This window comes from Arvicola amphibius, chromosome 2 (assembly GCF_903992535.2).
Source record: "Arvicola amphibius chromosome 2, mArvAmp1.2, whole genome shotgun sequence".
Lineage (NCBI taxonomy): Eukaryota > Metazoa > Chordata > Mammalia > Rodentia > Cricetidae > Arvicola > Arvicola amphibius.
This window is the reverse complement of record NC_052048.2, coordinates 182,976,415-183,048,503: the sequence shown is the minus strand read 5'-3', so window position 1 is coordinate 183,048,503 and position 72,089 is coordinate 182,976,415. Positions and strand designations below refer to the sequence as shown.

Genomic DNA, 72,089 nt, shown 5'->3' with positions numbered 1-72,089 from the left:
TTTATTTAAAAATTTCCATCTCCTCCCCTCCTCCTCCCCCTTCACTCCCCTCCCCTCCACCACATACCTCCCCTCCCTCCCTCTCCAGGCCAAGGAGCCATCAGGATTCCCTACTCTATGTTAAGTCCAAGGTCCTCCCAACTCCCCCCAGGTCCAGGAAGGTGATCAACCAAGCTGACAAGGCTCCCACAGAGCCCGTCCATGCAGAAGAATCATATTTTGTCAGATGTTAAATGCCTACTTAGGTTCATTTGCTTGAAATATTTTTTAATTCTTTTATCCTGAGACAACTTCTAATTTTGATGTTAAGGTGTGTTTCTTGGCTGTAGCAGAAGGATGGATCCTGTTTTCACATTCATCCTGTTAGTCTGTGTCTTTTTATTGGGAAATTGAGACCATTTATATTGAAAGTTATCAACGAACAGTGTTGTTTCCAGTTATTTTTTATTGAGGGGTGTGTGTTTCACCCCTTTAGATTTGTTAATCTAGGAATATTTATTCCTTTTAGGTGTAGTTAACGTCTTTAGGTTGGGGTTCTCTTTCTAACAACTTCTGCCAGACTGAATTTATAAATAGATATTATGTAAATTTGGTTTTAACATGAAATGTCCAATCTTCTCCATATAATGTGATTGAAACTTATGCAGGGTAAAAGATGTTTGGGCTGGCATCTGTGGTCTCTTATAGTCTTTGTAACATCTTGTCCAGGCTCTTTTGCCTTTTAGGGTCTCCCATTGTAAAGTCTGGTGTTTTTCTAATATGTCTGCTTTTATACATTACTTGGAATTTTCCCCTTGCAACTTTTAACATTTTTTCTTTGTGCTATATGTTTAGTGTTTTGATTATTGTGCACTAAGGAGGACTCTTTTTTCTGATCTGGTATATTTAATGTTCTGTATGCTTGTACATTGGTAGTCACATCCTTCTTTAGGTTAGAAAAATTTTCCTCAATGATTGTGTTGATAATATTTTTCTGTGTCTTTGACCTGGATTTCTTCTCCTTCCTCTGTCTCTATTATTCTTATTCTTGATCCTTTCATAGTGTCCCAGATTTCCCAGATGTTCTGTGTCAGGGATTGTTTTTGTTTTTTAGAATCCTATTGCTGAAGGCATCATAGAATATGGAGTCACAGAACATGGAGAAATCAAGCTGGTACAGACCTGGAAGCTGCTTCTCTCTCGGGAGGTGCTATGAAGGCTACCGAAGGAGAAAAATTGACATCAGTCTGATTCAGTTCTGAGCCCTGCAAGCTGCAACAATGTCTTTCCTACAAGACTTGCCCACTGGTGCAATTAGTGTCATGAACATTATGGGAGTAACAAGTTACTAATGGATTTGCATCCTGCTCTACTAAATGAAAACCTTATGTGGCACCATTTTTAGGCTTAGAACATAGGGCTAGACAGGTAATAGGTTGCTGCTAAGTTGACATAGTATTAGATAGATTCCTAATGACTTATTGTTACACCTATAGATCAAAATATTTTTAATTCTCAACTGAGAAGGTTCTATTTGTAGTAGGTGTTGCTTAATACAGCAACCCACAACTGGTCAAGTTGAAGAGAACAGGAAACTGCAAAATACTAGGCCCTAAACAGAACAGGTGTCTGTACTGTGCTTTCAAGGCTCAGGAATCCTTGCAGAAGAGAGCACAGTAAGCGTAAAAGCCAGAAGTAGTGGGTAACTACAAGGACATGATCATCTTCTGGTCAGAAGGGCAGCTGTGTTCACAAAGTTATAACAGCATGCACAAAACCTGTGTAATCACAAGCCAGAACAAACTCCAGCATGGAGAGTGGACCTGGTCACACTGTCTCACAGATAACCATAGAGCTATTGCGTCTCTTGTTATGGGCATAGTAACATAATGGCAATTGTTAGTTGCTGAGAGGGGAAAAGACAGGTTTTTTTTAAAGAGTATAGTTCCTGGTTAAGTTTACCACTCTTGAGTGGAAGACCACATATCCAAGAATAATTGGGCAGAATTTGTCTTGAAGGATTAAATTAAAGGACAGACACAAAGTTTGGTGGGTAAGAAAACAGAGTGGATCTCAGAAGACGTGATGGAGTGAATTTAATCAAAATACATTGTATGAAACGAGATGAACTATGTAAAATAATAAATAGTAGAAAAATACTACAAAATTATTTAATTTCATTGATGCTTTGACTGTAACTGAGATCAATTCTTAGAATCTAACAGTGCAACGCCCACTTATGCTCTGAATTTTGTTAGAACCAAACCACGCAATACAAATTAGTCTACATTTCTTTGTCGAAACAAAACAAAAAAGTAATATACTCAGAAAAGGTTAATGAGAGGAGTAAGTCTATTTTATTTCTAATAATCATCACTATTTATTCAAGTTGTTAACTTTTTTTTTTTTTTTTTTTTTTTTTTTTTTTTTTTTTTTGGTTTTTCGAGACAGGGTTTCTCTGTGGCTTTGGAGCCTGTCCTGGAACTAAAGTTGTTAACTTTTTACACAGCAGTAGTTGCTACCTGTCAAGTTCAAGCCAAGATTTTTGACTAGCACTCTTACTTATATATCTGATTCTCAACAAACAGGCTAATAAAGAGGGGAAGTCACATGAATATCTTGTAACTAGATAACTACTATATATGTATCTAGACACATACTCCTCAACTTGGGAATTATAGTTGTCCACAAAGCTGCCAGTTCAGAATACTAAAACGTGAGAGATGTTGTACTGTTTTCCACATTTTTCTACATTCATCAATTTTCACAGGTATTTACTGAAGTACTAATTACAAGTTCATTATGTAGATAGATGAAGAATTTTGGCTACACAAAAATGTAACTTAAAATGACATGGATCTACAACACTATGTGAATGACCAAAATCCAAATCTGTGACAATATTGAACATTAGCAGAAAGTGGGACAACAGGAAATCTTATTCGTTGTTGATGGAAATGCAAAACGATTCCACTTTGGAGATGTAGTAGACGTGTCTTCAAAATTAAATCATAAAATTCAACAGTCATACTACCTGGTATTCACCCAAAGGAACAATTATATGTACATGCAATTCATACACATACATTTTATTTTTAAAAAAACTACCCATAATAGTTAAAACTAGCAAGAAGCCAAGATATTCTTAAAAAAAGAAAAAGAAAAAGATGTGTAGACACATCTGGACAATAAAGTATTAATTAATCTTAAGAGTAAATAGGCTGTCAGGCTATAATAAGACAAAAGAAAACAACTGGAAAACCTTTGAACTATATGATTCTAACCTCCAACAATATTCAACAGTTATCAACTTGTGTCATTCTTGCCCATTAATAGCTCTTCGAATATCCACACCTTCCCTGAAAAAATATTTTGAAGTAATTATAGGTACCCCTTATTTGTTTACTCTATACATATTTTGACAGTCACCTCTAAAAGGCCCTATGTAAAAATGTATAACCACTCTAATCCTCAAACTTACAAACAATTCCTGTTTCTTAAAAATGTCTCATACCACTATTTTATAAAGTCTTCATTAGGACACAAATAACATCTATACATTGTAATTGTTTGCCGTTGTTGTTTTATTACACTAGAATTGAACCCTGGGACTTGGGCATGCTAAGCAAGCACCCTGACAACTGAGCTATATCCCCAGGTCTGTTTTTATTATGTCTTAATCGATAGAACATTGCTCTCCTTTTACAGTGATCTATTTGATGGAGTCATTGGGTCATGCATTCCACATGGCTTGCCTCAGGCTACACATTATTGACTGACTCTGTGTTGCTTGTAACCTGCGCCTCTGTCTACTGCTATTATTATAAACTGGCAATTAGGCATAAAAGCTTAAAAGGGTTTTAGCTGGATTTTTTCTCAATATTCATGTCTTATACGTAGTATTGGATATTGAATGTATTCCTCATTGATCTATTTAAATGCAATATCTGTCTGTCTTGTTCTTTTGAAGTTAGTTATAATTTATAAACGATGCCCTACAGCCATTATTTTCTCAAAGGTTTCAAAATTGGTAATGTTTCAACTCTTCCATTCTTTTTCCACGCAGTCAAATATAGCTGTAATGAAACCTTTCTCTCATCAACACTATCTGCAGACACGATTCATGAACAGGCAGGATACACACTTGATCTGTTCTTCTGCTTGCCAGTTTTCAACACGATGGTCAAGATATCTGACACAACTCTACATAGGCATCCAGTATCATCATAATATAAGTGCAAATGCATGCATTTAAGCATATTTGATGCACTACAGTCTGCTGTGCTTGTTTAAGAATTCAAATTCATGCTATAGAAGATGCTTCTAGATTATGGTTTACTTTATGATGTGGGATTCCCCTCTGAATGCTGTTAATATGTTTTATTGACATTGGTGAATAAAGAAGCTGCTTTTGGCCCATTACTTAACAGAGTAAAGCCAGAAGGAAAATCCAGGGATATCCAGAGAGAGTAGGTGGAATCAGAGAGATGCCATACATCTACAGAAGGAGACAGCCAGCCAGAACCTTACAGGTAGGCCATAACCCTCGTGGTAAAATATAAAATAATAGAAATGGATTAATTTAAGATGTAAGAGCTAGCTAGAAATACACTTAAGCTATTGGACAAACAGTGTTGCAATTAATATAGTTTCTGTGTGCTTATTTCAGGTCTGGGCAGCTGGGAAATGAACGAGCATCCTCCGACATATTTCTCCTGTTTGTGTTCCTTGGTTCTGTTTGTTCCTGTGTATGTTTTTGGTGTATGAATCTATGAAGTGACTTTGTTTTTGTTTTGGAGAAAAAAGCTGCATTATGTCTCATACCACTTCTTGTTTACATTGTTGGATTTCACTTATTTTTCTCTATGTCTTCTTTATCTCACTCTGAAAATCTTAATCTGCAACAATGTCAATAAACTTAATTTTATTTACCTTTACTAAATTTATTTTTATTCTATGTGTTTTGCATACATGCATGCCTGATACCCACAAAAGAAGATCCCCTGGAACTTGAGGTGGTAATGGTTGGGAGACACAATGTGGTTGCTAGGATTAGAACCTGATCCTCTAGAAAAGCATCCAGTGTTCTTAACCAGTGAGTTGTCTCTTTGGTACTTAATTTTATTTCTCTTAAAGTATATATATAAGTAGTGCTTCTACATAACAATGCACAGGACTATGGGATGTCTCAGCTGGTGAAGTGTTTATCCTACAAATCCAATGACCTAAGTGTGGTGCCCAGAACCCACAGTGGAAAGAGAGAACCAATTCCAGAAAGATGTCCTCTAGCCTCTGCACATCAAACATGGCAAGTGTGCACCTGCTCAATCTCTCTCTCCCTATCTATCTATCTATCTATCTACCTATCTATCTATCTATCTACCAATATTGGTAGATATAGATTGTAGTGTGGAGCTGCGGGCAGGCCTGCTTTTCATCCTGCCCAACTCCCACCCCGGAAATAACAACACACAAACTGTATTCATTTACACACTACCTGGCCCATTAGTTCCAGCCTTTTATTGTCTAATTCTCACATCTTGATTAATCCATTTCTAATAATCTGTGTAACACCACGAGTGGTGTCTTACTGGGAAAGATTCAGCCTGTCTGACCTGGCAGCTGGCTCCATCATGTCTGTCTCACTGAGGAGAGGCATGGTAATTGCCCGAGGCATCTGCTTCACTCCCAGCATCCTGTTCTGTCTACTCCACCCACCTATGTTCTAACCTATCAGGCCAAGCAGTTTCTTTTTTTTGTTTGTTTGTTTTTTGTTTTTGTTTTTTGAGACAGAGTTTCTCTGTAGCTTTGGAGCCTGTCCTGGAACTAGCTCTTGTAGACCAGGCTGGTCTCAAACTCACAGAGATTCGCCTGCCTCTGCCTCCCGAGTGCTGGGATTAAAGGCGTGCGCCACCACCACCCGGCACCAAGCACTTTCTTTATTAATTAACCAATGAAATCATCAGATAGATAGAAGACACACCTACATCAATAGATATTGATATAGTATGTAATATATACATATATATCTTACAAATCATAAAAGACCATTATAGAAATAAATAAAATAAGAATATTACAATTACTAAAAGTATGATTGTTAAGCTTCTTACTGTGTCTTCACCAGAGATTTTGTCCTTGGGATATCATCATGGGACAGACAGATAAACTGCACTTGGGTCACTAGCATAGGCCATTTCTGTGTGGTTATATACCAGTTTAGTGCTGAAAATTTCATCCACTTGATGCTTTGAACTTAAATTTTCTATTATATTTATGTAAATTATTAGTAGTCAAACACAAAAGAAGGTACATTTAACTAAAATTTAAGTTCTCCTTCTGTGTACTTCAAAAACCTATCCAACCATACAATCAAGAAAAACCTAAGAGATCTGCTAGCTTGCAGATCTAAATTTGGAGGTGTAGTTTATGAAGCAATATATTCAATCCTCAATATTTTACACTCACTTTTAACTACATTTTTAAATTTTATGATTGTCACAATAATATACAGGAACAGACTATATAGCTGGACAGAATTCCAATATAGATCTACTATGCAACACAGAGTCCCTGATGGATGGACTGATATGTTCTTTTTGTGATAAAAATCATGCTTAACCAAAAGACTTTTGTATGTGATGTTCACATATCTTGGCAAGTTTACTTTGGTAAAGAATAAAATAGCATTTATAGAAATTAATGCAAACATATATCAATTAAAATATGAAATATACAAAAACAGGCAAATATTTCTGAAGGCAGATGTGTAAATTGTGACATACATCTGTAGGTTTATCCACAATTAAGCAAAGAGCCAAAGAATTGAGAACGATGGAAGGAAAGATAAAGGCACAGAGGATAAACTGAAAAGTTTCAGGCAATAGGGATGGGAACATTGGAAGCAAACATGAGTCTTGGCAAAAGCACTCTTTGAAGAATTGGTTGTTGTAAGTATTCAAAACCTATGGAAACCTAAGTTATTAAAGTGAATACGCAAATGCCACATGGTTAAACTAAAATGTAAATTGAAATTCTTACTAAACACATAAGAGGGTACACAATGACAACAGGAGGGCCTGGAAAGAGACTGGAAGACAACACACACAGAAACACATCTGATACCAGCAAAACCCAGAAGCAAAGTGGAACAACATATTCAGAACTGACAAAACAAGCTAAAATTGAACACTCAAAATACAACAAAAAGCTAACATTGCATAAAGAAAAAAATAAAAATATTTTATTTAAAAACATTCCTTTGGAATTTCATCACCAACAGATCTCTGAGAAGAATGAAAATCTAAAAGATAAATGCTTGAAGATAGAAAATATTTACTGAGAAAAGCCTAATATGAACACGGAAGGTTTAAAAGTAACTATTGTTCTCCCCATACTCCCCTTCTCACTTCTCTCTCCCCATCTTCCCTTACCCCCAACCCATCCCATCCCCACCCCCAAGCTCTCCATTTTTGCCTGGAAATCTTGTCTACTTCCAATATCCAGGAGGATAACTACATGGGTTTTATTTTGGGGGGGGGGGTTCACCTTCCTATTTAGTTTCTCTAGAATCATGAATTATAGACTCAAAGTCTATTTATGGCTAGAATCCACTAATGAGTGAGTACATACCATATTCATCTTTTTGGGTCTGGGTTACATCACTCAGGATGTGGTCTCTATTTCCATCCATTTGCATGCAAAATTCAAGACATCATTGCTTTCTATCGCTGAGTAATACTTTAATGCATATATATTCTACACTTTCTTTATCCATTCTTCCATTGAGGGGCATCTAGGTTGTTTCCAGGTTCTGGCTATTACAAATAATGCTGCTATGAACATAGCTGAACAAATGCTTTTGTAGTATGATAGGGCATCTCTTGGGTATATTCCCAGGAGTGGTATTGCTGGATCCTGGGGTAGGTTGATCCTGAATTTCCATGGGACAGTTGGGATGGAGGAGGAGTGGATATGGGAGCAGGAAAGTATATATCTTAAATAAGGGAGCCATTTGAGGGTTGGCAAGAGACCGGACTCTAGAGGGGTTCCTGGGTGTCCAAGGAGATGTCCCCAGTTTATTCCCTGAGCAGCTGAGGAGAGGGCACCTGAACTGGCCCTATACTATAGCTACTCTGATGAATATCTTGTATACCACCATAGAACCTTCATCTGGCGATAGATGGAGATAGAGACAGAGACCCACATTAGAGCACTGGACTGAGCTCCCAAGGTCCAAATGAGGAGCAGAAGGAGAGAGAACATGAGCAAGGAAGTCAGATCTGTGAGGGGTGCGCCCACCCACTGTGAAGGTGGGGCTGATCTAATGGGAACTCACCAAGGCCAGCTGGCCTGGGTCTGATGGAGCATGTGATCAAATCAGATTCTCTGAATGTGGCTTACATGGAGGGCTGACTGAGAAGACAAGGACAATGGCACTGGGTTTTGATTCTACTCCATGTACTGGCTTTGTGGGAACCTAGTCTGTTTGGATGCTCACCTTCCTAGACCTGGATGGAAGTGGGAGGACCTTGTCCTTCCCACGGGGCAGGGAACCCTGACTGCTCTTTGGACTGGAGAGGGAGGGGAAAGGGGGGGAATGGGAGGGGAGGGAAATGGAAGGAGGAGAGGAGGTGAAAATTTGTAATAATAATAATAATAATAATAAAAGAAAAAAGTAACCATTGTGAACCTATATGGGTAAATATGAATATGAAGAAAATAGTAGCATGCATTTATGGGAATATGAAAATAAAAGTCTATGAAATACCAGACAATACCATAAAGCATTTGTGAAGTGCATTACTTAATTAAAGTTTTCTAACCAGGCTGTTCACTTGACAGGAAGGAGAATAAGGCTATTGATTAGTTTTAGAATGAAGTGTGCTTTTTAAAATTACTACAGCAGCAATCAATTACATCAAAATAGAGAATGTAACTTTCAAACAAGTAGAAAAATTGACAGTAAAACTATTATTTAATCTTAAATTAAATAAATGAGAGGAAAAATGGAGTTCAACCACACTACCTAGAGACAGGCTAAACAAATTAACTGGATAAAACAAGATAAAGACAGTCCAAATATTTTTCACTGTTTAAGCTTGTTTATTCAAGGGAAAACAGATTCCAAATGTTTTAGATGTGTTTCTGTATAACTTAGAAAAGATATTTTTAAAGCTAATGAAAAAGAATCAGAAAGGAGTTATGAGGTAATACTAACCAAAGTTAAGTTACTATTTCTTTTGAACAATTAAAACTTAGGCAAAGGCAATATTAAGGGTAATCCACTTAAACTGTTGCCAGGAAATTAATATAACTTCAACAAAAAATTTGAAAAATTATAAAGTTATAGAATCACTACCATTGTGAATGAGCCATAGCCACTATCAATAAAAAAGATCATCTAAATAAAAATATTTGAACTGCACAATTAATATGACAACTATATGAGCAAAAGGCATATCAACCAACGCACCTAACATTAAAAATACACTCGTTTTTCACATAAGTGTATATTCATAAAAATTGTTACATAATAAGCTATGAAATAAATCACACATATGCTAATGCATACTCAGAAAACAAAATAAAGTGTAAAAAAGCATAGAACATGTTATATAAGTGTAATGCAATTACTTTAAAGCAGAAAAAAACACTAGCCTGGCCCCTCATTCTCTTATCCGAACTTTTCTCCCAACCAGGTCCTACATATCTGGTGCAACAATGTAGTGATATTTCATTTATATTTAATAAATAAAGCTTGCCTGAAGTTCGGAGAGTAAGACAGTCATACTGATCTGCCTTACAGACCAGGCAGTAGTTGAACGCACTTTTAATCTTAGTAGTCACACTAGTTTGCCATAGGAACCGGGCAGTAGTGGTGCACGCCTTTAATCCCAGCACTAGAGAGGAATATAAAACAGGAGGAGACAGCTTTCATTCAGAGTCTCATTCTGAGATTCCTGGAGGCAAGATTGTCATTTTGGACTGAGGTGGAGGTAAGAGCCAGTGGCTGGTTGTTTTGTTTTTCTAACCTTCAGGTTGAACCCCAATTTCTGTCTCTTGGTTTTTACTAATCATGCTACACCAGAGTCTAGTGCATTGAGTCTACCTAATTCTCTCTTTATGTACTTTCTCCAATCCCCCCCATCTAGCATGGGCCGCATATACAGACTCCCAACATAGATCTGCCCCAACCTCCTAGACCTATATATCCCTATATAACCTATATAACATCCAACCTCATCACAGCCACATCTTGGCCATCTTATGCCAGGGTCAAGCACAGCGTGTTCTCCTGATCTTCCCCTTCATGTAATCTCCCAACTCTCTGCAGATCTAGCTCTGGCCCCATATCTAGTGCCCTGTCCTAATCTAGTCAGAACTCCCTATGCTACACCCAAAATGGCTCCTGCCAGGGCTCTTCCCACATCCCTGCACCATATAGGTCCCTGACATGCTGAATCAAAACAGTCTGTACTGTCTGGTCCTACACTTCTTGCTTCGCAGTCTACCTGGGTGAGCCTACCTTATCCTCCCCTTTGTGCATCCTACCCAAACACCATATCTACCCCATGTCTCACATCCTGTGACCCAGCCCAGTCTGGATAACCCTGATGACACTACCCACAAACTCCAGGCTTCGACCAGAATTGACATCCTGCATGTCTATCTAGCTTCCTATGACCACTTAGCTTCTTTCCATCTAAAACATAGCCAACCTTAAAGGACAAAAATAAAATAACAAAGACAAATCCATGATTTGAAAACAAAAATTAATAAGGAGATAGAACCATCAAGAAGAACTCAAGATGAAATGAAATTGGAATTGAAAAACTCAACAACCCAACTATAAAACTCTAGAGAAAGCCTTACAAAGGGAATAGATCAAAAAAGAAGATAAAAATACCAGACTCAAAGATAAGATAGGGCAACTTTTCCAAACAGGCAAAGAACATGAAAAAAATAAAATAAAGCCATACAAAAGGAACATGAATAAAATGTGGGACACCATTAAAAAGACTAAACATAGGACAAGGGAAGAAAAAAAAAATCCCATATGAATGATGTAGACCAAGTGTGGGAGCCGAGAATGCAGAAAATTTCCCATGTTTGTCTGATGCTCAGAGTAGCTGTGAGAAAACTCCAGCTCCTTCTGACACAGGAGGTGGTCGCCTAGCGCCTTTGACAGTAAAGCAAAGCCAGCACCATCCTGAAAGTGGTCAGGATATGCTAATGTCATTCTGCTGCTTCTATTGTAATGATGAGGTCACCTGGGGAAGAGGTGTTTTCAGCCTAGGTGATCAAATGGAATAAGCAAGACATGATTTAAGTCATTCCCTGTTACCTAGGAAACAGAATGCAAATGAAGCTTTTGTTACCCCCCCCCCCACTTAGTTTACATTGATATAAAAGCTGTTTGCAAAATACATGAGGGTGATTTCAGGAGTTGAATGATCACTGAAACTCCCTCCCCATATCGTCCTGTGAATTGTGTCCTTAATATTCTCACACCTCTACGCTGGTAAGAAATATTTTATGTTGGGACTGGACCACAACAGACCAGATGTTCGATAAGATCATAAAAGAAAACTTCCCCAGACTAAGAAATTATATATCAATACAGATATAAGAAGCACACAAAAGTCCAACTAGACAAGACCAGAAAAGAAACACCCCATGGCACATCATCATTAAAACATTAGGGATAAAGAGTAAAGAAATATTGAAAGGTGTAAGAGGGAAAAAAATTATTGTATTAAAAAAATTCTTAATATAAAAAGGTGCCAATCAAACGGGACCAGGAAACAAGCAGGTAATGCTTTCCTAATATCTGAAAAAACTGACTTCAACTAAAATTAATCAAAACAGATAAAGAAAAACACTTTATTCTAACCAAGGCAACAATTAACCAAAAGACATTACTGGAGGCATGGGAGAACACCCTTCAATCCCAGCACTTGGGAGGTAGAGGCAGGTGGATCTCTGCGAGTTAGAAGGAAGTCTGGTTGGTATACACAGTGAGTCCCAGACCAGCCTGGACTACACAGTGAGAACTTTTCTCAAGAATATGAATAAAAGAATAAGAAAACAACATTACTATACTAAACATATGTGCAATAAACTTGGAGACACCAGATTTGGTCAAAAGTATCCTACTAAAATTAAAACCATAAGTTGACATCAACACATTAATAGTAGGTGATTTAAATACCACGGTTTCTCCAATAGATTGGTTTATCTGCACAAAAATAAAGTTAAATGATATCTATCATACATTAAATGAACATATCACCAAAAAACCAACAAACATATATTCTATTCCGCAGACATAGAAGCCTCTCTAAAACAAACCATTTCTTGGAACACAAAATAAATTTCAACAGGTTAAGAAAGGTTTAAATAACTCCGTGCATCTTATCTGATCATAAAGCAAGAAAGCAAAATGGAAAGCAAACAAATCTCTGCAATTATACAAAAGTTATGTAGATTAAATCTCATTATTGAATAATGTATGTGTCAAAGAATAAATCAAGAGAGAAACAGAAATTTTTCTGTAATTAAATTAAAATTAAAACACAATACATCAAAACTTCTGGGACACATTAAAGGCAGTCCTACAAGAGGAAATTATAGTTCTAAGTTCCCATTTTAAAAAATCAGAAAAAACACAAAATGACTTAATGACGTTACTAAATTTTTTGTAAAAACAAGAATGAACCAAACCCAAATCTAGTAGACAATGGGAAATAATAAAAGTTAAGGATGAAATTAATTAAATAGAAGCAAAGAATAATAAAACAAAGGGTCTGAGAGCTAGTTCTTTGATATTAGCATGATCAACAAACCCATGGCCAAACTACCAAAATGAAAGAGGGATATGCTCAAATTAGCAAAATCAGAAATGAGCAGGGAAACATTACAACAGACATCAAAGAAATGCAGAATGCCATGAGGGAATACTTATTTTTTTTTACTCTGCTAAGTTGGAAAATCTATAAAAGACTGCTGCCAAACCACCAAAATTAAGCCAAAACAAAAAAAAAATCAACAACCAAATAAATTGGTTGTAATAAATGAGGCCTGTAATAAATGAGGAGGTTGAAACAGTAATAAAAAGTCTCCCTACTAAGAAAAGGCCATCCCCAGATGGATTCAGACAAGAATTCTACCAGACTTTCAAGGAAAGTTGGAAGCCAGTCATTCTTCAAACATTCAAAAACTAGAAACGGAAGGAACACTTCCAAACTCCTTCTAGTAATTCATTATTACTTTAACAGTCAGAACATGTAAAGACATGACAACAACAATAATAATAAAACAATAGGTCAATACCCTACTGAACATAAATTCAAGAACCTCAATAAAATATATTCAAACAGAATAAATACAGTTATATACCAAAAAGATTATCTACCATAAGTAGGTCATCTTTATTCCAGAGATTCAGGAATGGTTCAACAAGTGCAATTTCATAAATATAATAAATTTATAAATTGTCTTATAAACAAAAATCACATAAACATCTCAATAGATACAGAGGAAATCTTTGACAAAATCCAACATGTCCTTCTGATAAAAATCCTTGAGAAAGAAGGACATGAGGGAATATACCTCATCATAGTAAATCTATATATGACAAATCCATAGCCAGCATCATCCTAAATGGATAAAAGCTTGAAGCAATGTCACTGACATCAGAAATAAGACATAATCATTTTTATCTTCCATTTTCCCTATTCCCTTTTAATACTGCTTTCAAAGCACCAGTTGTAGCAATAAGGCAAGTAAAGGAAATTAAAGGCATACTAGTAGGGAAAGATAAAGTCAAACTATCCTTATTTGTTAAAATATGATATTATACATCAGAGATCCCCAAAATTCTTCCAGAAAACTTCTACAAATAATCACCAATTTCAGGGAAGTGATAGGATAGAGAATCAATTTACAAAAACCATGCCTTTATACAAATACCCAGAAAGGGATATTGTGGACACTCTTCCATTTATCATAGCCTTAAGAAAATAAAATATGTAGGAATAAACCTAATGCAGGATGTGAAAGACCTTTACAATGAAAACTTCAAATCTCTAGAGAAAGATTGAAAAGAGACTAGAAAATAGGAAACTACTCTATGTTCATGGACCATAATATTGTGAAAATGTTCATTTTACCAAGAATAATTTATAGATTCAAGATAATCCAAATAAATATCCCTATCACATTCTTTGCAGAAATAGAAAAAAAAAACTATCTTAAAATTCATATGGAACAAACAAACAAAAAATAAGATTACCAAAAAGAGAAATCCTGAACAGAAAGAACAATGCTGAAGGTCTTACATTTCTTGATCTTAAGATACAGTATAAAGCTATAGTGATAAAAAAAAACAGTGTGGTAATGACTTAAAATGGATATATAAACCAATTTAACAAAATAGAAGCTCCAAACATTAGTCCACATAATTGTAGTCATCTAATAACTAACAAAGATGATAAAAACCTACACTAGAAAAGAAATAGTATCTTCAAAGAATGGTGCTGGAAAACCCCAAAGTCTACACCTAGAAGAATGAAATTAGACTCATATCTATCATTTTATACAAAAAGTAACTACAAATATATCCAAGACATCTATGTAAAATCTGAATCACTAAGACTGCTAAAAGAAAACATAGATGGTATCCACCACAATACAGGTATAGAAAAGGACTTTCTGACCAGAACTTGATTTGTCAAGGAATTAGGACCAATCATTGCCCAGTGCAACCTCATAAAACTAAAAAGTGTCTGCACTAAAGAAATAGTCAATCAGGTGAGGAGAAAGCCCAAAGAATAGAAGAGAATATTTGTCCAGCCAAACATCTGACAGAAGATTAATACCTTTAATATATAAAGAGTCAGGAAGACAAATAACCTATTCAAAAATGGCTACAACTGTAAACAGGAAGTTCTCTAAAAAAAATACAGTTCAAAAAGAATGTTCATCATTCTTATCAGTTTTGGAAAAGCAAAGCAAACAACTTTGAGGTTTCATGTTACCGTACTCAGAATGTGAAGATCAACAAAGCAGATAACAGTTGCTGGGAGGACTGCGGGGACTGCAAATTCTCATTCACTGTTTGTTGGTGAGACTGCAAATTGGTCCAGTCACTCACAAAATCAGCGTGGCCAATTCTCAAAAAGCCAAAAATAAATCTGCCACATGACCCAGCTATGCCACCCCTTGGCATATCCCCAAGAGGCCCAGCATCCTACTCCACAACTGTTTTCTCAGTCAAGTCCATTGCTACTCTGTTTACAATAGCTGGAAAAAGAAAACAACCTAAACATCCTTCAGTTAACAAACAGACAATGAAAATGTGGCAGTATACACTGTGGGATACTATTCAAGTACAAAAAGGAAAACAATAAAATTTTCAGGTATGTGGATGGAACTAGAAAAGATCCTATTGTATGTGGTAACTCAGACCCAGAAAGACAAATAGCATAGCTTCTCTCTTGTTTGTGGCCGCCAGCTTCAAGTCTCCAGAGAAGACTATTGTAACCTGAAACAACTGCAGAAACCAGAAAAGTTAAAAAGGAACATGGAAGGGAGCATTACAGAAGGGACTGGTGGCAGAATACAAGTGATTCAGGGGATGGCTTCAGTACTGGAGGGAAAAAGGAGGTCAACACAGAAGGCGAGGGATGGAGGAGGGTAAAATAACAGAAAGGAAGTCTTAAAAAAGCAATAATGTTTTTATTTACAAGATTATATATAATACATATATGTGTACACTTATACATACAGGTTGAATTAAATTTTTCAACAGATTGACAATGATGTCCCCAAGTCATAGGCCACCTAATAAAATCCACAGTCCCAGTGCTAAAGTTCCTAATATTCAATTTGGGAGCTAGAGAAACAGCTTAACAGTTAAGAACACTTACTGCCCTTCCAAAGGACATGAGTTCGGTGCCCAGCACCCATGTTGGTTGGCTCACAAGCACGTATAATTCTAGCTTCAAGGTATTCAGTGCCCTGTCTGGACTACTGGATAATCACAGTCTCACAGTCATGCGGTACACACACAAACACACACACACATACACACACACACACACACTCACACACACACACACAAATAAATAAATACAAAATAAACCTTAAAAAATGAAATGCTAAATTCAAAGCTAGAAAGATTTAATATTTTAAACACATCTTTTCTCAAATAAATCTATTAAGTAAGAGAAATTCTACTTAAATAATAACAATTTGGCATCAGTATGAATGTTATTGAAAACAGATGAAGGAAAAAGAGCTAACAGTTTAGAAACATGTGGACATTTTGAATCAGTGAGAGCTAATTCAATACATGATGCTGACATGATGCTTATGTACTTGGAAAAGATGAGATTGGATCAAGTCTCCCATGATAGGAAAGATAATTCCAGATGAAATAGAAACTCAAATATAAGATGAAGTTAATATTTCAGATGAGTGGTAAAAATGATGATCTATGAAATTGAAAGTATATAAATGTAACTATTATTACGCTGAGGTTTTATAGCCTGGGTGCCTGGGGAAATATGTGAAGCATGAGTACACCAGCATTATCCGACTTACAAAATATTAAATAGTAAAAATTTGGAACAACTTTTCTTTCAACAGGAGCACAGTTAAATGTGTTACTATACAATGAAATATAACAGACAAAGGGAAAGAATGCACTAAAGCTTTACGTATCAGCCTAAAACACCTCTGCAATCAGGACAGCAATGAAGATCCCAGCTGGATAAGACATGCCCAGAGGGTTGGGTGACAAGCTAGGGTTTGATTTCTCATCCTGGAGAACAGGCAAATGGCACCCGAAGGAGGAGGAATATATCCTGTGCGTGGACCTAGTCACTTCCTTGGAAAATGCTGTGTATCTAGGACTAACATACTAAAGAGAACAAAGTAATAATTTGAAGTAGTTTGTCAAAAGTTTTTGAATGCCTTACTTAGGAGCCTGGGCGAAAGAAGCTGTGATCGCATCATATTATAGGAGCTAGGGATATTACCAAGCCTTCATATAAATCTATAGTTTCAGGAATGGGATCAACTTATGAAGCCACTGATTTATGTCATCCAGAAACAGAAAACAAAATAATTATCCATGTATTTATCATTGTACAGAGCAGAATTTGAAGATACTGGTAAAGATGATTTTGTTTCCTTTTAAAATATTTCTATTATTATTATTTTTTCACCAGTACAAAGGCAACTCTATGGCACTAGAGGAAGTTCACAGTGGTACGGTGCCTGGTCCACCCTAGACTGAGGCATCATACTTGTCAGAGTTAAGCAGACCTGTAAAAAAGTAATAAAGTAAGTTGACATATTATTAAGACCCAAAAATACAAATATATTTTAGTGAGTTCTGATCTATTTACTGAACTTTCTTTTTCCCATGTTCTATGTATGAAGAAATATTTACTAGTAATAGTCTTCATGATTTTGCATATATCAAATCTGCTAAAGCTAGATATATAAAGTAATGCAGGGAATTAAAAGGACCATCCTTTGCTTATGTTTAAAATTCCAATGAGAACCAACTGCCTGAGATTATGATGTGTACTGAGTGCATGAACCTGAAGCCTACTGAATGAAGATTATATAATACTGACTGTACTATATAATAAAGATGATGAGATTATATAATACTAATATAATACATAATAATAAAAACATATGTAATAGAATAATAAAAATCAATACTGAATGAAGATCTCACCCTTACAAAATAAACATGCGGTTATTTAAACATTGATAAGGTGGTCATGGGTGGGAATCATATTTTAGAGATCCTAGATATGAAAGGTAAAATATTAGGGCAAGATTGTAAGGTAGGTGTAAGGCTCCAGGCTGGTGATGGGCCAGGGAGGGGAGCTGGAGGTGTGAAAGCCATGCTTTCTACAAACTAGGGTAACATGTAATCATGGTATATTACATTGCATGCTATGGTCAGACTCTAAACCTATGCTATCACTAACACTTAGATGAGGAAAGGGATGTCATGGCTCTTACCTGGTTCCATTGTCCCGACTATACAGTCTTCTGATCTTTCTTTTCTGCTCTAATAGTGAACTCCCTGCCCCCTGCAAGATAAATCTTAAATCATTTCAAGTATTTGAAATAGTAAAATAAATGTCTAGGAAACCAATATTTTTGTTTGTTTGTTTTTGTTTGTTTTGAGACAGGGTTTCTCTGTAGCTTTGGAACCTGTTCTTGAACTAGCTCTTGTAGACCAGGCTGACCTCGAGCTCACAGAGATTCACCTGCCTCTTCCTCCTAAGTGCTGAGATTAAAGGCGTACACCACCACCACCCAGTAAAAACTTATATTTTTATATTTGATCAAATGAAACATTTAAATACTTTACTATCAAGATGAATTACTACTTTCACTAAAATTAGGATTCATAAAGGGATGCCAAAATATCTCCACAGAATACTGCATTTTATCAGCAATTTCAACCACAGCAGACCCATGAAACCACAGGAGAGATTTTTTTTTCTAAATCCAACTTAGTTGATTTCCTCTAACTCAACAGAAGAATATTCATGGAGGAGAGACTTCTTTTCTTGTTGTCTCTTAAAAATTGATTTCTTAAAATGTTCAGCATCTGTCATCATCAGGGAAATGTAAATCAAAACTGCATTGAGATTCTATCTCATTCCAGTAAAAACTGATTATCATCAAGATATCGAGTTATAACAAATGCTGGTAAGGATAATAGAGAGATCACACTACTATAAGAGATGTAACTTAGTTCAGCCACTATCAAAACAAGCATGGGGGGGGGGGGGTCCAGTAAAGCCAATAGTAGGTCTACTATAGGATCTAGTAAGGTACTCCTGACCATCCCTCAGTGGCAATGATTGTACCTACTTCATAGTCACCTGCATATTCTTATATGTTGTGGCACCATTCTCAGTAGCCAAGGTATGGTATCTGCGTAAGTGTCCATTTATAAACTAATAAATAGAATGGGAGGTGTGGGGGGGTGTGGGTGGGTGTGGGTGTCAGTGATGTTCTAGTCAATCGTAAAGAATAAGAAATTTACGTCATTTGCATAAGAATGTAAGAAACTGGAGATCTTCATATTAAGCAAAATAAGCCAGATTCAAAAAGACAAATATCACATGTTGGCTCTCATATGTAGAATTTAGATTTTTCTTAAAGTCATGTGAGTAGATTGGAAAGAGTTTAGGAAAAGAAAGGAGATAGGAAGGGTGACTATCTTCAAAGTACATACCGTCCATGTGTGAAAATATCAAAATGAAGCATGAAACCCACTGCTTTGCACCGTATGAGAGAGTATGTCATGGAGAGACTTGAACAGAATTTTCAACACAATTCTAAACACATTTGACCACATATCCAAAACTCCATAGATTAGAAATATTATCTCCAAAAGCTAACTGAGACCACCAGAGAAGACATTTTTTGAGTGGATAGGATCTATGGAGAATTCTATGAACTGGAAGGGGAAGTGATGTGGGATTCCCTGTGTACGCTGTGAATATTATTGGTTAATAAAGAATCTGCGTTGGGCCATTGCAGTGCAGAAAATGGCAAGGTAGGAATTCCAAGCAGATAGAGGAGGAGAGTTTAGGCAAAGTCGGGGAGAAGCCATGTAGCCACTGGAGGAGAAGTGACAAACATGTATAATCTATTGAATGAGTAAACAAGATCATGAAATGATTGCTGAAGTTCCACCCAACTTCAACTCCACAAAGAGAAAGGATTCCAGAATATTGCAACACCATCCTGATGCTCTGAACCAGTCAGACCACGTCAGAAATGTCGGGTTTAATTACGAAGGATGAGTGATACAAGAGATGCTTGGAAAGAGGACACAAGAGGGTCCCCCAAAGCACTGAATCAGAATACTAACAATCATCATAGAACTTTCCAGACCCTTGAGGCATCACAACACACGCGAAAATTAGAAGCAGACTCATGCTGTATTGAAAATTAGAGTTGATGCGTGTAAGTTGTAAAGAGGCGTAAATACCTCAAGATACAGAAGTCTAATTTCCCTGCTAGTTCATTTGGTCTGAATTATCTCTTGCTGCTCCAGGTGGCCTGTCACTGGAATCCATTAAATGAATAAACTGTACAGATGTCTCCAGGGAAGTAGAAGCCGATGTCACTGTCTAGAGACTTGAGAAAATGAAATTTGACCCAGCCCTATTGGTGGAAAATATTTGAAGAAGATGGTAGGGTTAGGAGAGAAGTGTGAGAAAAGCCCTGGCCATAAAATGGTACAGTGATGTGAAAGTCAGAAGTAGCTGGATAGTCTCGAGACCCTCAGAAACCAAGCTGACTAAAATATGTTACTTTTAAGAAAAAAAGCATAGAAATTATCTCTTAAGAAAAAATCATAGAAATTAACCCAGAAAATAAGAAGGACCTTGACATTAAAACAGGAGCTTCAATAGTTGGCAATAGTGAGCCAGCTTTGGAGGGAAACCCTTTCAAATGCTTCTCACAGTAGAATGTCTGGCTTCCCCATTCACATCCCTAACAAAGGAGGAAATTTAAGGGAGGCAGCCCTGCAGTTTGCTTCTGAGATTCAGAGTATAGATCACATCTGTAAAGAATTAAAAGGGGAGAAAGTGAAGAGTACTGAGTGGGGGGGGGGAAGCAAAGACTCAAAATAGAGGGCTATTGTCAAGTCCAAAGCCTCACGTGATCTCTGTGACTAACAGGACACAAAGTGGCAGATTCACAAGAAAGAGAAGTATAAATGATCAACATTAGTGGAAGCAATCTCGGGAGAAAAAGAAATGAGAAAGGGTCTCATGGAGAAAGGTAAGGTGTTACGAGACTCTCTGGGCCCAGCTAGTCCTGGCCATTTGCTTCAGGCTGCAAGCTAGTGCATCCCAAGAGAGTGCACAAGTTTCTGAGGAGCATGTATTGTGCCTTTGTGTTTCCTTGTGGTTTTTGAGAAGAATGGATTCTCTGCTTCGTTGAACGCAGTAGTAGAAAACAAGTAAAAATTAAATGTTGACTCAGTCTAATTAAAGTATGATTCTCTGTGGAGTGTTGGAGAGAATCAGAAAGTGAAAAGAGACTTATTAGACTCGTATATTTGAAATGATATAGAGATATTCTTATGTGAAATGTATATGGAGAAATTTGGCTCCAAAATGTCTTTATGAGTCAGCTATGTCATAAAAGCAACCATTATGACAGTTTTATTGTAGCCTACAGATTATTTCTTATGCATTAAAAGTTCTAGCAGCTAGAATTACCTGCCAAAGAAATTAAATTCCTAAAGCCTGAGGCAGAGAAACAAAATTCAAACATTTTCCCATTATTGTTTAGGTAAACATTGATTTCTTGTTCAAATATCTCTATGTGTGAAAATATATTTAAAATTTCATCAGCATTTAAATGAATTCAAATAAAACTGAGTTCTGATCTATTCAACATATTGCTAAATTTGATATGATAAATGCATTTTATTGGTAATGGAGTGGCTAGCAAAATGGCCATATTGGGAGAGAACTGAGTGTTCCAACTTTCAAAAAATGTAATCTAGTACATCATACATATTTTGATCTTATCTTTAACTTCTAGGAAGATATTCTGTAGTAAATAACGGGAAAGTAGGAGAGAATCAGCACAAGATGTTTGAGGAACCAGAGTATCTTCCAATACTGTAAACAATTTAAATGTCTTCTAATAGAGAATGAAGGAATCAAATAAATCATAATTCATATATAAAGTAGAATATTAGATAACTATTTGAAAAGGTGAACCTGTTGTATGTTGATATGTGTCATATTATTGTATTAAATAAGATAGGGATGTATATACAAAATTCTATGCTAGATTAAAGATTTAGCATGCTTCAATTAAAGATGAATTATACTTATGAAAATTTCTGGAAGGCCATTTTTAGTTGTTAAATATGTCTGGGTTGGATTATACGAATGTTTTCACTTTCTAGTACATAAAGATAGGCTTTAACTTTATGAATTCTGAGTTTATACTGTGATCAGCTAAACAATTTGATGTAGCAGACACTAATAATATTCCCTATGGGAATCAGCAACCATATAAGTAGGTGGCTGAGGCAGAATGTAGTCAAGGTTGTTAGCATTAAGAAGTCTAATATCTTTGAAGCTGGATAATGACAGGTGTCACCCTCGTGCATGGCAATGCCTGCCGAGTGACTCAGAAGAAATAATAAGTCCTATTATAATTTCAATAAAGAATCCAGACAGTGATGGACAGTGGGCATAAAGAAGTGTCATAAATTTCAAATGACAGTGGTTTATTTTGGGGAAAAGTAACCGACAAAGAGCAGAATGAGCAAGCTGCCGCATAACCCGGACACTCTTGGCCCTGTTATTCAGGTGATGAGAGGATCCCAAAGCCAGAGCAAATAAGGAAGAAAGACCCTGCTCTTGTAAACATCCAGTGTTCAGAAAAAGTGGAGGCAAGATTCCTCATCTTTGGAAAGAGTTGTTGAAAATCTACCACAGAGCAGTTACTATATCAGTTCTTGAACAACAATTTATTACCTACAAAAAGCACAGTGAAATGCATGGGCTAGATGAGAAAACAAGGAGACAGTAAAATGGAGATATAAGCTCATGACAGGACAGCCTGTTTAGGCCCCCACTTCTTTTTTCACTATGATTAAAGACATTGATGATGATGATGATAAGGTTTGAATCATAGGGGCATTCTGCAGGTTACAGGGACAAGAGCAATAATGAATGACTGTCTTTAAAATGCAAATTATTGAATACAGAGAGATAGAAAGGTCAGGGTATAAACATTATCCTAAGAACTAGTGAGGCTGGGTTCTGTCCTGGCTAGATAAATTGCCATCCTCAGCCTTGCACTCAGAGCGTGGTTTGTCAACACTGGGCTTAGAGTTAGCTTGGATGCTAATCTGGGTGTTAACTTGATGAAAACACAAAGTATGAAACTCTAACCCTGACTGAATCCGAATCTGCATTTTCACAGGTTGTACAAGTGGTTCACAATAATATTTCACTTTGAGAAATGCTGATCTATAATGCAAGTTCCCACACGACTCAACGGACTCAACAGGCAAAGTAGAAATGGAGCTATGACCAAGAACAATCGAGGAACTGTTACTCTTCAGAGTCTACACAGCAAAATATTGAGTTATTTTGCGGGGGGGGGGGGCAGAAACGGAGAAAAATTTCCTCTCTGCGTCTTTAGAGAAAACAGAGTGATAGCATATAAAATAGGACAGTAAGATAATTAACCTAGAGAGACTGTGTATGTTAGGAGAATTTTGCGCCCAGGAAGAGGAAGAGTTGATGAGACCTCCATGAGGGCTTTATGATCTGTAGGAGATGGATGCTGGTATTTTGATGCTGTTTGTCTAAATCTCCATGTGCTGAAAATTGGACCTTGGTGTAATGCTTCTCAAAAGTGGTGGTACGGCAGAAGAACATGCTGGAAAATGAGGTCAAATGAGTATATGAAGGAAATCATTTAGTGAACAGAAAAACTAGAAATTGCACCCATGAAAGACAGCATGAAATGGAGAAACTATCAAAAAAAAACATACTGTACAAATGAGCTATAAGGGTCCAAGTACCCAGGGCACAGGCAGCACTGAGTTTCCAAACTTGCTCCCAGCTTTGAGCCCCTTCCTCTCTTGGAAGACCTTTCTTTCCTTCCCAAGAAATTATCTCTGATTCTTCCCCTATCCTTCTACTCCTGGACCATTTCTTCCTCTGGGAAACAAGAATCTGGGAATAGCAATGGGTTTCTGCTGGACTCAGATACACCTGTAATGATAAGACTTGCAAAACATAGAGAACCTAGAGACTGAGTCGGGACTGATCTTCTGAAATGATTACAGCTAGTCTGTCATAGTTGGTTAAGGTCTGTAGAGCTGGACAAGTTCACATGTGGACACTTGCCCCTCCCTTGTCTTTTGTTTCCTCTCTCCATATGACCTCTCCATGCTATACATGTTCCTGCCACAGACACTTTCTGAGACTCCCCAGATAATAATGCTGGTTCCAGGCTCTTAGATATCCAGACTTTGAACTAATAAACCTCTTTCTCATATAATGTGCCCAGACTTTGATATTTTATAATAACAACCCAAAGACCCTAAGACAAAGACATTCTGATTTATGAAGAAGCCTGCACACAAATTTAGACTATGCATATCAGCTTGAGTCAGAAAAATCAACTATAGTCAGAATACTTCGGAACCACAAAGACTATAACCATAGGATAAGTAAGTGACCATATCACTGATAATAGAACCCAGCAAAAAAGGGTCACTAAATGGGCTGGAGAGATGGCTCAGAGGTTAAGAGCATTGACTGCTCTTCCAGAGGTCCTGAGTTCAATTCCCAGCAACCACATGGTGGCTCAGCCATCTGTAATGAGATCTGGTGCCCTCTTCTGGCATGCAAGCATACATGGAAGGAATGTTGTATACATAATAAATAAATAAATCAAAAAAAGGGTGGCTAGAACTTCTGGTATTTATTATACATTGCAACTCAATCAAGAAAATTTCACTTCACACTCTCAGATTCAAAAAATATTGCAAGAATACTCTTACATAGAATACCAGGATAGCCATGGTTTGTGGCCAGTAGAATATGTTTGATTTGAAAGTCAAATCAGTTTCAGTAGGGCTACAATGCCTGTCAAGATTCAACTTCAGTTGACATGACTTCAAATTAAGGGTAGCTCTATGAGAACAAAAGAAGATACTCTAGGAGGAGATGCATGTAAGTCAGCACCCCAATATGTGGAGTGTGTGACTAATGATCCTGTACGTGAAAGAAAATCTTGGCTCTGTCTTGTGAAAGCAACCTCCAACTAAGGCATGCCTGTTCTTCCTAGACATGGCATTGATTCAAACTTACTTTCCAGGGGCAGTAGTTGTTTTTATGGAGAAACACAAAGCGTCTACCCTTTCCAGACAGCCCTCTAGAGAATGCTATATAGACAGTTACTTTGCATTTATACAGCAAAACATCCGGACACCATCTTCTTCATCAATGCTGCTGTCCTCTCTACTTTCTGTTAGTAGTTAAGAAGTAAGCCAAGTTGTAATTAGAGAAAGTAATTTATGAGTCATTAGATTACAACGTAGGATGGTAGTTAACAGAAAAACAGGTAGGAATCTTACCCTAATGATACACATAGAGGTACTGAGGGCTTTTTTGCTTTGTTATTTTCTATGCTTCTCTTTTCTGCACCCTCTCAGAGGAATGCAGTATCTAATCATGTGTGGACATACTGCTCAATTAATTCAGTTCAGATGCTAATGGAGTCCTTCAGCTGAGATAACAAATCCTTGTCTTTCTTAGTGCTGCACAATTATAAGTCTAAAAGGCAGGGAGAGAAAACATCTCTAGATTACTTGTTTTTCATTACATATTCCAAAGAGCAAAGGCCACTCAATTATTTTAGCACTGTTGACAGTTTGTTTGAATAGAAATGTCATTGCTCAGCCACCAAGTTGCTCACAGGGATACGTTTGGCAGGAGGGTTCTGAAATTCTTCAAAGGCCTGAGTCAGGGGCATGAGTGAGCTGACCCCACAGAGCACCTGACTCTGTACCTCCTTGGCATTTACTAGATTCCATCACTCAGAATGATATTCCCAGAATCCTTAGAGAAGCAAGTTACAAGCCAGGGGCCAAGTGGCATCAACGTGATTTGAGGCAATTAAACCTGCATTGAATTCATTATTTAAGTTGCTTACAGGTTATCTTATGTATACGTATCTACCTTTTGATTCCATGGGTGTCATAGAAGGGCAGCCTAGTTATGCTGGAGCAGCAGGTAGAGAGTGGCAATCTTAAGTCACGCTCAATTCATTTTTGAACTGAAATAACTACTAATTTTCGCAACATCGATTGGGTTGAAATACAGATTTGATGTGTTCTTGGAGGGGTTACTGAAATAGCAAAATCATGACATAGCCAAGAGAATTATTTCTGTCTGTGCAAAAATAGATTCAATCAACTGGGAAGTGACCTGCTTTGTTATTTGGTCATCGTCTATTATGATATCTGAAATGGAAGTCAATGACAGAGCAGTTGCTCTAGTGTTCCACATACACAGAGCCCAATGTATCTGCTGTGGGCAGGCATTGTTTCTCCAAATTTTGCAAAAATAAAATAAAATAAAATTAATTATCTGTCAAAATTTAAGTAAACATAGCCAACATTTCCAGCATGGATGCATGCTTTTGGGGTTCCCAAAATGTTTTCAAACAGAAGGTAGACAGTCAGTAGTGTCAATTCTCACAGTCACCATTATTGTCTACTTTAACAACCTGGCCAAGCATTGTGATTCCTAGATGTCATAGTAACTCTCCAGGTTATGGTAAACACTCTTTGCCAGGCAAATATCAAAAACCAAAGAAATTCTTAACACAATTTCCCTTGACAGAAATCTAAACAAATTTCTATTATTTTTCTGGGTAGAAAACTTGCAGATTGGGGTTTAAGATGTGATATTTTCCCACAACTCTGAAAGCATGTGTGTCATCCTCCACTTGGATGTGAAGCACACAGCCTTTGGGCAGCCTCAGCATTGGTATGCTTCCAGAACTGACTTTCTGGCTACTTGCCCTTGGGATTCTGAGATGGAGATTGATCGCTACCACAATGTAGCATTTTGGGCTTGGCACATCATCTCAGGTGAAGGTGGACACAAACCAGTGTGATGTCTAAGCTTTAGTGGGCTTTCTTCTTCACGTTTCTTCTTTCAATTGTTTCTGATGTTACACAAGCAAATATTCAGCATCACATCAAGATTATTGGTGTAGGAGGTTCTTCTGTCTATGGGTTGCTTTCATTGGTTGAATAAAGAAACTGCCTTGGCCTTTTGAGAGGGCAGCACTTAGGTAGGTGGAGTAGACAGAACTGGTTGCTAGAAAGAAGGGCAGTCAGAGAGAGCTGCCATGGGGATGCCATGAATCTCCTGCCTAAGGTGGACGTAGGTTAGAACCTTGCTGGTAAGCCACAGTCACATGGTGATACACAGATTTAATAGAAATGGGTTAATCAAGATGTTAGAGTTAGTCAATAAGAGGCTAGAACTAATGGGCCAGGCAGTGCTTTAAGTGATTACAGTTTCTGTGTGATTATTTTGGGTGTAAACTAGCCAGGTGGCTGGGACCAAAAGCAGGCCCTCTCTCCTTCAACAGATTATCAAGGGAGATTTCTCTTATTTCTGCCATTTCTAACCACATCATGGATACATTTACCTTGATATATTACCTGGCCTAACAGTAAAGGAGCCCCTAACACTTCAAAGTTATTTAGAATTAAAGTAAAATGATATAAATATTTTAATTAAAAGACACTCACATAATATTTAAAAGAGCATATGCAGACAGTAACAGAAAAGCTCATCTTTGTATAACTGATCAATCAAATTTGTCATGTATATCAGTAGTTCCTGACCCAAAATACCCTCTTATATAAAGCCCTGGAACTCTGAGCTTCAGTAACTCTAAACTACTACATATTCTAGGTTTACTCCATGAAAAGAATCTCTATCAGGTCCAGTAGTATCTTCACCAGGGAGTTGGAATCCATTGTTGTCTGATATACCCAGTTTTCTACTGCTCTCCTCAGCCAGGGCATTCGCATGTGTGTGTTTCTATAGCAACACACAGGTTCATGTGTACATCTGTCTATTCACAAGTCAGTTTCCCAGAAAATGTCCATGCAATTGGACATCGACATGACTCCACTATCTGTGTACCTCTGTTCATAAGACCTTAAGGTACCTGAGCTTTAGAGTGAAAGAATGAATTAATGTTGAATGATATACCAGGTTTGCTTAAGAGTTCTGTCTCCAGTGGGATTTTACCTCTCCATCCTTAACACATGCTAGTGGAGGCACAAATTTAATATGGGCTAAAACTATAACTGGAGGGTCTTACAAGGGTCATTCATGAGGTCATTCATGAGGTATCTGATGTGGGATGAATTCTGGATTTCCAATGCTTTACAGGCAATCTTTGCTACTGGATGTCTCGTGTTTTAAAGTTTCCGCTGCAAATGCTCAATTCTTGATGAGGAGCACATTTGCACTAGCAGCCTTGTGTTTCTCATTCAAATAGGGCCCTCTATCACTTCTCCCTCACATTTGTTAGTTGCTGCTATGTACAAAATTACCACCCTTTAAAAAGGAGGTGGAATATAAGTGTTTGGAAGCAAATGTCACAGGAGGCCAAGGTGTGAAAAGAGGTTGCAAAATACTTCCATTGTTCTCCAGGGAGCACAGAATATGGGCCAAGCCAAATCAGGAGCCTGCTGACTGTTCAGCTTAATATACATTTACACGTATGTATGTATGTATGTATGTATATGTGTGGAATTATGTGTGTCTTGTGTATGTGTGTATGTACATTATGTCTTTCCTGGAGGCAGAATATTTTACACTACTTAAATTTGCTACATGCAGTTTAAAATAACTACCTCCTTTTATGCTGCAATGTAGCCCATTCCAAAAAATATCCAGTCTCTCCCAACAAGACTAATTTTATCAAGAGAAGACAAGTCGGAGAGGGAGTTCCCCATGTGGGAAAGCAAATGAAGAGGGGAAGAGCAGAAAGGCACACTGCTTCCACATATGGATCTCTCTCCTCTGCGACACAAACAGATGTCAGTGTGGACAGTGATGAGCTGATGAAGAATTTCAATCCAGGGAGGGGCAGGCTCAAACTGGCTTCAAGAGAGGGTCTCTCTACCTATATATAATACCAGAGATGCCCAGAAGGTACAGGGTAATCTATGTGAAAAGGACATGACAGGGTTAGAGAGATAGTTTAGAGGAATTAACTAAGGAACTGTGTTTGCCCTGTGTCAGAGGAGGAATTAAAGTGGGGTTTGAAGTGCTTAGTTGCCCTGAGAGTTCAGACTGATAACCACAATGACCTGCTCTCAAACTTAAGACATATTTGGACCATGGAGTCATTACCTATGCTATTCCATTGCAAGTTGAATGAGGCTTGTATTGTGTGCTGTAATTCTTATCCTAACATCTAGTTTTAGACTTCTGCAGAATCACACAGCCCATAAGTGCTTCCTTATAAACAGATAAGAAAGGTCAATAAAACTATTACTGGCAAACCCAACTCCAGATCCTAAGAGACCATCTCTTTCTCAGCTAAATCAAAATGGGGTTGCTTAATCAACATCCATCAACCAGCATGATTAGACAAGCTCCAAACTGTGAACTTCTACTTCTAAAACCTAACAATGAGAAAGAATACATCTCTAAGATGGTCTTTAAAATGTGCTGCAATGAGCACCCTCATGCAAAAGCTCCACTGGCCTTCATTTAACAGAAGATGAATTGATTTGATACATTCATAGTATCTATTAATGAAGATTCAATTGTATCTTTATGTGCTTCATCCAGGACTATGGACCAGGGACACCCAAACATTCTAAGGTTGCTGAGCAGGGTGGGACCATGCACACAGCAAACTTGGCTCTAGGTCTGGTTTTGGCTTAGATTTGTTGGGTACTTAATGGAAAGTCAGTTCGTGGTCTCACACTTGGTTTTATTATCTATAAAATGAAGAATGTGTACTTTAAAATCATTTTCAAATTTGATGTTCTAAGCCTTAGAGAGTTTCCCTGAACTGTTATTTCATGCTTTAATTTTCATCAAGTCTAGCAAGGTAGGTCCATAACCTCCAGTATGTTAGGTCAGCAAACATAATGAGGTTGGGAAATAGAGCTAACATTCCCTCTCTCCTCGCTGCTCCAACTAATATTAGAGACAAGGAAAGACTCTGCTGGTGAAACAGCGTGTTCTAAGGGTGTCAAGATTTACAATGCACTTCTCAAGGAAGGAAGACATTGCCAAGAAGGAAAAGGTAAAACTTTTATTCTGTGCACCTGGGATTAAACATGTCTTTGGCTGCACTCTATGCCCACAGCTTTGTCAATGGAAGACAGTGAACAGAATCTTTTGTTTGGTTGTTTTGTTTTGTTTTGATTCATTCCTTTTGTTTTACTTCTTGTTTTCTATTCATCCTTTTCCTCTGCTCCTCCCACCCTCCTCCCAACGCCCTTCTTCCCCAGATCCACCACTCCTCGGTTTCCATTAAGAAAAGAGTGGGCTTCCCAAGAATATCTACTGAACATAACATAAATGTAATAACGATACAATAAGACTAAGCACAAACCGTCATATCAAGAATCTTACGGCATCATCTTACTGCCCTGCATCAAAGCTTGCAACTCATAGTTCTGCCCTCTAGTGGACAGATTCTCCAGCTGCAAGTTTCTGTTTCAAGGCGATACAGTGATGTGCAGCATTGCTTGGACTTTTTTGTGTCCTAGTCTAAGTCTTGCCTGAGATACAGAACCAAAGCACAATTTCTTGAGGATAGAGTCCCAAGGCTGAAAAGTACATGAGGGGCATTTTGGGACATGATAAGTCCAGGTTCCTGTCTGTTGCGTGTTATGCTAAGTGGTTGTGTGAAGAAAAATGCAGTTTATATCACACAAGCTTTGTAGAAGACAAAGTGTTTTATACCTATCCATTTTGATTACTGGAAAATATGATAGGCTATTTAACACCTAAAGCAACACTGGTAAGAAAACATGTAAGCAAATAGCTAAGAAGAAGTGATTCCACTAAGTTTCTTTTCCATGCTGACCTCCTTTCTCACTTGTCTAGTGTGAAAGCCTTCAGAGCGTCTAAGTCAACAGTCTTAGGTAAAAACTTAATAACTAACTTCAAACTCTCTGATAAGAAACTGAAGAGCTAAAATGGGTCTTCATAGTCCCTAGGCTTGAGCACACAGACACAAACCAACTAATAAAGTCAGATAATTTCACAAGAAAATCCAGCCATTAATAAAAAATAACTCACTGTAAACATAAAGACACAAGTAAGTTAGCCATAAAAGCAGGGATGACGAAGCTATTTTGACATTAGCCCAACCTAGGATATTAGGATACCTTAATAAGCAAATCTTCCTAGATGTTACTTCTTGCTAAAAATGAATTACTCTACAAAGTATGAGTGGCCACATATGGGTGCTGTACTATCCATTTTACATCTCTTTCATTATTCTAAATTATGCTATTGCCTTAGATGATTATGTTCTGCCTCACTTAAAGCATACATTTTCCCCTCCTCCCATGTCCTAAGACATGCACAAGCTTAGCTGCATATATACACAGCAGCCAGCTGTTTTCAGAGCCTTCCTCCTGCTTCCCCAGATGTGTTTATCCATCAGCCCAGGCCACACAGTGCATGTGCTCCTCTCTTCAGCACAGTTTTGGCAGCACTTTTGAAATTAGAAGTCCTACTCAGGGGATCCACAAGAAGACATGAAACTTAGCAAATGACTAGATTGTCCTCTCTGGTGATGCTGCATGCTGAAGAGGAAATGCCACATGCAAGAGTAGGGAGAAAACTGGATGGACAAACACCAGAAGCAGAAAACTGATAATAAGGAAGGGAGGCCAATTAGAGAGCTGTGACAAAGTTCAGGAGCAGAATATATGTTTTTAAGAATCACTGTGTGTGTGTGTGTGTGTGTGTGTGTGTGTGTGTGTGTGTGTGTGTGTGTGTGTGGTGTTGGAGGGGATGAATGTATACCCATATGCATGTACATGCATGCCCACACACCAAGGCACATATATGGACCCCAGAAGTCAATTGTTGGTTCTCTCCTTCCACCATGTGGGTTCTGGATATCCAACTCATGTTGTCAGGCTTGACAGCAGGCCCCTCCTCACTGAGCCGTCTCATCAGCCCAAGCCATAATCACAGCACATTTACTAAGATGTAAAAGCAGGAGCAGTTGTTGCAGTCCCTCAGGAGCCCATGTATCTCACACCTGTCCTTTTGGCCCACATGAAAGCTCCAGCAAGCTCAGAGACTTAGAGTTCTGAGACTTCAGTTTCTCTGATCTGGCCATGGGGAAGACATCTGCCCAGCCTTCCTAAAGTGCCTTCCAGTCTCATCAGATCCATTTCTTCTCTTCACAACAACCTGAACGTATCCTCACAGGAACAAATCTATTTTAAACATAAACTTATTTATGAGATTATTTGTTTAATATGTGTCTTCTCTACTTGCTGTTAAGTTCTGTTCATGGAAAGTGTTCAGTGTGGTTACACTTATATAACTGATGTCTGGAACTACATAAATGGTGTGTTTATTGGATGACTAAATAAGTAAGCTGGATGATAAGGTGACACCTGCTTGGTTTTGACTCTTTCTCACTTCTCCTGAGAACCATTTATGTGAATTAAGGACAGAGTCATGAGGGTCTGTGGATAGGTTCCCACTTTACAAAGGCTCACACAGATCTGCCCAAACCTTTTGTGAAGTAAATATTTCCAAATCAGTATCCAAGAAGCAAATTCACTCATGAGTTTGAGTTACAGTAATTCAAGTTCATATTTACTGTTTTCATTTGATAGCTAAACTTCTAATAATAGGCCTTATATTCATTGCCCTGAGTTTGCTGAACCATAAAAGATAAATTAATGTATTGTAAAGAATATACTTAAATTACTCTACAGTAGACACAAGTAATGGGGCTAATGCATAAACAAACAAAAAATAGAATTTAGTTTGAGGAGTGGACTTACGCTGCTCAGTCAATTTCACTATTTCAGTAGAATAGGCTTGAGAGCAAATTCTATATCCTTGGTATTGTCTAATGGTTTGCTCCCCAGAGTAAACAATCAAAACTAAGAGTCCCTCCTAGATGAAGTGAGGCTGAACTGTAGAGAATACTCTCAGAAGAGAAAAGCTCCAAAGACTCAGACCACAACACCCGCCTGCAAAAACTAGAAACCAGCTGGCTGCATGGAAGCACCTGGATACTCTCCAACCTGTTGAGGTGCCTACAGGATGTGCAAGTTGTTCCAGATTCCCAGCTTCTGAGCTGTCACCCATGCCGGGATGGCCTTTGGTGATGCAGTGTCTTTGAGTCATTTCTTCTCCTGCAAGTAACTACTCACCTATCTATATTCCTGTAAATAAACTCAATAAAACTTATTGGTTCAACAATAAGTTGGATGTTGCGGTATAAGTACTTTGATCTAACACGGGTGACTAGGTATGTGCTGTGTCTCTCCAGGAAAAGTTTTGTCATACAACATTTGAAACAATTATGAAATTATGAAGGTATCTAATGGAACCTGTGATCTTTTTTGTGTAATATCAACCAAATGACCTACTCATCTACCCACAATGAAGACCCATAAAGCAACAGGACTTATGTGGAACCTAGAATCCCTTACCTTTTCTTACTTTGTCCTTCCAAATAACAAGTCTAAACTTGCCAGTTGATGTTCTGAGGCCTGCTACCAGCAATCAAGACAGCAGCTAGACTGGAGACAAAGTGTTCAAAAGAAATCTAATTCGTGGTTAAAATAAAAATAAGGAACAGACAGATGATAAGAAAAAATTTATTTTAGCCTAGTAAAAGCCTTGAAAATATGATTTCTCTCTAAAGATATCAAGATCAATTTTCAAATTTTGTTAGCCCACCTGTAAGAATGGACTTGACGGTGTCAGTGTCAAAGAGCATCTACGTGAGGCTGAACTAATGTTCCTATGATTGAGTTTGCCTTCCGGGTCCTCTTCTGTATGGTTTCCAAGAACGTTTCCCCTTTGCAATCTTTTTGGTCCTTGAAACTAATGGCTACTGTGTCCCTTCTCTTGGAAGAAAATTTAATTAATGGATATCTTATCAGTATTTTTAAAAGTATCCCAGGAAGAAAAAAATGCTGTTACCAGAAATTTTGAGAAACCCTACTTAGGGCGCCACTGGGAAATTAGGTCCTCTCTTGGGTTCTCAATCTTTTAAATAAAAAAATTTAAGAACAAATTCAAAACGCAAATCAAGGGCAGGTCTATTAGCATTTAAAAGGGAAAGGGGAACAGGAAAAGAGTAAATTCTGCAGCTGTCTGGAGGAAGGAGATGGAGCAGACAGAGGGAAAGCTGTAGCTTTTGAGTTAGGCGTGGCAAAAGAAAGACAGCTGCAGAGAGAGCCCAGAATACCTGGTAAAGTATGCCCAGGTTTAGGCAATTATCTAAAAGAAAAAAAGGGAAAAGTTCAGCTTTCCTGAGTAATTCAAACAGTGGACAGGCTTAACTCAGCCCCATTGGTTTCCCTAAAGAAAGAGAGGCAGGCTTTGTGCAGGGCTGGCCGCACAGTGCTGCTGAGTCTGTTCACCTTGGAGCATACTTTCCAATCTCTTCCCAAGATTAATTAGATGCAATAATTCTTTATTTCTGTAATAAATGGAAATAATTTTTATAAATACATATTTGTTTGTTTGCTTGGTTGTTCTTCTGAAAAATTCCCAGAGTGGCAAAACAACCAGAACTTCTGATTCCGGAACCCACTCTTCCTGGTATTGTTGCAAGAGTCAGAAATACGTAATCTCTTCCATAGTTTAAGATTTGGAAACTTTTCCAGTGTTTGCTCTTCATCTATCTCCTTCAACCATTGACACTGGATTCTTTGGAGTACAAGTTTCATCGAACCTGTTTTGAGAACTGACATGCTCTTCTGTAGAGTTCAGTGACGCTCGCTCTAAACTATACATTAAAATCTCCTGGAAAGCCTTTACAGCTTCCAGTTCTTGGGCAGCCATGTCAAACTAAGTTAGTTTCTTTGGGAATCAGGCATCAGCAAATACTAAGGAGAGACTGAAACATAGGTTCCTAGCTCCTGTTCTTTGTTCATTTATTTTATGTATTCACTTATTTCTCTCTCAGACATTACATCCCTTGCAGCAGTTCCCTGTCCTTCTACTCCTCCTACTTCTGATCCCTACCCATCCTCTTCCCCAGATCCACTCCTCCTCTGCTTCCCTGCAGAAAAAGGCAGGCCTCCCAGGGATACCAACCCAACACGACATAACAAAATTCACTAAGACTAGGCACAAACCTTCAGCAAGTATTTTCTTTTATCCACTGAGCACAGAGCCAAAGAACAAGCAAGGAAGGAGCAAGAGAATGAAAGAGAGGATTAAAGTTGGATTGGGAACAGAGAGCACAATCTTTTGTAGTAATGGAGCAAAAAAATGTTGATCAAGGTAATTTACTACAAAATAGAATGGAAGGCTTTGGAATTGTGTGATCAGCAGAAGAAATTTAATGAAGAAAGAACAGATAAAAGAATTAGAATATGAATAGATAAATAATTGAGATATATCCAATTATCATATTTAAAGACTGCATACTATTATTCTCCTGTAAGTAAACCAGGAAATGATACAGGGAGATGATTGGTGATAAAGAGACATGTATCTATTTGCTATGACTATGTAATACATCTTTAATCTACATTTATATCATTTTTAAAAATCCATATTTATATTTATAGAAGTTACATTTTAATATATATTTATATTTTATAAATTATCATTTATAGAAAATTTTATATAACTTTTATAAATACAAATATATTTTATTTAAATATATAAATACATATTTTCAAGATGTACATATAATCAAAGCAAACAAGCATGAGGGGGGGCCAACACTTTTACCCCATGCATGTCCTTCCAAATAGATTAATCAAGATCACTTCAGAATGATACCAAAACCACATGATTCTAAAAACAGATAAATTAAGCTCATGAGCTGCTCTGTATTCTGCCCGTTTAAAACAATTTAGCTTGAGTTTCAAAGTGAGAGGGTAGCCAGGTTCACTTCACTGAACCCATTTGCATAATCATCTGAATGCCAAGTGCAGGATTAAAGGGAATTGCTGCTTAGCTTTCTTCTGCTCGGGTCTCTGCATGATCCACCTCTTGCTGACAGGCACACGAAGCCCCTGGGGACGCATTTATAAAAATGGGCTGACAAATTTGTTTATATGCAATACCCTCTTCCCCACCACAACAAAACTCACCAGGATGGCGAAGCTAAAACAACCCTTCCCACTGAAGCGGCCGCTCCTCCTCATTTCTATTCTGTCCTTACTTTGCACAATCTTAATTTGGACTGATTATTACCCTGTTTAACCTTTCAAAAGTTATTTTACATGCCTATCAGGATATCAAATATTCATTAAGCCCCTTTACAAGCTGCACTCTGTGTAAGTTTAAGAAACACTCAGATAATAATGCTAACGGGTCATTTTCATAAAACATTCACATATTAAAATTCTAAACAGTATAAAGGGTGTTGTGTTGGCTCGGTTCACCCAGCTTCTAAAGGCTGCTTAGTCTATTTAATCACATTGTGCCTTCAGTACGTTTGTAGGGGATGTGTCTGTTTCAGTCTCATTGTGCCTTCAGTAGGCTTGTAGGGATGTGTCTGTTTTAATCACCTTGTGTCTTCAGACCTTTGTAGGTTTGTGTCTGAAGATCTGGAAGTCATCCTTGTGGTGTGTACAGAATTCTTTCTGTATTTCCTAAGTAAATTTAATCTTCTAAACAAGAAACGTAAGGTCTGAACTTGAATCTTGTCCGCAAAATGGCACTCACCACTGAGTCGTAGATAAAAGTCTGGCGACGTATTTGTTAAGTCGTGAGCCTTTCGTAGCTTGCCCCTACTTTTCCAGTCCAGCTTGGTCGTTTGCCTCAGTGCACAATCATTTCTCATCAACATATACTACACGAAACTGCGCCCATTCTAATTTAAACATGTTGAGTCAACTTACTTCTGAAATATTTGATAAACCTTTCGGAAAAGAATTACCATGTAGTTGTATGTTTTATAATTTTACTTGGATCTACAAGATTTATTGAAGGTAAAGACAACTGATGTGTTCTATGGATATGTGTGTGTGTGTGTGTGTGTGTGTGTGTGTGAGTTTATTTCATCAACACCCTCAGAGCTGCTGTAGCTTTGTAATGAATCTTGAATTCAGTCAATGTGAGTCTACCACTTTGTTTTTGTTTTCTAATAGTGTTTTATATTCCATGCTCTGTCATTTCTCTTTTATTTTATAATTATTTTGTCCATATCTGTGCCTCTCTGGGAATTTTACTAGAATTAAAAAATTTATATATATATATATATATATATATATATATATATATATATATATATATATAATTACAGGGATTAAAAGACAAAAAATCAATATTCAGTTACCTACTGCATGAATGGATGGTCTTTGTAATTATGTAAATCTGACTCTCATGTTTCTTTCCATACTGTTTATCTTCGATGTAAAGTTCTTGCAGTCAATTATTTTATCTCTATGGTGGTCACTCTTGGTTGTATGAGATCAACTAAGAGATACACCTCTACTTGGGTCCTGATAACTTTTTTTCCAGAAAGGTTAACTGAGGGGGAAGAACCTTCCTCAGTATTAGCAACACCTTTCATCTGCAAGCCAGAGAGAAGGGATCTAAAGGAAAACAATACAACATTCCCCTCGCCCCTTAACTTCTTACCGGTGAATGCATCAACTCTGTTGTTACCACTGCTGCTTCAGCGAACTCTGAATCCAGCTTCTTAGGCCTTCCAACCTGCACTGAAGACCAGCAGCTCTCTAGGAATCCTCCTGGCTTTCAGTGCTAGGTGGGGGCTGTTGAGACATCCAGCTTCATAGACTGTACCTGATTCACAGCCAGCAGCTTGTTCAACCACTGTGGAACTCCCAAGTCCATACAACGTAAGTCAATCTATTGAATCTCCCTTGTAATACATATGCATTCTCCCTGTACTGTTCTCTATTAAGCCCTGACTAATAGAGTCCCTGAGTACTTTATATTTCTGCATTATTGAAATTACTACTGAATGCATGTATAAAGTACATGAATGCCATTGGTTTATGGCTTCTGTATCATGATGTTGCCAACTAACTGGAAACAATAGTCTATTTTTGTGGAGTTCCCACATACTTGATTGTATGTCCTCTGAGTAAAGGTGATTTTGCTTGCTTGGCAATCCATATGATTCTTATTGATTCTTCTTACCTTCTCAGGCTGGGGGAATCTGTGCAACGATGCTGAATACAAACAGTGAGGGCAGACATCCTTCTCTTCACCGCGTTAAGAGTAAAGCATTTAGAAACCACTGCTCAGGATGAAGCTAGTGGAAAATTTTGCAGAGATGGCCTTCATCAGCCTTAGGAAATTCGCTTTTATTTCTGAGAGTTCTGTTATGAAAAAGTGTTACGTTTTGTCCACATGCCATCTCTCTCTCCGCTGAGGTCATGTGACCCTCTATCAGTTGACAGCATGATGGCTCACATGAGGTGATTCCTGTACCCAACCCAGAGTTTCTGAGTCGGATTTTTCATCTTTGTTTCTATCTTGTTCTTTACTTACAGTTTAATGTCTTCTTTAATTTTCAATCTTATTCAGAATTAAAACTAAATTGGTGAATTTTAGATTTTTTTTTTCTTATATATCTCCCATCAAGAAAGGGAAAGGGTCTGAAAGTACGGTGCTGGGCAAATCTGTCATGGTAAAGCATCATAGGGTGTCCTTTAGCGAGCTGAGTGGCTATGGTGTCGTCACCCTGTGTGATTTTAAGGCACATGCAGTCTGTCTTTTGCTGAAGGCCACTGTCTGTCACAGGACTGTGCAAACATTAAGTGCTCACGACTGTCTCTATGACCCCTGCTTTGGCTGCACCCATGATCTGGGGTGGGATATAAGTTCATTTCATTTCATACAGAGTGCTTTTAGTTGTCTTTCTAAGACATCGTTTGGCCCATATTATTTAAAGGGCACAGTTAAGTCGTAATTATATAGGAGCATTTTATTTACCCATTTATAGATATCTAGTTGAATTTCTCTGTGTTCAGAGATAAAAACACATTCTATTATGTTAAATAGTTTATTTAAAGTTTCTTAACATAATTGTTTTGAGAATTTCATGCAGTGTAATTTGATCATATTCAACCCCTCCAACAATTTCTCCCAGGTCCGCCCTCAGCTCCCTTCCCACCCAACTCAGAGTTTTCTCTTTTTTTAAAAATGTGTATCCATGTGTGCCTGCTTGCTTACACGTGCATTATGGGTATTCTGGTATCTAAAGAGGCCAGGAAAGGGTGTTGGATCCCTTAGAACCAGTGTCATCAATAGTTTTAAAGCCACCTCACCTGGGTGCTGGAAACTTAAACCCAGGTTCTCTACAATAGCAGCAAGTGTTGTGAACCACGGGACCACCTCTACAGCCCCAAATTTCATTTCTTTTCTGGATACTGAGCCTGTACTTTTGGCACAGTGCATCCCCCATTTTGGTCAGTGCTCCGACTACACTTAAATAATGTTTGTTTAGCTGCCATTAAGTAATGTTCTCAACAAATGTCCTTTTGATCAGGTTGGTTTCTGTCTACCAGCTCCAGCCATTATATACTAAAAAGATAAGAACTGAAATGAACTGAGGTCTGTTCTTTGTGGCTAGACAGTCTCTCCTTACTGTGACTGGACTTTTGGCTCCTGGGGCTATAGCTCCCTGAGTAGAGCCACCTCTCCCAGGCTGTTTGCGATCTCATCATGAACAGACTTTATTATAATGAAATTATTCCATGCACTTCATATTCCTTGTTCTGGGATGTCATGGGTCTGACACTAACACTTACTTGAGAGGTTTTACGACTGAGTTAATACTATAATCTTCTACATTTTTTTTTACCGTTAGCACACCTGAGCCTTTGGTGCTTAAAGTATTTCCTTTAGACAGAGTGAATTAGGTCTTTCCCCTGCTTTTTAAAATATTGCCTTGTAGGAGTGTTTATTTTGTTTAATTTACTTACTTTTCAGCAACTTCACTAAACATAAGTTAGTGTCATATATTAACCAATTTTAAATATGCAATTCAGTGGTTTTCAATAAATTTACAAAGCCCTGCAACCATTCCCATACATCCATTTCATGTTTTATCCCATATTCCTCATTCCCTGGCTCAAACCCAAAGAACTAGTAGTATAATTTTATCTTCATAAATATTATACTTGCTCAGTGGATTTTAAGTTTATCTAAAATGGAATATTCCCTTTCTTACTAAACATAACCACACTTTATGGTTAGTTACACTAGTTCTTAACCCCAGTGGATTATGCATTGGTTCATGCAGATTTTATAGATACTATGAGCAGCATAGATACTTTTATTTATCCTTCAGTAGCATAGATTTTCCTATTTATAATTGATTTTTAACTATTTGGTTAACTGTATCTTGAGATGACTTTTTGTTTCTTCTACTTGGACTTCATTGCCTTTCTTGGATTTGTAGATTTAGTAGTTGTTCTCAACCTATTTGGAATATTGATAAACCATTTTTTTTTCTTTTTTCTTTTTTTGGTTTTTCGAGACAGTAAACCATTATTTTTAATGCTATTTTTCTTTCTTCCCTTGATTCTTTCCCTTTGCAACTTCTTATTTATCTCTTTAAAAATTAATATTCTTAGAATAAATTCTTAGAAATGCAATTTCTTTCCCAAACCTTTAGAAGTCCATGACCATGATTGGTTTTCTTCCTATTTAGATGGTCCTTGGCATAAATCATCCCAGTAATAATTCCCATGTTGACTATTGTGTGATACCATTTCGTTATCTTGTAAACACAGAGTTTTCATATCTAAACCTTATAGACCCTAAAAAATTGAATTAAAATGGGCAGAAAATACTTCTGTATGATTCTTGTCTCCATAATGGATACAGAGCATCAGGATCTCATATCTGTTTTATCCATTTGACTGGATGAAATAAATTAAAACTTTGTGTAAGAGGTGATTCATGAAAAAAATTTGTCCACATTGATTTTTCTCTCTAAGTTAAACAATATCTGACATATAATTTGAACATTTATTTTGAATCTTAAAGATAAGTCTTCTATTTGAGTTTTCATATTTGTTTTTTTGCATATAGTACAAATGTAGAAAACCCCAAAGTTCCCGATAAATTCCTTAGGAGCCTGCAATTTGATGTTTCAGGAAAAAAAAATGTGTTCAACAAAACTTTTATTCATAAGGCATCAATACGGACAAAGGTGATTGACTCTAAGTCAAAATAAGAAACTCAATAAGGAAAGGTCATTGGGATTGTTTTCTTTCCTGTATATAATTATCAGGCTCTCCCGGCTCCTCCCTGGAGAGCACGTTGGGAGCGTGAGCCGAGGCGCTGGCAGCCTGGGAAGGAGGAGGACTATGAAGCTTCCTGCTCACCGGTACACCCGGGGTTGGAAAAACCACAATAGGTAAAGAACTTGCATCAAGATCAGTACTGAAGTACGTTAATATGGGTGATTTAGCTCTAGAAGTCTGATCACCGGATATCATGGAGTCTGGCAAGATGGTGTCTCCCAAGAGCATGCCAAAAGATGCACAGATGAAGGCCCAAATCCTGAAGGATATGGGAATTACAGAATATGAGCCGAGAGTTATAAATCAGATGTTGGAGTTTACCTTCCGATATGTGACCACAATTCTAGATGATGCTAAAATTTATTCCAGCCATGCTAAGAAAGCTACTGTTGATGTAGACAATGTTTGATTGGCAATCCAGTGCCGGGCCGACTAGTCTTTCACTTCTCCTCCCCCGAGCTATTTTTTATTAGATATTGCAAGACAAAGAAATCAAACCCCTTTGCCGTTGATCAAGCCATACTCAGGTCCTAGATTGCCACCTAATAGATATTGTTTAACTGCTCCAAACTATAGGCTTAAGTCTTTGCAAAAAAAAAGCACCTACTCCTGCAGGAAGAATCACAGTTCCGCGATTAAGTGTTGGCTCAGTTTCTAGCAGACCAAGTACTCCCACACTAGGCACACCAACTCCACAAACCATGTCTGTCTCCACTAAAGTGGGCACCCCAATGTCCCTCACGGGACAGAGGTTCACAGTGCAGATGCCTGCTTCTCAGTCCCCCGCTGTGAAAGCTTCAATTCCTGCAACATCAACAGTTCAGAATGTTCTGATTAATCCATCACTAATCGGGTCCAAAAACATTCTGATTACCACTAATATGGTATCACAGAATACAGCCAATGAGTCAGCAAATGCACTGAAAAGAAAACGGGATGCTGATGATGACGATGACGATCATGATGATGATGATGACTATGATAATTTGTAATCTATCTAGGCTTGATTCATGTAACATGTATACTTGGTCTTGAATCCATTGTACTGAAATGAAGCAAGCATGTTAGATGTTCTAAAGCTGTATTTTAGAAAGTGGTATTTAATAAGTATGCTTTCCATGCTTTTCAATTAAAATGTTGAGTTTAATAGAGCTAGTAATGGTTTTTCATCAACGTTTATGCATAAAAATAAAATTGTCATTTATCAATTTGAAAAAAATCAAGATTATGCATATTTTTTAGTATTCTCAACTATCACTTTTTATTGTTTTTGTTGAGTTATATATTTTTCTCTCTTCCCCTCTCTCTCTGCCCCCTCCCCTTCTGTCCTCTCCCATGATCCTCATACTATCAATTTACTCAAGAGATCTTGTCTTTTTCTACTTCCTATGTAGATTAGATACATGTATGTCTATTAGGGTCCTCTTTGTTGTCTAGGTTCTCTGAGGTTGTGAACTGGAGGCTAGTTTTTCTTTGCTTTATGTCTAAAAGCCACTTATGAGCCTTTCTGGGTCTGAATTACCTCACTCAATATAATGTTTTATAGATCCATCCATTTGCCTGCAAATTTCAAAATGCCATTAATTTTTTTTACTGTGTAGCACTCATTGTGTAAATATACCACATTTTCTTTATCCATTCTTCAGCTGAGGGGCATTTAGGTTGTCTCCAGGTTCTGGCTATTACAAACAATGCTGCTATGAACATAGTTGAACACATGTCCTTGTGGCAGAATTGAATATCCTTTGGGAAATTGAAGAAGACATCAGAAAATGGAAAGATCTCCCATGCTCTAGGCTAGGTATAATTAACATAGTAAAAATGGCAATCTTACCAAAAACAATATACAGATTTTCAATGCAATGCCCAGCAAAACCTAGCCAAATCCTTCACAGACCTAAAAAGACCAACCTAATATGGAAAAATAAAACCTCAGGATAGCCAAAACAATCCTGTACAATAAAAGAACTTTGGGAGGCATCACAATCCCTGACTTCGAACTCACTACAGAGCTACATTAATGAAAATGGCCTGGTATTCACACAAGAACAGACAGGACCAATGGAATCAAATCGAAGACCCTGATATCAGTCCACACATCTACAACCACCTGATTTTTGACAAAGAAGGAAAAATGTAAAATGGAAAAAAGAAAGCATATTCAACAAATGATGCTGGAATAACTAGATGTCAACAGGTAAAAGATTGAAAATAGATCCATATTTATTGTCATGCACAAAGCTTAAGTACAAATGGATCAATATAAAACCAAACACACTGAACCTCATAGAAAACAAATTGGGAAATACACTGAATTCATTAGCACAGGTGACCACTTCTTAAATATAACCCCTGTAACACAGACACTGAGAGAAACTTAATAAATGGGACTTCCTGAAACTAAAAAGCTTCTGTAAGCAAAGGACATAGTCAACAAGACAAAATGGCAGCTTACAGAATGGGAAAAGATCTTCACCAACCCTACATCAGACAGAGGACTGATCTCCAAAAGATACAAAGAACTCAAGAAACTGGTCATCAAAAGAACAAATAATCCAATAAAAAATGGAGTATAAACCTAAACAGAGACTCTCAACAGAGGAATCTAAAATAGTTGAAAGATGCTTAAGAAAATGCTCAACACCCTTAACCATCAAAGAAATGCAAACCAAAACAACTCTGAGATTCCATCTTACACCTGTCAGAATGGCCACGATCAAAAACACTGACGACAGTTTATGCTGGAGAAGATGTGAGGTAAAGGGAATACTCCTCCATTGTTGGTGGGAGTGCAAGCTGGTATAGTTGCTTTGGAAATCAGAATGGAGATTTCTTAGAAAGTTAAAAAACAACATACCTTAAGACCCAGCAAGATCATGTCTATTTTTTCATGAAGAAACAACTTCCAAGAAACAAACAACATTGAAAAAGTAACTACAGAAGATTCCATAGAAACCCACATCTGCAGGAATTCCTGGGCCAACAGATAAAACTGGTCAGTACCTTGATTCTGTCCAGGGAAGAAAACAGCTCAGAGGCTCTGTAGGGAGTGTATACCACCAAGAAGTTGATTATACATACAACAACTGACACTAGGAAGGACAAATTGTTTAAAGGAGGAATCACTGTTTATTACTGAAGATAGATTCAACAGACTAGAAAATCTTGACCACTGGTCACCAAGATAAAAAAAAAAAAACACTCCATGATGACCCTTTATGGCCACATTGACTGATTTTTCAAAGAAGCAAAGTATAATTTATGTCAAAGATCAGACTGTCAAGTTAAAACATTTAAAAAATATGGACATAGTATTGAACAAATTCCCAATGGCTCATCATTATACCCATAGATGTGTGCATCTGCCCAACCCTATCAGAGAAGTTTCTATTTGCAGTAGATAGTGAATAATGCAGATATCCACAACTGGTCAAGATGTAGAGAATAAGAGACTGCTTGACACCAAGTCTTAAATGGGGATCTACACACCACCCTTCCTCCCAAAACTTAGGTATCTTTGTGGAAGAGGAAACAGAAATGTTTTAACAGCCTGAGGCAGTGAATAAAAACAAGGGAATAGTGCTTTGTGGACATGTCGGAGCAGTTGCCAGCTAAGAATTTATAGCAGTTGAGACAGCATACATAAGACCTGCCCAAGCTCAAGCCAGATAAGCTTCAAGCATGGAAAGGTGAGGTTGTCACAAAGGCCCACCCCTACTAAAGAGCTGTAAACAACTGATAGTTTCTGGAATAGGAAGACACAGTTTTCCTTATGATGCAGCCCCTGGAGGGTAGACCACACATCTAAGAGTACAGGGCAGCACAAATTGGACTTGGTGAAGCATAAAAAAAAGAAATAGGTGAATGAGTTGGAAAGGAGGAATGGAGCTGGTAGGTGTGGAGGAGTAAGTAAATATTATCATGATATATTGTTTGAAATTCTAAAACGATAACAACAACAACAAAAATCTAATAGAAGTGAGGAAAAAATAAATTATATATGGGCCAGTCAAAACGTACCTACACATTCCTAACTGTACTATGGGACTATTATGCCTTCAGAAGATTCTTGCTATAGCGAAACTTTCTTGGGTGGGGCAATATATAGTTTTAGTGACCTTAAATTGAACAAGTTATGCAATCTCCTAATCAACCATGTTAGTTTAAAACACACTTGGAATGCATGTTAGGAAAGCTGTCAGGCAAAATTAGAGCAACGACTCGCCAAATTTCGAGCTGGTTCACAGTAGTGAGATTCAGGCTTTTTCTCCACCTTGCTAAAGAAAATGACACATGGAAACAGCCTGCTACTGTACAGAGAGGACCAAGAGCTAAGTGGTCAGCCACTTGGTGAGAAGCCCCATTCTTCAGATCCTGCATACTGGGACAAAACCCCAGACTCCTTTCCCACCTGCCTCGGTTTCTTTAGCCAGCCAGCAAGAGAGTTTCTTGCAGGCATGCTGTTCCATTACATCTATCTCAACAATCAGACCCTGCAGGCTACCAATTCCACTCTACCCCCAAACTGGACTATCTCCCCACAACCTCAATGGATCTCTGCAACACAGCCTGGTACTACACAGAGAGGACAAAGAGGCGAGTGACCAGCCACCTGGCAGGACACCCCACTCTCTAGGCCCTGCCAAGTCTGCCTTGACCTCCCTCTCTCACTAGCCAGTAGGAGAGTTTCCTGCAGGTAGGCTGCTCCAATAACCCCAGCCCATCATTCAGACTGTGCAATCTACAAATTCCACTCTGACCCCAAACTTGCCTATACTTCAAACGAAAATCAATCAGAAGAGATGGAGAAGGACACTTTCTACTCATAACAGGAACAATCTATCAAGAGGAAGTCTCAATCCTGAACATCTATGTCCCAAATGCAAGAGCACCCACATATGTAAAAGAAACATTACTAAAGCTTAAATTGTACATCATACCCCTCACAAAGACTCAAGCAAGAAAGAGAATGACAGATCAATCTCAGTCATAAACATCGGTGTAAAAATACTCAATAAAATACTGGCAAACTGAATCCGGGAACACATGTAGCCTTTTTTGGAACCTATTCTCCTTGGATGGACACCTTAGTCAGCCTAGATATAGTAGGAAGGACCTTGGATATTCCTCAAAGCAATGTGCCTTACCTTCTCTGAGGAGTGGATAGAGGTGGGGTGGGGTGGAAGGTGGAGAGAATGGGAGGAAGGGAGAGAGTGGGAACTGGGATTGATATGTAAAATGAAAACAAAGATACTTTTTCTTTTTAAAAATAAGAAAAAAGAAAATGACACACAATCTAGGCATTTAGTGCCCTCAGTGATGCTGTTGTAGCCTTCTCTACATTACAGAAAAGGCTAACTCTATCTCCTCAGCAAGTAGCTGAGGAATCCTCTCACCACAGTGGCCAGATAATTTGGTGTTAGACAGACACAACACATTACCTACAAGATCAAGCTGATGAATTTTAAGACAACAGCCTGGAGTTAGTATTTTGTAAGTCTGGTGTAAGAGTGTGTTGATTTCTATTTCTTTTTCAATGACGATGGCTATTTTTAACCTAAGAGAACTTTTTAATATGAAAAATTTATGCCTTTTCTCCTATAATCTTGCCTTTGTTATTCTTAGTCCCACCAAAATAATTTTGTTAGAATGGGGGGGGGGGGTTTCACTGTTTGAAAACACAATGAGAATCATCCGGCTCATCCTGTGAATAACTCACACTGCAGAACCCCAACAAATGCCCATTTAGTCTTTGCTTAGACAACTGCTGAAGTCTCCACAGTCCTTAAGAACTGGTTAGTCTAGAGCATGGAAGAAGCTGTATTAAAATACTCTTCCCACTCTATCTCAGACCCTTACCTAATAAACAAAAATCTCTATCAGCTCTCACCTCTCGTGTCCTGTTCGTGTAAGTGATCCTCAACAATTGACTGCCTATAGACTGGCATCCGAAAACCAGTAATGACTCAGAAGTATCTGATTATTTAAGGTAGTGAAATGTCACATTTGGCACCTTTCCTGAGAGGCAGCAGCTGTGCTTTGCTAGTGTGTGAGCTGTCGCTGGGCCCCACTCACTGGCAAGCTGAGTCAAAAATAGTCAGTGCTCACGTCAACAGTGGCAACCACATGGCTTAGTCGAAATCCCAGAAAATGTGGCACTAACTGGGCCAATGTGAGGAGCCAGAAATGCATGTGAAAAGTCAGTGTGCGTAACCTGCCTGGCTTGCTGGCCTGGGGAGCCTCAGAAATATCGCTGGCTCCACAGAGCTATTCTGACTTGCTTTGATAGATATACACACATTAGCATTAGAATTTGTGTGTAAGTTTTATATTAAAACTTTTTTATTTTTATATTTTATATTTATAAATCACTTCAAAATTTAAAAACATTAATTTGAATCTTTAGAGAAAATTATGTTTTCTGTAGAATATAGGTTTATTTTGAAATATTTTATTTAATATGCTGTAGCAGCTCTATCAGTTAAGATATAGGAACTTCTATTGTTTATAAAACAGTTCTGGAAGTTTCCACATACTAGAGTATCACACTTATTTTTTTCTGTGTGTCTCATTTTACTTCTGTAGTAAATATTTAATGTAGTATCTACCATTGACACACACATCACTGGAAATGGTGGGAGTTCAATCTTCTGTGTGTGGATATTATTACAGTGTATCCACATGGCACATTTTCTCCATCCATTCACTGATCTGTAGACTCCTGTCCATCCTGTACCTGTCTTATGAATAGCCACCAGGAACATGGTATGCTGCCATCTCTTTGGGAAGCTGCTATGGTACCCAGAGATAGAATAGAAATCATAAAGTAGGTTTATCTTTACCTTACCGAGGCGTGTGCATATCATCCTGTACAATATCAAATCTAATCTTCATTCCCTGCAACAGTGTCTGTGAGTTCAATCTTCTCCACACATTCACCAAAGTTCACTGAAGCTACTGTTTCTTGTTTGTACCCATAAACACAGACAACCCTTGAGAAGTTTTGAAAATTCCTTCCAAATAATATCTTTCTTCTTTTCAGTAAATTCACATAAAAATAATCAAATAAAACATGCTCGGTTATACTCTTTTCTTATACGTTTTATTTCTTGAGAATTTTATGAAATCTTTTGCATCCTACATTCTAAAGTTGATTCATATTTTTGCCAAAGTCTTACAGCCTTGTCTTGTAGAAATTTCTGAGCAAAATTACTATTCAATATGGTGTGGGGGTAGGAACAGACTCTCAGTTTTCCCCCAAAATGATAACAAATGTTTACATCTATTTTTTCACTGCCCTGTAATGTTGCTTCTCTGTATCAATATGTCATGGACCTTTATTAGGTTTCTGAATCACTGACCCTGCTTCATGAGTCAATTGGCCTGCAAGCAGCAACATCACTGCAGGGTACATCCCAACAGCTTCTAAAACAGGTCCTGCATCAGCACCTTTGTCAAAATGTTGTTTCCTTTGTCCTCCTCCAATTTGCAGCACCCACTTGCCTATTTTTGAAAAAAATAAAATAAATTGTGACAAATTAAATACTAAACTTTGGCTTAACATGTAGAGACATATATCTTCCAAATATTGTAATTTTCAATCTGCCAACATCTCACATTTCTGCATGATTGACTTCCTCCTTAGTGTATAAAAAGGTCTATATTTTTTCCCCACTAATGATCTTTTCTGATTTTTTTGGCTTTTTTCTATATATGCTTTATCTTTGTATTACTGCAAAAATTGCCATTTTGAATTATTAGGTTTTTTCCATTTGTTGATAATGAATAAAATTTCAGTTAAATATGTTGGGTCTCTTGGTTAGGCAAAAATATTCTAGTACTAGGTTATGTCATTTAGTCTTTATACCACTTTGATGGTAATTCCTTGTGTATGGGTATTATGTATATTTATTTATATATGTATGTGATGGGGTAGATAAGTGCCCCATATTTGCTGATTTAAATTAACCACACCTAAATTCTATTGAAGATAATGAAGATGAAAACACATGAGCCATTGTTTTATTTTTCCTCCCTCGGATTACCAATAATTCCACATCTCTTTGTTCTATTTTGTATTTCTTTTGTTGCACATGGACATATTATTGTACTGTGTTTTCATCAGAACTCATTAATATTATTCTACTGGGGTTTTCCATTCAGATAAACAAAAACATTTCTTGAATTACATGACTGCTGGTAATGAATATTTTATGTGTGTTGTTAAAAGAATTGAATGAGTTATTCTAAAAGAATATTGCTTTCTTGTCAAATTATACTTTATCTTTTGAATTTAGGCAAGATTGTAGTTATTATAATAATTAACTAATTGTTTCCATGTAATATCTTTGGAGGAACTCCAGGAATTGATCATCTTCAAAGATGATTTCATTCATAATCCATTACTGTTTAAACCCACATGTGGTTTATGATCATGTGCTTTAATTACTTAAAAAAAACTAAATGTTTTAAAATACCTGAAAGAATTGCTTTAGATTATTTAGAAATATGAATACAACCTTGGAACATTATTATAAGGTTTCAAAACAGTATGTGACTCAGTTACATCATCGAACATTTATAGAAGGTTAGAAAAGAAGGGTTCTTATAAACTGTCAAATCTAACCCTCTTATCACATAAATCTGTGAACAAAGATGTCAAAGAAGGTGAAGGGGGTAAATTCTCAGCATTACACAAAAGAATATTAGGAAATTGAGGATTAAAATCCAGGTATCCTGATTGCTTTTCTTTCTACTCATTTAGAATTACTTTGTTACCCACCATTTTTTTTCCATATTGGTAAAGGAAGTTAGTACAGTGGTCATGTTATAATATCCAGACTTAAATTCATTCACAGACTTTAGAGAATAGCAATTTTCTTTGGCTGAGGATATTGGCCCAGAGCTCAGAGAGGTTATCCTGTCTAGTCTTATGTCAACTTGACACAAGAAATAGTCCTTTGGGAAGAAGAATATTGAAAAGTGAATGCCTCCATAGCGTTGGCCTGTATGCAGGTCTATGGTATATTTTCTTCATTGACAATTGATATAGGAAGTCTCATTCCACAGGGTGTTCCCCACTCTGGGCAGGTGGTTCTTAGTTGTATAATAAAGCAAGCTCAGAAAGTCATGGGAAGCCAACCGGTAAGCACCATTCTTCTATGACTTGTTTTTAATTCCAAGTTCTTGCCTTGGTTTCCTTTTCTGACTCCCTGATTTGAAGTAAATGCCTGTCTTTTCCAGATTCCTTTTGGTCATGGTGCTTTATCACAATCAAAACCCTAACTAGGACACATGTATTTTTATTTGGTAGTATCAAACTACTCAAAAATAATTAGGATCTATCCTGTTTAGAGGGTATCTTAGACAGCCAGAAATAAATTTGGTCTCATAATTCTGGTTTCATATGTAAGAGTTTTGCTGGAGTTATGAGTCGATTAATGATACCACAAGACACCAAATGTAAGATGAACTTTGGTGCCTATTATCAATTTTGACTCAAACTCCCAAACCACCTAAAGAAGTTGGATGTAAAGAGACTTTTTCTACGAAACTTGAGTTTATCAGCTGCAGATCTCTACAAATAAGGACACTGTGAGCTGTCATCAATTTTATAGAAGAATGAGTTACATATCTGTGAGATGAAAACTTACTACATTATGAAATCTTGATTCAGGCTTAAATTGCGCAACATAAAAAAAAACACCTTAATGACATGTTTCAGCCCGCTGGTAATGGTTTCTTCTGCATGGCGTCAAATACAAGTCAAGATTACTTCCTCCATGTCATTTTTCTCCTTTTTGACTCTTCAGCTCTTTTGCCTTTCTGAAGAAAGGAAAATCTCCACTGTCACATTTTCCTGTTCTCCAAAGACGTCCCTAACACAACTTTTGGGTAGCCTTACTCAGGTGAAACTCCAACCAAACACATTTGCCTCTGATAGAGCAACGTGAATACCAGCTCTTTTGATGATAGCATTTTCACCTTATTACATAATCTGAGTGATGTTTGAGGGTTGAATGTCTGCCCAGAGTTCAGGGCAGCACTTGCTGAGCAACTCTGTGCTCTGGCCATCTTTCCCTACTCCTCAGTCCATCCCGCTCCTGATTAAGTGATTTTTTTTTCCTTACACACAGTGACATCTTCAGTATTTCTACCCATTTCTCATTTTGTTCACAGGCCAAGTGTTGGGTTGGAGAGAGAGAGAGAGAGAGAGAGAGAGAGAGAGAGAGAGAGAGAGAGAGAGAGGGCTTTTGCCATTAAAAGCAAAAGCTCACAGGTCAAGTGTTTTTGACTCCCTTCTTCACTGTAGAAGACGAATCCCTTTAGCCCAGTTTTATATCTAGTCCCAAATGACTGCCAATCTCTGCCTCATTCTTTAAACATAGCAAAAAGTCTCAATCTAGTGATCTCAGCCTTTCCAGGGTGCTCAAAATGCATTCTTCTCATTATGTCTCTAAAAATCTCCTTTACAGTCCAAGCATCCAACAGTCTGTTATCACAATACCATTCACAAAGTCTCTGCTTTTATGACCTAATTGCCTTCTAGGTCCTCATTTTCTGTTCCATCATCTGGTGCATTAGGGTATTAACATGGGAATTTGGAGGCAAGACAGAGTCAGATCTCAGCAAGCTGAAGAGGTTAGCATCCAACATCGCTCATGTCCTTGTTGTGCTTTCATATTGCTTCTCCCCAAAATTCAAGATGACAGATTTCATTATCTTAACACATTCTCTTTTTCAGAGACATATTTAATATTCATTCTTCCTATGAAATTAGATTCTAATTTCCCTTTTTACCTGCTGTTCAGCATCAGAATTTCTCATTCAGTCCACGTGGAGAGACCTTCTGTTACAGGGAATATAAAGACATTGGAAGGAAAGTTACCATTGTGCTGTTAAGTGGTGCGGTGGCCCAGGAAGCAGCTGTGGGAGCAGCATCGTTACAGCAGTCCCTGATTTTGAGGTCCCAGGAGCTGTTTTGTGACTCCTTAAGACCCACAGCATTTGCTAGGACTCTCAACTCTGCAAGTCTTGAACCTGCCCCACTTCTCCTGAAATCTTCAAGTTCCTTCTTTCTGTCTTTTACCATCACGATTTTATGAAGCAAAGGTGGAATGGAACCAGAGGAAGTGGAAGGACAGCAGGATGGGCAAAATCTCAGGATCCGTGAACAGAAGTGGCACATGGCTAAGTAAACACCATCCAGGAGGCATGCATGCCGCAGCGCTTGCTGGCAAACGGGGGCTTATCAGGACACTGTGCTGGCATGCCACTGTGCTCCTGCCATGATGATAATGACTCAGCCCCTGAAGCTGTAAGTGAGCCTCCAGTTAAATGCTTCCTTTGATAAATGTTGCTTTGTTCCTGGTGTCTCTTCACAGCGACAGAACACTGACTAAGATGGACTTAATCTTTGAGCATTGGAAGTTTTTAGACAGCATATCAGATGAGGCAGACCTGATATGAAGGAACAGTGACTTCAAGGCACAAAAAAATTCTACATAGCACCAGCTCCACGGAGTCTCCAGCTGGCAACCTTCTTTTCATTCTAATTTTCAGAATGTTAGAGATGACATTTGTTGTTCTTTCACTAAAAAAAGAAAGAAAAGGAAAGGAAAAAGAAAAAAAAGGCAGCTGGGCAGTGGTGATACTTGAGAGGCAGAGGCAGGAGAACCTTTGAGTTTGAGTCCAGCCTGGTCTGCAGAATGAGTTCCGGGACAGCAAGGACTAAACAGGAAAACCCTATCTTGAAAAATGAAAAAAAAAAAAAAAAGATAAGAATTCTCATCACTAGGAAAACACAGGAAATACTCTTACAACTACTGAAAATACTCTTATAACTACTAAAAATACTCTTACAACTACTGAAAATTTTTCATGGTTGGCCTCAAGTCCTTCAGAATAACCTATATCAGCAAACTTTTACTTAAAAATCCCACATCTAGTCCTCACAGGAAGGAACACTTCTTTGTGTAGGCTTAATGTCACTGAGCTCTCGGCTGTACATAATTTTTTGTTTTTCAATTTGGGGATCTTTTGTTAGCCAGGGGCTAGGAATGGAAAGACAGATGTATTGTCTTGAAAAGACAAGAACATGACTGACAAGCAAGAACTGGCCCCCAAGCTAGTTCCAGCCAATTTCCTGAACAAAAGACTCTCTTGGTGTTTCTTCTCACATAAAGCAGACCTGACCGAGCCATTCTTATATAATCCCCAAATCTGCAGCAGCGTCAGAGCAAAGCCGGATACCCCATCAGGTAAAGGGTTAAGAGGCAAAGTCCTCCACTCCGGTCCTAAAGCAGCTGGATAGGGGAATCATCCCCCATCCCACTTTCTTAGCAACCTTAAATTCTCCATAGTTTAATACTTTGACTCAGTTCCTCATGTTTGGCTCCCAACCATTTTTTTCAGTAATTTTTCCACACCATTGTGTGTGTGTGTGTGTGTGTGTGTGTGTGTGTGTGTGTGTGTGTGCATGCATACCATGTCAACTTAACACTACTGTATCTTAGTGTGTATGCAATTTCTTTCAATCTTATCATATAAGCATAAAAAAATCAAAATCTGCCTTCTGATATTGAGAAACCCTGTGTCCATTTTTTGCCATATTTAATCATCATATTCTAAAATCTTTTGCTCCTTGGAATGTTCTTTTCTAAGATGAGTATTTTGGTTGCTCACCCAAATATTCTTTTACATGTATTAAGATACATATAGATATTTAAAGTAGTGGCATTCACAAGAAGGGTGCAGCAGATCTCTGACAAATAAGTATTTTATTTTTATTTGTTGAGTTTGTGTATCTTTGTGTGGTTTGTGTGTCTGTGTATTCCCATGTGTGTGGGTGCAGGAAAGGACATACAAAAGCCTGATTTTGACTTCAGGTCACTCTGTTGATCACTCTCCACCTTTTTTTATCAAGGCATGGTCTCTTATGAACCCAAGCATCATGGTTTATCATTGTCTTGCAAACCAGCTGGCTCTTGGGATTCCCACAGCCTGGCCACTATAGTCCCCGGGTATTTATTCAGGTCCTGGGAATTCAAACTGCACTTATGACACCTAGATGGCAAGAGCTTTATCTATTGAGCCACTGCTCTAGCTCCACTAATGAGTATTAGTGTAAGGTACATAATTTATTTTTCTAAACACATGAATATAGACCTATGCGATAGGCAGGCTCTTATCTCTACTGCTTCATTTTCCTTCACATTGCTATCCAAGCAAGGTGGTTTCAAACCCCCAATTTATCTGAACCACATTGAGAAGAAAACCTGAAGTATCATGCCACCTGTCTCCACCTCTATAAGCAGAGATTCACAGTCTCTCCTGGTTGATGGTCCATGGGTTACTAAGGAAACCATATGTCAGGTGAATATGATTGGTATTTGAGTATTCCCTAATGATCTAATATTCTGTTTGTTTTTAACTAGATCTTTTTACTGTGGGTAAGTAAGCAATAAATCACACTCAAATCAATGATTCCTTGAATCCATAGGCGATCCTGACACATAAGGAATGGACAGTATCTATGTCATAGGAAATCTATTGCAGACACCCTGAGACAGTGCAGCAATGGACCCATTGTCAGGTAATTAAGTGTTCAGAAATGCCTAGGGCTGTCCAGGATTCAACTAAGGTTTACATGTTGAACATCTCAGAAAACCCTGAGATTATTCATCCCGAGGAATATGTCATCAGTGAAACAATTCTTCTCCAATAGGAAGGCCTTGGTGGAGGAGGGTCATCTGTCTATGTGTTACTTTCACTGGTTAATAAAGAAACTGCCTTGGCCCTTTAATAGGAAAGAAAATTAGGTAGGCGGAGTAGACAGAACAGAATTGTGGGAGAAAGAAAGCAGAGTCAGGCAGACGCCTCAGGCAGACTCCATAGCTCACCGCTCCGAGATGGACACAGGCTAAGATCCTTCCCGGTAAGACACCACCTCATGGTGCTACACAGTTTACTAAATATGGGTTAAAGCAAGATATGAGAATTAGCTAATAAGAGGCTGAAACTAATGGGCCAGGCAGTGTTTAAATGAATACAGTTTCCATGTAAAGCTAGCCGGGTGGTGGGAAGCAGCCCACAGCTCCTTCTACAAGGCCCCCCTCTCCCTGTACTGTCAATATAAGGGTTCCCCAACTCCCGTCTCAAATACCAAAGTTCCAGTTCCTTCTGAGTCCAGCTGTCCTTCGAGTATACCATACACAGGAAGGTAAGATTTTTCTTCCCCCTTTCTTTTCATTTATTATCCTCTCATATAATACCCTCCAAATGCAGCCTCTGCTCCCTCCACACCTTCTAGACCTTCCTTATCACTCCTCTTCCCCAGATCTGCTGCTCCTCCATTTCCCTTCAGACAAGTGCAGGCCTCCCAGAGACATCAGCTGAACATGGCATAAGAAGCAGCAATAAGACTAGCTACATTCCCTCATATCTAGGCCGGACGAGGTAACCCAGTAGGAGGAAAGGAGTCCCAAGAGTATCGATGCAGGCTCCGTCAATGTTGCTTCAGTCACTGTGATCTCCTATGAGCCTGCTTAGTTGATTCCATGGGCCATGTTCTCCTGGGTGATAGGATCTTAAATCGTGTTGTTACAGTCGGGAGAAAATGGAAGAACAATCTGGTTCTTTGAGGATGCCTGAGCTTCATGTTGGATACCTGAAGATCAGTCAGAATGTGTGCTCAGTAAAAGCAAGGTTACTGACGACAGACCTCCTGCATCTTGTATAATCTGTTTATTCTCAAGCAATGATCAAAATACATTTATGTGTCCTTAACTAGCTGCATTCCATTTTTATTATAAATTTTTGAAATAATTAGAATATTTGTACTGTGTATTTGACCCTGTCTATATTTGGCTAGCTTTATCCTTTGACCACTTAGAATGTTTCTCTGAGCGTACATACATTGATAATTCTATCTAGTGTCTTGATTATATTAGATCCAGGTTCTTTCCCCAAAGTCCAACCCCTATTCTCTTCAAGAATGTCTTGGGCCTGGAAAGCAGTTAAAAGCATTCGCTGTCCTTGCAGAGGACCTAGGTTTGTCTTCCAGTACCCACGGGGCAGAGGCAGAAAAAAACCAAGAATTATCTTAGAGCTAACAAGGTAACTCAGCAGATTAAGGTGCTTGCTGCCAAGCCTGATAAGACTCTCAAAAGCTGTCCTCTGACCCTGTCCCCAAACAAAATAAATATAAGGTTTTTATAAAGAGAATATCTAAGAATCATATCATGTGCCTTCAGCTGTCCCCAGAAGGCATGTAATAGCATTATTTATATTTTATTGTAGTGTAGAGTTAGAATTCATTATAAATATTGCCTGAAGTCTCTAATTCCCTGAGAAGAACTCAGGAAGATTAAGGTACACTGTTATATGTTTATAGTGGATATAGAAACTGGGGGACACAAAGATGAGGCAACATAAAATAGCCAAAGAAACAAATTCCCAGAAGGTGGGACGGATTCTCACAGCACCTGGTCTCAGCAGACAGCAGAGACACTGAGCACAGAGAAAAAACTGTACTGAGCTAGCGGCCCTGCAGGTGCATAGAAAGGCCAGTCTTTCCGACCATAATCCTCTCTTTTCAGCTGTGAGAAGGCTGATCCAAAGATCCTCTAACTTCTTTCTCTAAAGTTCTAGCAACACTTATCCTTGTAAGGCAAGTAAAATCCTCTTAAATAGACCCCAAAGTAATAATCAGCAAAGAAAACAACAGAAGGCATTTCTGTTAAATTCCGCTTCTTCAATAAAATTTCAATTGGAGCAAAGTCAAGTGAGTGGTTAAGTAACATGAGCCACTTCCTTGAGGAATTTTTTATGTGGAGTACTTGAGAAAAATCACCATGCTACTTCTGTGTAGAGTTTAATTCAATAACAAGCTATGATTTTTCAAGCATCCAATGCGTTGTGAGCAAGAACATAAATCCAGAGAGTAACACTGGGAGAAGGAAAACTGAAAATACCCGCTAATAATATAAATTTGCATACATTTTTGACCTGCAATCCACTTTAAGCAATTAATCATACCCTAATACTGACACAACTATGTAAATATGCTGAGCTTAGCCTTGTGTGCAATAAAGGAAAATGGAAAACAATCATCCTCATCAACAGAAGATGGATTCGGCAAACAGTGGAATAACCATCTGTCACAGAGATGGAAAAGCAGGGTTTATAAGTACTGACAGCAACCTCAGTCCAAATTTTTAAGCAAAAGCATGAAGTTAACATACCGGTGGTCAATTGATTATTATTATATGTGTGTGTGTGTGTATATATATATATATATATATATATGTATATATATAATCTTTAAAGAATAAAATCAAGCAAATGCTAACAGTATTTATATTTTTAAAACAATAGGAGGCTGAAGGAGGAACCAATGCCTATTACTGCATCATCAGTAATTCAGTCTTCAGCCCTCAGACAGATGTACGGTGAAGCAAATTACTCTCCGGTCAGAACTCTTCGTTGCACAAGCTCCCTCAGGAATTGGTATTTAGTTTCAAATCCATAGTTTCTCAATCATTGCCTTGTAAGGACAGCCCAAAGATCTCCACAGCTTTTTCCCATCCAGTGGCTCAAGTCATTGAAAAATGGCCTCTATTCCAACTATTTCCCTACACCTACTTTGACTAAGATCAAGTTTGTTACTAACCTCACTATACAGGACTGGCTGGCTTGGAACTCAGAGATCTACCTGCCCTTTGCTTCCTGAATGCTGAGATTAAAGGTGTGTACCACCAAGCCTGGCCTCCACCCTATTTTGAGATAACATCTCTCTCTCTCTCTCTCTCTCTCTCTCTCTCTCTCTCTCTCTCTCTCTCTCTCTCTCTCTCTCTCTCTCTGTGTGTCTCTGTCTCTCTCTCTCTCTCTCTCTCTCTCTCTCTCTCTGATTTGGCTGATTTGATTCATCTGATCAGGGAACCCCCAAAGATACTCCTGTATCAGCCTTCCAGCACAAAGGTCAAAGGTGTTATTGCAATGCCCAGCTTTTGTGTGGGTGCTGGGTATCCAAACTGAACAACTGCTGTTCTGGCTGAGCCATCTCCCCACCCATCATTCCTACTTTCACTCAGCCATTGTTCTCAGCATCTATACTCACGTCCTAAGTCCTGTATCTAGTCCTCTGCTTAAGTCAGATCCCTGCACTGAAGTCCTCAAAGGCGGCTGGCCCAGAGCTCAACAATGCAAACAAAAGGCCTTTACCAACACACCCAAATCCTTTCCCCGCGTCTTCTCTCCTCCTCCAAACTCATTGCGAAACATGGTTTAATTAATTATTAATCTACATTCTATCCAAATTACTTTCTATTCTCAAGTCTCCTGAGGCATGAAGAACAATTTGCACTTCCTTCTGTCCCCCGCTCAACCTGCCATTAAGGTTCCTAGCTGCCATTAAGGTCAGCTAGGAACCACCAGCTGACGACCCTAATATAAACAGAGTTGCGCACCCCCCTTTTCCGACCTACAATAACAGCCTCTGTATGTCTGGTATAGTACTTATCATCCCATGCTGTGATTGTTAGTCTAGTTGTCTGCCTCCCCAGAGGGAAATACCTTGGGAGCAGTGAGCATTCCAGTGTCAAGAAAAAATAATGTGTGGAACAGAGTAGTCTCCTGATAAGTACTTGCTGAATAAATAGTAAGTAAATTTGAATGTTCAAAATATTTTAATATAATTAGTTTGGGAGTCTTTTTTTCTCCTAATCTTTCCTGCCTAAAGTGTTTTTTAAATTTTAATCATAAATTGAATGCCCTGTTCACTGTCTGACATGAGACTCCTAGTTTGATTCTTTTTAATATTTCATGTTTATAAAATATTTCTTCTCATCAGTCTAATCGATATTTATTCAGCGCCACATGGCACATGTGTGATGGTCTTTGGAGATTCGGGCTGTGAAGAATCAGTCAGTGAAATGTATTCTTAACAGTCAAGGTGCTATCCTCTGTGAGCATCAGCCACACGCCCAGGTCTGAAAGGGTTTATCACGTTAAGGTGATAAAGGATGAGAGACTACATTGGGCAATGAACCATCCTCGGAGATACAATTCCAACAAATAGCATCATGAAGATTGACAAGGAACGAAAACATTGAGCTATTGGAGTGAAACACACAAAAGCCCGTATTCATGTCCTCTGTATTTTTTATTCCAAAGCAGAAAACAAATTCACTGGCTCACTGAGGATTTCATAGCATCCTGCCTCTCCACTCAAACCTAAGGCACCCTGCAAAACTTCACAAGCAGTAGAGGCAATGAGAGAGGAAGATGTGGGGAAGGGGAGGCATTTATTTGATAGAGCCAGAATTCTAACAAACTATAAATATAAGTAAGAAAAAATAGCAGGAAGAAGATAGTCTGAATTGTCTTTAAAAGTAAAACAATCAGCCAGGCGGTGGTGGTGCACGCCTTTAATCCCAGCACTCGGGAGGCAGAGGCAGGCGGATCTCTATGAGTTCGAGGCCAGCCTGGTTTACAAAAGTTGGTTCCAGGACAGGTTCCAAAGCTACAGAGAAACCTTGTCTCAAAAAATAAAAAAAAAGGAAAAGCTGTTGGTGGATAGTCTCTTCATTTTCCATCTCTAAGAGTTGATGTCACCATGCGAAAGTTCATGGAGCTTGGGAGTGTGTTGCTTTCCGTCTGACCTGGCCTAGACCTCACCAACACAGAATCTGTGACCCACAGCTGGCCTGGCTCACAGAGCTCTGTGTTTCTATTTTGAAAAGAAGGAAGAATGGGAGGGAGGGAGTTAAGTAACAAAGTATTTGGACTCCTATCCTTCTAGATTCCAGGGGCAAAAGATAAAAGTGAAGAAATTGAAGACGTTTTTCTAGGTTGGCCTTTCTAATCCAGTTAAATGAGAAAAGAGTAAAAACTCAAAGGCACGCTGACCTAGAGTTAAATATTACTATTTTTAATTTTATCTATCAAAATCTGTGTACATATACTCATTATTAATTGTCAATTTTTTGCTAAATTGTCAAATATTTGCTAAACGGTTACTATGAAGCATGTATTGTTCTAGTCAACGAAGATACAGAATATACATAAATATATACATATATACACACAAATATATACATTCCTATATATGTGATATATGTGTGTGTGTTTCTTTTTAAGCCCTGTCTTCATCGAGTCTATATTGTAATGGAGCCGAGCAGTCAATTTCATAGGCGAAGTTTATCATATTCCAGCTAAGATAGATGGTATAGAGACAGGAGAGGGACATTTGAGGTGGAGATTGCCATTTAAAATACATTGGTTTAATACCTCTTTGGGAAGTTTATGGTTCCCTGAAACCTGAATGAGCTGAGTCACAGAACTATCTTAGAAAACAGGGGACGAGTCAGGGAGCCATCCAAGAGATGAAATTTCCAGAGGAAAGGAACCCCAGTGCCAAGCCAAGAGTGAACGTGGCTCAAGAAGAACAAGGATGCGAGGCAGCTAACTGGAGCTCAATGAAGAATAATGAAGAATCAAGAAGTGATACGTTAGAGAGTTTGTGCAAGGATAATCATGTCAGAGTTCTGCAGACCAGGAAGGGTTTTCAGATAGGAGAGTCAGGATCTTATGGGATTTAAGGAGCATCACATATTCCTGTAGAAGCTACAGGGCACATTTTAAGCAATAAAAACAATGTTTAAAGATTCCACATTAATTGAAATTAAATACTTATGTTAATAAGATGATTATGACGTTTTTCAATGAGAGGCTGTAATTATAAAATGTCAGCATAAGGAAAACTACAAGGCAGATGTTCAATTGTTTAACAATAACTACTATGGAATCTATGCATTCTCTTGGAAAAAACACAAGTCAAGGAGATTACACACTGACTGGGCATTTGTGATATTAAGAAATGATTGTGAGGCTAATAATGAAATAATTATTCAAACTTCAACTATTGCCACCTTCCAAAGGCAAATGCTAGGGTATTCAGATTAAAAGATAGAATATCTGAAATTTGTTTCTGGGTGATATTCCACAGAGGTTCCCTTGCTGCTATTTCCGATATTTTAAACGTTGGGTAGTACAGATTTGAAAAGTAGAATGCATTTGATCATTTCATACAGTGAAAGGCAGCCTAGGTTGAAAGAAATAGACCATACACATTTTCAACTTGTTACAAAGGTGCATTATCACTTTAAAAGAAAATGTCCATCAATCCCATATCTGCTACGTCAACCTTTCCGTCTATTTTAAGCTATCCAGTATGCCACAGTGGATAACACACTGGACTGTGAGTCCAGAATTGGACATGTTAGCCTTTGCTTTGACACTGACTGACTTTGTAGTCCCGAGCTACTGAGATAAGGTCTTCAGTGTCCTCATTTAGAGAGTGAGTCAATGAGACCAGGTGGTCACTATGATTTCTTCCAAACCTATGACATATCTGTGGGATGGATGACATGCATTAATTCTGATTTTAGTGTATCCATTAAAGCAAAAATATTCTCATAAAGAGTAGAAGAAAATAGGACCACGTTGGAATCCCAAGCGATCCAGTAAGCTATTCGGTAACTATCATTTCAATCCCAGATTTCCCCGTGACCAAACAGAAAGTAATTCTCCTTGGCAGGATTCTGTAAACTTTTTCTGCAAAGGGTCAGATATAAACGATAGGCTTTGTTAGCCATGAGCTGTTGTTTTAAGTTCTCATCTCTGTAATTACATAACAGCAGTCATGCAAATATATAACATAAATGGATGGGAATGACTGTTTCAAAGACCTTTATATTCAAAACAGCATCAGACAGCAATTTTCCCATGGTCATCTTCTGACATAGTCCAGTTAATACTGACTCTTTAGCATAATCAAGTACTAATATAAAAATCCTAATATAAACAAATAATAAGATAGAAATGTGAGAGTCCTATTCATCTGCTTCATATTTTGCTTATTTGTAGATTCCAGTATCCTGGTGGCAACAGTGCTAATAATAATGTCTAGTGACAGTTAATACTATATGCTAAACCCAGTCTCTTTCTATTGTAGCCTCACCTTCCTCTGGGTTATTATATAATGCCTTGAGCTTTCTGCTCTGTTGGGATCCACTCTTCACACAGCAGGGACAAAAATCCTCAGTGAGAAAATCTTATCAGGTCAATGCCTGCTTCAAAGACTATGGCTTCTGAGACCCTTCATCATGGACTTGAACATCCTTTAAGATCCGCATCTGCCCCTCTGACCACACCTTCAATCACACTCTGACATTCTTAAAGTACCAAGCATGTTTCCTGTGCATCCAACTTGCCAATGCATCCCTATCTCAGAGTGTCTCCCACTACCACCCCGCACCAGGATGTCTACTTGACAGCTCACATGTGGCAGTTCAACACTGATCTCCATTGACGGAGGCTGCTTGCTCGTTTACCAGTCACCCAAGCCCTGAATAATAACACACAAACTATATTAATTACAACACTGCTTGGCCAATAGCTTAGGCTTCTTATTAACCAACTCTTACATCTTAAATTAACTCAATCCTATGATTTTATGTTTTACCACGAGGCTCATGGTTTACTGGTAAAATTCTGGGGCGTCTGTCTCCCTGACTCTGCCTTATTTTCTCCTCTATCTCTGCTTGGAATTCCCACCTTGCTCTATTCTGAGCTGCCATAGGCCCAAATTAGATACTTTATTAAGCAATGGTAATAAAACATATTCACAATACACAGAGGGAAATCCTACACCAGATATCTTATTTAAACTACCACCTCCACAAACCAGGCTACTGTGACATGGACTTCTACTCATCTTTTGGATTATTTCTCTTTTGTTTTTTTCCTTAATTTCTGTTATGGTTTATGATAAAAGTACTTATTTTCTGATATTTTATTGTTTAATAACTCTAATCATGTTGTGAGTTCTTCAATTGTCAAGAGTTTTATCTTTACAACTTCGATATCCTAGTATTTAAGAGACATTCATTGAATATCTGTTGAACAAGGGAATAAATTATTCTTCAATTTAAAGCCCATTTTTCATAAAATTAAAGTATAGTGTGTAACTGTTTTAGTTAGTGTAATCAGACTTTTATAATAAATGATCCCTTACAGATTCAGAGGTTCTGATATGAATTTCTGTTGTGGAATATTAGTTTAAGATGTGTTACATTTGTTTATGCTGTGGGATATTTGTTTAATTATGCAAAGATGTGTTACATTCTTTTATGTTGCATTTGTTTAACTCTGTGAAGCTGTGTTACTTTGCCTATCTAAAAAAAACCTGATTGGTTTAATAAAATGTTGAACGGCCGACAGCTAGGCAGCCGAGAGAAATGGGCAGATCTGGCAGGCAGAGAGGAACAATCTAGGCTTGAGAAGAAGAGGATAGAGCTAGTAAAGAAGGAGAGAAGGATTCCAGCATCCAGCCACATAGTCCCACAGCCAACCACGGAATAAGAAGGAAAAGAAGATATATAGAATGAATAAACGTAAAAAGTTCAGCGGCAAAATATAGTTAAAGAGAAACCGGATAATTTAAGTTAGAAAAACTGACTAGAAACAAGCCAAGCTAAGGCCAGGCATTCATAACTCAGAATAAGTTTCCATGTATTTATTTGGGAGCTGCGTGGTGGGCCCTCAAAGGATTTTAAAAAGCAAAGAAACAGCATTTCTTTTACACAGTTTTGGGCATGTGGATAGATTGACAGGCATTGTACTCAGGTATTCAGGTACTGGTTGGCAGAAGTTCTTACACCTGCACCAAGTGGGTTTCCAAGTCACTCTAGGGCAGCCATACTCACACACTGAATGGTCAGAGAACACGTAGACCAAAAACGTCCAGTAGCATATTTAGGAGAACAGACTTGGAAGTGACACATGTTTGCCATCTCTGCTCATCTTTCATTGGTTGGAGCTCAGTCAAATGGCAAAGTAAATGCAAGGGGTACTGGGAAATTCAGTTGTTATCTAGGACAAGCTTCCCTAGTGATGCCTGCTCTATTTGAATGGAAGCCTAGATCTCTGTTAGGGAGCTAACCATCTGTCCGAGGATCTCTACCAAAACACTCCTGTCAGTCACCTTAACACAGTAGCTACAGCAATTATGTCACAGAGTAGGTACATCTACATGTTCAGAAGTTCTATCTATAGCAATTCAAACCTAAGGAATAAGACGAGAACTGTCAGATAGACACCTTAGCTTCAGGCCGTATTGTTCCAGTTTTACCTCTTCTGTCTATGGACCCGGGTGATGGAGGAGAGTTATCTGTCTATGTTTCTTTCATTGGTTAATTAATAAAGAAAACTGCCTTGGCCCTTTAAGAGACAGACAGAACAGAATTGTGGGAACAAGGAAGTAGAGTGGGGGAGACGCTTCAGGGAGTCGCGATAGGGGTCTCCATGCTGCTCCTCTCCGAGATGGACGCAGGTTAAGATCTCTCCTGGTAAGCCACACCTCGTGGTGCTATATAAATTACTAAATATGGGTTAAAGCAAGATATGAGAATTAGCCAATAAGAGGCTGAAACTATGGGCCAGGCAGTGTTTTAAAAGAATACAGTTTCCGTGTAATTATTTCGGGTGTAAAGCTAGCCGGCTGCCGGGTGGCGGGACACAGCCCCGCCGCTTCACACTACACCCGGGAGCTCTCCAAGCCGTATGAACCATGCCACACACTTGAGTTTGTCAAAAATCTCTTCAAATCTCGGTTTCGGACCCCAAAGTTTTTCCTCTGGGTGTCATTCTTCTTTGACCAGCTTACAAGTTTTCCATGTGGTCCTCTAGGTTTATCACTGTCTATCCATGATGTGTTTCTGAAACTTTCTCAAAGTCTAGTCTGCAAGCTAGGATGTAGCCTCAGTGGTAGAGTGATTTATTAAGCATGCACAAGATTCTGGATTCAATTTCTAGGACCACAAAAAGTTAGAAATATTTAGCTGTAGCTTGATAATGAAATGCTTGCCAAGAATGTTGAGGACCCTGAGTTCAATTCCCTGCAACACACACACACACACACACACACATACATTATATAATATAGATATATGAGAAAGTTATAATGAAAATTAATTTGTTCTAAAAGCATTCACAAAATGACTACCACATATGTATATAAATCAACAGAATGTAAAAATTGCATCTGAGTGACAAAAATTGTATCATTTTAATATTATCTATTTTCTTACTTGTATTTTATAATGTTTTATACTTCACAAACAAATTGAAGTGCCATTCTATTGGCCTACTTATGACTACAAAGTCTCGGGTATTGTCTCTCTTCCTTCTCTCCCACCCAATCCCCAAATCCTCATTTGAGATTATCCCACTTCTGCTCCATGAGAGAGAAAAGAGCAGCTTCTCTAATTCCACACGCTGCATCTTTCCCTTTAATCGTGTAACACGCTTGCCTGGTGATGGGCTTTACTATAAAGAATGATTTTTATAGTTGCAATAGGATGGGGGCATAGAACAAGGCTTCAGCCTGTCTCATTATTATCACTAATGGGATTTTATCTATATATGAACAGTCCGAGGACCTCATTTTAAAAAAGCAGTTTCAACCTTCTCTCTCCAATTTTCTCAAAACTGCTAAAAAGAATCAAGACTAAAAACTTTAGCTCTTCTTTTGTCCTTCACTTAAGGGAATGTGGCTATTTCTTAAATACTAACGATGAAGGTAAAGGAGTTTGAAAGGGGGTGATAAATATTGACAAACCAGACAACTGTCCTCAGAAAGACAGTTTGAACTATATAAGAGTTGACGCCTCTCATTCCCAGGACAACCAACTAATTACAATGCCATTGAAAGCTGTTCCCCTCTATTTCTTCCCAGACCTTACAAGCAGTAGGCAAAGGAGTCCCTGGTTTTGAGATATACTGGTCTTATTCATTTTCCCCAAACAGCAGAAACAGGTCATTGCCACTCTTTCTCATTGAAGAATCTCCATAGCTAACACAAGAGAGATGCCATTCTGGTGTCTCTGCACATGGCCCTATTCGCTCATTGACCCAAATCTTTGACAGAAGAGGCTGCCTTCCATACTCTCACACCATAAAAGCAAAAGAACAGCTCCCCTCCAGTCTACCTTGTCTTAGTGAGGGTTCCTATCGCCGTGATGAAACACCACAGCCCACAGCAATGTGGGGAGAAAGGGGTTTGTTTCACTCAGAGTTCCATAAAACCCTTCACCAGCAAAAGCAGTCAGAGCAGGAACCTGGAGGCAGGAGCTTGTGCAGAGTCCACGGAGAGGTGCTGCTTAGTAGCTTGCTTCTCGTGGCTAGCTTAGCCTGCTTTCGTACAGAACACAAGATCACCAGCTGAGAGATGACATCACCCACAATGGGCTGTCTCTCTCCCATTGATCACTATTTTTAAAAATGCTCTATTGGGTAAACGCACTCCTCACGGTCCTGACTTCCTTGCTCATGATCTCCCTCCTTTTGCTCCTCATCGGGACCTTAGATCTAACGGGAGACCACCAAGTCCAGTTGGAATGGGACTGATGGAACAGGGGACCAAACCGGACTCTCTGAATGTGGCTGACGGTGGAGGAGGACTGAGAAACCAAGGACAACGGCAATGAACGTGAACTCTACAGCATGGATGGGCTCACTGTGAGCCTTGTCAGTTTGGTTGCTCACCTTCCTGGACTTAGGGGGAGCTGGGAGGACCTTGGATTTAACATAGTGAAGGTAACCCTGATGGCTCTTTGTCTTAGAGAGGGGTGGAGTGGGGGTATGGGTGGAAGGGAGGGGAGGGAAGGAGGAGGAGGAGGGAAGGAGATGGAAATCTTTAATAAAAAAAATGAGGAAAAAAATGCTCTACAGGCTTGCTTACAGCTAGATCTTATGCGGGCATTTTCTCAATTGAAGCTCAGATGACTCTAGCTTGTGTCAAACTGACATACAATTAGCCAGCACAGCTGGCCTCTTGTCAACTTGACACACAAACACATCGCTTTTCGATTCTTTCCCTGCTCACTTATCCCCAAGATGGAATGTTAATATCAGAATATGAGACACAAATAACTTTAAAAGTCCCACACTTCTTACACATTCAAACACATTAAAAGTTCAGTCTCTTTAGTATATCCATATTAAAAGTTCAGTCCCTTTAAAATATCAGATCTCTTTAAAAATCCAAAATATCTTATAAAAGTTCAAAGTCTCAACTGTGGACTCCTGTAAAAATAAAAATTAAGTTAAATACTTTATTTAAGAGGAAAGAATCAGAGCACAGTCACAATCTGAATAATAAAAGACTGAACAATGTAAATAACTCAATCTCCAGTTGCCTGGGACTCACTCAACGATCTTCTGAGCTCAAACGGCTTGGGTCGCTTCTCCAGCTCTACCCTCTGCAGCACACACAGCTCATCTTCTAGGCTCTGGTGGGCTCCACTTCACTACTGCTGCTGTTCTTGGTGATCAACCCATGGCCCTGGCATCTCTAAAACTTCTGGGGTTCCTTGCTGCAACTGAACTACTCTTTCACCAATAGCTTCTTCTGGGCTCTCTTCAGGGATTCCAGTTCTGCCACACAGTGCCAAGTCTCAGTCACTGTTTGGGCCTGATTCGCATCTTCAAAACCAGCACCACTGGGTGACTCCTACTATCAAATTCAGCTGTCAGTACAAGGTACAACCTTGGCCGTGTCCGGGACACACAGCTTCTGTGTGCTGATCCTCAGGATTTCACTTCGGGGATGCTGGTCGCTTCTTTTTTCCATAATATTTTTATTGATTATTTGGGAATGTCACATCATGAAACTCGAACAGACTCTCTTCTCAGCCCTCCCAGGTCCAACACACCCTTGTGACCACCCCCCCCCCCAAAAAAATGTCTAATTTGTGTTGCCCTTATACTCACCGAAGCTCTTCTTAATCACTGTAATTCCTCAGCTCCAGCTGACCAGAATCAAGAATCCCAGCAAAGGAAAGCTTTCGCTTTAGTAGTTCCAGTGTCTTGCTAGAAACTACAGACGTTTCACACACACACACACACACACACACACACACACACACACACAAAGCAATAGAGTCTTTGCTTGCCCCTTAAACTTTACTAGCCAGACTTCCATCATCTGTCCTGCTCTCAGCATTATTTCCCAAGCTCCTATAGAACAGTTCACTTAGCTCTCAACACTCCATGACTTATCTATTCCAAAGTTCCAAAGTCCTTCCACAATTATCTCAAAAACAACATGGTCAGCTCTGTCACAGTAATACCTCACTATCCTGGTCCCAACTTGTCTTAGTTAGGGTCACTATTCCTGTGATGGAACAGCATGACTAGAGGAAACTTGGGAGAAAGGGGTTTATTTCACCTACACTGCATGTATCAGTTCATCATCCAAAGCAGTGAGGGCAGGAACTCACGTAGGACAGGAACCTGGAGGCACGAGCTGATGCAGAAGCCATGAAGGGGTGTTGCTTAGTGGCTTACTCCTCATGGCTTGCTCAGCCTGCTTTCTCACAGAACCCAGGACACCACCCAGGGGATGGCATCCCACACAATGGCCTAAGTCCTCTCCCCAGTGATCGCTAGTTAAGAAAATGCCTTACAGCTAGATAAAATGTTTATGGAAGCATTTTCTCAGCTGAGGCTCCCGACTCTCTGATGACTCCAGCATGTGTCAAGTTGACACAGTTCTCCGGAGTTCTCCAAACTAATGCAAAGTCCTTCACCCAGAAGTCTCATGAACACACAGACATACACACACACGCACACACACACACACACACACACACACACACACACTCACACACATGCACGAGTCTGTTTGCACCCTCTCTTCCACTGATTTTAACACATACCATAACAAAGTTATGGCTGCCCAGAGTTGTCTTCCTCAAAATGAAGTCAGGTGGCCACCACATTAAACCCTTGCTCTTAGTTTTACATGTTTAAGATATTGGTTATTGGAAGTCTCAAGAAAGCTGTGGATTCTTTTCTCATAAGATATCTGCAGTTACACACAGACACATGTACACAACACACATGTATATACACATGCATGTATGTATATATATGTGCATATATCACATATAGATGATCTACTCTTTCAGGGTTTTCATAAACCTCTTAGAGCCCCATGAATTCCTAAGTTTATCAAGAATCCCAAATTGGAAAAAAACAAAAACAAACAAACAAAAACCTTCAGGGGTAGACAAAACTAGCATTGACCTTGATTAGCCTTGATCCACAGTGCAAGAAATTGGCCCTGGGCTGCATCTGGTTTCTTGCTGAAACCATTTTCCTTAGAAGCCATTGTACACATCCCCTTCATCTCATTCATCCTCTTTCCTGTCTCTAAAAACTTCATGTATTCTCTCCTTCATTCTTCACCCTGATGTATGGTCTTTATCGCTAATGTCTCTCACACCCCCTGCCTCCTGATTAAACACAGCTGTGTGTCCTTTGCTGTCTCTTCATACATCTGATGTAGAAATATAGTTTTTGTTATAACACCACAGACTACATATCTAGAACTGTTCTTCTCTGTACTCATTCAATCAATTTTAATTTTTCCAGATCATTTAAATCCCTTCTATTGTCTTACTCTTGCTGAATTGCAATCACTCCATCTGTACCAGCATGGATTAGTGTCTGGGTATAAAAAGCCCTTTACTATTAAAATTTATCTTCTCTGTTTTTACACCGTGGCTTGCTGTGAGATACAGCACCGTGTTGACTGCTGTTTGCGGTCCTACGCATAATTAAACACGTCAAGTCTAAAGTAATATACAGAGAACGTTTTCTAGACTTAGCCAGATTTCCCACACTGACTCCAATATGTTCTTTTCTCAACAGTGAAACATCCCCACATAGTTATGCAGAGGAAGTTTTTGTGTCTATACGTTTCTTTGTAAGCGATAGGAAGAGTTTGCTCCTGTACACATGCCCAGAAGCACACAAGCAGACTGAACATGAGATAAGAGAGACGAGGCAGGCTTACAGCAGTCAATGGACTTGTTTGAACAGAGAAAGGAGACATGGACTCCGATTGACTAACTCACTATGAAGCCTGGACCTTGCCCTAGAATAACTTCTTCTTAGCTATAGCTTGTGTGTCTAATCACCCAAGAAGAGTTATCTATCATTTGATGGTTACCAGATTAGAATAATTACATATATATATATATCATTTCTATTTAATTGTAACACATTGTGAAGTAGATGATCCATTTCTGCTTCAATGATTTATAGAAGGCTGGAATTGTAAGTCTGAATCAGGACAAAATAGTCTTTCTGAATCCAGACTCCATGTTCTGTGGATCTGTCATCTGTTTTATAGACGTATGTTGCTTATGAGTATATGTCATTTCCAATGTTTCTATTGTATTTGTCATTTATTCAAGTTACTGTTTCCAGTCCATTCTTTACCTGTCTTCACCTTTGTGTGACTCACTTTCTCTTGCTTTTTCCTAATTTCTGATTGAAGGCATTGAAGTTCATCCAATCACACCATCCCCTGCCAGCTCTGCTCTGCTCTAACCTGGCTCTGAGTATAATCCTCTCACTATGGTCTCAGGTTTTCTCAGGCATCCCCTATCCTGATTGGATGTAGGTTTTGACCTCCTTCTGGCCACCTTCTCTTCTGGATTGAGCTGACCCCAAAGTCCTGCACTGGCCCTTTTGACTCTCTCAGTCCTAACAGTATTTCTGTAAATAGCCCCTCCACCAAACTCTCCTCTGCTCTTCTTTTATTGTACACATATGTATGTATAGATGCTCATGGATGTGTGAGTGGAGGGCAGAAGCTGACAGTTGATGTCTTTCTTGACTACTTTTCAATTTAGATTTTAACTATGTAAAATCTAGAGCATGCAAATTTGGCTAAACAATAAATATTGACCATGATACTTAGAAAGACAGGACTAAGACCAAACTCATTTATCTCATGAAAATGACCTGAATACAATAGCATGTGGTGTTCATCCTGTGCTAGCCAGTTTTTCATTACTGTGAAAAAAAAAAATGCCTGAAAAAAAATCAACCTATAAGAGAAAAGACTCATTTGGCTCAATTTCTGAGATTTCTCTCTTGGTAACTTGGTTCTTCTCTTTCTGCATCATGGTAAGGTAGTGCAAAGGAGGGGGAATGGGTGCTGGAGCACAACTCTTCACATTTCATATGTCAGCAGTTGGGGACTGGGATAGAGCCTATTTCTTCCCAATAGGTCCAACCTCCTGAAACTGCTGTCATCTTCTGGGAAGACCATCAAATGATGGCCCCATCAGTGGGCTAATATGAATGTGATCCAAGACTTCACTACCCAGTTTTGTTAGAAGCCCACACCGTAACACAAACATTGTTTCATTGGGGACCAAGATTTCAACACATGAATCTTTATGTGGCATTTCTTATCTACAAATGTGGTAAGAGTGGATCCTCGGGTGTTTTTGTTTTGTTTTGTTTTTGTTTGTTTGTTTGTTTGTTTGTTTTTCGAGACAGGGTTTCTCTGCAGCTTTTTAGAGCCTGTCCTGGAACTAGCTCTTGTAGACCAGGCTGGTCTCGAACTCACAGAGATCCGCCTGCCTCTGCCTCCCGAGTGCTGGGATTAAAGGCGTGCGCCACCACCGCCCGGCCCTCGGGTGTTTTTGATCCAGAGAAAAATCATGAAGTTAGCCCAGTTTCAGGGTTGAGGAAGACAGCTTTGCTGCTTGGAGAACTCTCAAAGATTAAATATTAGAACCATGATGCCAGCCAACCTATCACACCAGTCACTAGAAGAGAACTGCAGTAATTTATCTTTCATGCAGGAAAAACATGAAAACTAAACCAAACTAAAACAAAACAAAACAAAAAACCCAAAGGTTACTCTACTTTGTCCTCCTCTGTTGTAGGGAGTTGCTTGTTCATTCCTGGCTTCTCAGACCATAAAATAATCACACAGAAACTCTATTAATTAAACCACTGCTTGGCCTATTAGCTCTAGCTTCTTATTGACTAATTCTTACATCTTAATTTAACCCATCTCTATTAATCTGTGTATTGCCACATGGCTGGAGCTTACCTGCAAGGTTCTGGCTCATTTATTCCCAGCAGAGGCTACATGGCATCTCTCTGA

General features: G+C 38.5%; 1 pseudogene; it reads left to right on the top strand.

Moving 5' to 3' along the window:
- The first annotated feature begins 41,219 nt into the window (after positions 1 to 41,219).
- LOC119807942 lies at positions 41,220 to 42,042 on the top strand (annotated as a pseudogene).
- Positions 42,043 to 72,089: the final 30,047 nt, after the last annotated feature.